At 41.7% G+C, this 67,521-nt stretch overlaps 2 protein-coding genes, 1 long non-coding RNA gene, 1 other non-coding gene and 1 pseudogene across 6 annotated transcripts; 1 reads left to right on the forward strand and 4 right to left on the reverse strand.

Moving 5' to 3' along the window:
* Positions 1-7,376: 7,376 nt before the first annotated feature.
* LOC103717677 (peroxidase 1-like) lies at positions 7,377-9,260 on the reverse strand. The gene is made up of 4 exons (XM_017845324.3): positions 8,916-9,260; positions 8,634-8,822; positions 8,384-8,549; positions 7,377-8,034 (listed from the first exon to the last, which is right to left on the reverse strand). The coding sequence occupies exons 1-4, from the start codon at positions 9,132-9,134 to the stop codon at positions 7,625-7,627; spliced, it is 984 nt and encodes a 327-aa protein (XP_017700813.1). The 5' UTR covers positions 9,135-9,260; the 3' UTR covers positions 7,377-7,624.
* Positions 9,261-16,595: 7,335 nt separating this feature from the next.
* LOC113463428 lies at positions 16,596-16,683 on the reverse strand. The gene has a single exon (XR_003387620.1). It is a non-coding gene; the product is annotated as a small nucleolar RNA snoR114 (small nucleolar RNA).
* A 9,483-nt stretch (positions 16,684-26,166) lies between these two features.
* Positions 26,167-28,569, forward strand: LOC120110577. 3 transcript variants are annotated; one of them, XR_005511700.1, is made up of 4 exons: positions 26,167-26,198; positions 26,357-26,384; positions 26,816-27,310; positions 27,917-28,569. It is a non-coding gene; the product is annotated as an uncharacterized LOC120110577 (long non-coding RNA). The 3 variants fall into 3 exon arrangements; XR_005511701.1 differs by having other exon boundaries at positions 26,167-26,192; XR_005511699.1 differs by lacking the exon at positions 26,167-26,198 and having other exon boundaries at positions 26,264-26,384.
* A 5,517-nt stretch (positions 28,570-34,086) lies between these two features.
* Positions 34,087-35,936, reverse strand: LOC103717697 (annotated as a pseudogene).
* A 25,146-nt stretch (positions 35,937-61,082) lies between these two features.
* Positions 61,083-62,868, reverse strand: LOC103715379 (peroxidase 1-like). The gene is made up of 4 exons (XM_017844766.3): positions 62,647-62,868; positions 62,372-62,560; positions 62,132-62,297; positions 61,083-61,584 (listed from the first exon to the last, which is right to left on the reverse strand). Exons 1-4 carry the CDS (start codon positions 62,866-62,868, stop codon positions 61,175-61,177), a joined length of 987 nt encoding a protein of 328 aa, XP_017700255.2. The 3' UTR covers positions 61,083-61,174.
* Positions 62,869-67,521: the final 4,653 nt, after the last annotated feature.

Here is a 67,521-nt window from a genome sequence, read left to right on the forward strand (position 1 = left end):
AGTTTGGTTTGTCATCAAGGAGTCCATCTTCTCATTCATAGCCCTCTGCCAAGCTGTGGTACTATCAACTTGAAAAACCTCTTCAAAACACTCTGGTTCACCATTGTCAGTTAACAATAAATAATGTAGAGAAGGAGAATAATGACTAGGAGCTTTAACAGTTCTAGTAGACCTCCTAACATCAATAGGGGTTTCTTGTTCTGTAGGTACTACTCTATTATCTTGATTTTTCTTTACACATTTTTCAGAGATCTCCTCAAGCTCTACATAATCCTTTCTATCCTGCTGATCAGTCTTTATACATCACATTTTCATTAAATATGACATCTTTGCTTCTAATGACTTTCCTATTCTCTTCATCCCAGAAGCGATATCCAAAGTTATTCTGTCCATATCCAATGAAAATACATTTCCTAGACTTTGCATCCAATTTGTTTCTACTTGTAGAATCCTCATAAACATAAAAAATGAGCCAAAAGTTCTTAAGTGTGATAAATTTACCTCCTTGTCAGTCCATGCTTCCTCTGGTAATCCTCCATCCAATGGAACTGAGGGTCCTCTGTTTATCAAATATGCAGCAGTGTTCACCGCATCGGCCCAAAACTATTTAGGCAGCCCAGCTTGCAGTCTCATGCTTCTGGCACGCTCCATGATAGTGCTGTTCATGTGCTCAGCTACACCATTTTGTTGTGGTGTTCATGGAACTGTCTTCTCTTGCCTGATTCCATTAATAGCGCAGTACTCCTCAAACTATTTGCTACAATACTCTCCTCCATTGTCCGACCTTAAGCACTTCAGCTTCAGACATGTTTAATTCTCAACAAGAGCTCTCCACTTTTTGAAGACATCAAATACATCATATTTATTTTTTAGGAAATAAACCCACAGTTTTCTTGTAGCATCATCTATGAAAGTGACAAAATATGAAGAACCACCAAATGAGCATGCCTGGGTTGGTGCAAAGACATTAGTATGGACCAACTCAAACTTCTGTGACTGTCGAGGTCATCTCTGTTTCAAGAAGCTTACTTTCTTCTGCTTTCCAAAGATGCAATCTTCACAAAACTCTAGATCCACTGATTTGAGCCCTGAGAGCTTTTCTTTGGAATGCTTGATCTTCATTCCCTTCTCGCTCATATGTCCAAGTCTACAATATCATAATGTTGAATCTGTGCTAAACTCTGCAACTGAGATGGAACTCACAGTGCCCTCTATCACATAGAGCGTGCCCTCTTTCTTACCACGAGCAACCACCATAGATTTTTTAATGATCTTCCAAGAGTCACTAACAAATGAAGTAGCATAGCCTGCACTAGCAAGCTATCCAATAGATATAAGATTTCTTCTAAGACTGGGCACATGTCTTACATCTGTCAGCTTCAAGACTGAACTGTTCACCATATTTATCTGCACATCTCCATTGCCAATGATGTTACAAGGCTCTCCATCTCCAAGGTAGACATGTCCAAAATCTCCTCGGGCATAATGTGTAAGGATGTCCTCCTGTGCAGTAGCATGAAAAGAGGCGCTAGAATCTATAACCCTACACATCCAAAGATAAAAGTAAAGTATCAGTATTAGAAATTTCAGCAACATTTGCTGAAAAGCTAGTCTCCTGTGTAGTGCTTTCTGTCTGATTCTTGTAGGCCTTGCAGAAACGCCTAATATGCCCCTTCTTGCCACAGTGCCAGCAACCATCTCCTTTGTCTTTGGTAAACCTTGATTTGCTTCTTCTTGACTTCGATCTACTATGATTCTTTGACTTATACTGTGACTGACCTCTACCCTCTACATGTAGAGCTGTCCCTGATTTTTCGCCGGACGCTTTCCTTCTCATCTCTTCACTGAGTAGAACACCAACAACGTCATCATACTTCATATTAGATGATCCAAAGGAGTTGCTTAAGGCCATGACCAGCCCGTTCCAGCTTTCTGGCAGGGAGGACAAGATCAACAGAGCTCGAATCTCGTCGTCGAAGTTGATGCTGACCGAGTTCAACTGACTGGTGATTGTATTGAACTCATTCAGATGTTCAGCAACACTCCCATTTTCAGCCATCTTCATATTGAACAGCTTCTTCATCAAAAACACCTTGTTTGATGGCGATGGCTTCTCGTACATCCTTGCCAATGTGCTCATGAGATCCGATGTGGTCTTCTCATTTGATATGTTGAATACAACAGATGCCGCTAGGGAGAGGCGAATCGTCTCGAGGGCCTTAGGGCCTTCCGATCTAGGATCTCCCTCTTTTCGTCAATCATATCTATCGGCTTTTTAGTTTTTCCTCCAAGCGGAAGATAAAGATCCTTCTAATAAAAGTAGTCTTCAATCTGCATCTTCCACAGCCCGAAGTTCATCCCGCTGGACTTCTCTATTCTAAGCTTCCCATCTTCCATTGCTCCTACTTGAATCACAAACAATGCTGTTCTAAAGAAAAGAACAGGGCTTTCCCAAGGAAAAGAGCAAGGCTTTTCCACGAATATAGCTCTGATACCAGTTGTTAGGAGATGGAATAGTATGAAGAATAGAGCTGGAGGAATAAAATAGCAAGCAAAACACAAGAATACACCAAATTTTTAACGTGGTTCACCCCAAGTTTGGGCTTCGTCCAAGAAGATCCTGCTGATGATTTTCTATTCGTTGAGAAGAGTACAAAACAGAGGAAAAAAAGAACCAGGAAAGAAACAACTTACTTCCCAAAGAAGACAACCTAAGAACTCACGTTCTTAATCTCTTCTTTTCCCTCTACAGTGCACTCACAAACCCCACAAATCAGGAAGAAGGAACTCCCATTTGCTCACCGCACAAAAGAGGAGGAAGCCCACGTCATTGTTCCCATCACCTATTCTGAAACAGGTTGTGCCTCTATTCTGTTGCAGAACCCACACACATCGCCATCCCCACGTAACTTCATCGCATTTTGTTAAGAAGGTAAGGTCTTCTACCATGATTTCAATGGCATGGTGACACGTGGCATGAAAGATTAGTAGGATAGAGTTGGATACGGCTCCACTGCTTAACAAAATATATATATATATATCCATTACAAGGATAAGCTGTCTTCTTTTTTTTTTTTGAAAAAATATATTTGCCAACAATTGTTCTTTCGGCACCTTGGCTGCCTCCATAGGAGAGATCAGGCGTAGGGCTGCTAACGAGCCGAGCCGAGCCCGAGCCGACGCAGGCTCGCTCGGCTCGTTTCATAAAATTCCGGGCTCGGGCTCAGGCTCGGGCTCGGTACCGAGCCCTGTATTGAGCTCAGGCTCGCTTGGCACAACCCGGCTCAGGCTCAGGCTCACTTGGCAAATCCGGCACGGGCTCGGGCTTGTAAAGCTCTTTTGCCCGAGCCCGTGCCCTTCCCATCCCCATCGTTCGTCGGAGGAGAGAAGAACGAAGGAAAGAAAGAAACAAAAGAAGAAGAAGAGAAGAAAGAAGGGGGTAGCCACAGGCACCACCGGCATGGGCGTCGGCCGCAGGCATGGCCGCGGGCTCGGCCGCAAGGGAGGGAGTACGGCGTCGTCATCGTCGTTGTCATCGATGGCGGAGAAGAGAGAGCCGGAGAGGAGAAGGGAGAGCTGGGATCGGGTGTATGTCGTCGTCATCGGGGGTGGAGAAGGAAGAGGAGGAGGCGGCGGAGCTTCTCGGAGAGCTGAGATCGGGTGTACGGCATTGTCATCGTCATCGTCTTCGTCGTCGTAGCCGTCGTCGGAGGGGTGGGGGGCATCGGCTTCAGGCTTGGGGGCGAGCCGGTGAGGAGAACGTAGAAGAAACCGAGAAGAAAGGAGGGGTTGGGAAGCAGGGAAGGTTCTGGAGAAACCAAAAGAAAGGAGAAGAAATTAAGAAAAGAAAAATGGGTTAACGGGTTGGGTTCGGGTTAACGGATTGAGTCCGAACCCGAACCAATCCAAGTCGATTTAAAGAAATTAAACGGATTTGGGTTAGCTCGGGTTAGGTCTGATCTAAATCCAACTGGGTTCAATCAGATTGGGATTTAAATTGATTAAGCCAAATAAAATTTAATTGGGTTGAGTTCAAGTTTAATTGGGACCCAATTAAATTGTTAATTGGACTAAGCCCTCATTTGGGCTCGTGAGCTGCTCGAGCCCGAGCCGAGCTCAAATTCAAACTTAAATTTAAACGGGCCTCATTTTGGGCTTAGGCGTTCAATTTGGACGTTGGCAAATAACTACCATACTGGCTATTATAAAACTTTTTAAAGGAAAAAACAAACTCCTTTTATTTTAGCACAGTGGTTACGTGTCTTTGAAGGCTAGTAGTAGGTAGTAGGTAGTAGGTAGACAAGGAAAGGTCAAAGAATTAAAGTATAGCTGCTCTCATGTAAGTGTTCCCGTCTTTCAGATTTCTTACAACTCTCTGCTCTCATGCAAGTGTTAACGTCTTCAGAATTCTTACAAACTCTCCTTATCTTCTGATGCAGTATCTTTGGTATGTTAACAAACCCCGGAAGTTGGCTGCTTCAGTGCTGATGACTGCATGCTTTTATACCAACTTCAAATAATGCAAGGGAGCCCAGCCATTTCAGGCCCATCAGCTTGTGCACAACCCTTTATAAGGTGGTGGCAAGGATAATGGTGGGCAGGATGAAGCATCTGCTGCCAGGCTTCATTTGCCAGGAGCAAGGTGCTTTTGTGGGGGGTAGGAATATCTCTGATAACGTCATGTTGGCCCAAGAAATGATGTGGGATCTTCGACGAGCCTCTAAGCGACGAAGCATGATGGCTGTCAAGCTAGACATGGAACGGACTTAAGACAGAATTCGGTGGAGTTTCTTGCGACGCGCTTTGGAGTGCTTCGGTTTTCATGAGACCTGGATTGAGTGGGTGTTGGGGTGCGTCCGGGGGTCGAGATTCTCCATCTTGATCAACGGCACGCCCTCCCCCTTCTTTAGGTCTACTATGGGGCTTAGACAGGGATGTCCTTTATCCCCATATTTGTTCATCATCTGTTCAGATGTCCTGTCTCGGGCTCTGCGGGGTGTTTGTGCTAACCGAGAGCTGGAGGCGTTTGTTCCCGCCCTAGGGTCTCGGTCTATATCGCATCTACTATTCGCAGACGATTGTCTACTCCTGGCCAGGGCGCAGGTAGAGGATGCACAAGTACTCAGGAGAGTATTAGCGGAGTACTGTGCAATGTCGGGTCAGAAGGTAAACCTTCAGAAGTCAACAATTTCCTTCAGCCCTAGCACTGAGCATAGGGTCAGACAGGAGATTCGGGGGTTACTTGGGATGCCAGATCAGGACGGGACCTGGAGTTATCTAGGAGTACCCATCACAGGTCGGAGGTTACGGGTGGCGGAGTGTTCTGGTCTGGTACAGAGGATTCAGAGCAGAATGGAGGGTTGGAGGGCATCTTCACTCTCCATGATGGGTAGATTGATGCTGATTAGGTCAGTGCTAGCTTCCACGCCGGTCCACTTCATGGCCAACACAGTGGTTCCGAAAACAGTGCTAATGAGGATTGAGCGGCTACTTCGGAGCTTCCTGTGGGGGTCGTATGGAGGGGGTCACGGGATGCATCTAGTGGCATGGGAGAGTGTCTGCCTACCAGTGAGTGAGGGTGGCCTCGGAGTTTTGTCTTTTGTGAAGCAACGTGAGGCGCTGATTGCCCGACATGCAGCTCGATTCACGCTGGAGCCACAGAGTTTCTGGAGTCAGACCATGGCTACCAGATATGGCCGTACTGGCACTGCAGAGGCGATTCGCAGTGGGCGTCGCTGTTCATTCATGTGGCGAGAGATCGCTAGATATCTTCCCACGGTCGAGGAGAATACTAGATGGTTGATAGGCGATGGGCAGAGTATTGATGTGGTTGGTGACCCATGGGTGGGTGCCCTACCATTGAGACTCTGGCCGACTATGGTTGACATTGAGGCAGTGGAGGGACTGCGGGCTGTGACCTCCTTGTCCCGGGCAGGGCTGCCTGGGATGAGGTTAGGTTGGGTCACATGTTTGGGGCACACTTGGCTGAGAGGGTTCGGTCCCTTCCGATCCCGGGGTATGTGGGTCCGGATACCCGGGTGTGGAGCACGTCGTGCAGGACCGGAGTGAGGGTGGGGGACCTCTCCCGTGTGCTCTGGCCAGAGCATGGGCCAGGACCGGAGTGTGCCTGGGTCTGGCGCCTAGGCCTCCATCCGAGGGTCGCACTGTTCTTATGGAAAGTTGCCTGGGTTCGGCTTCCGACAAGAGCAGTATTGAGCGAACGGGGCTTGAGGATGCCCCCAGAGTGCGAGGCATGTGGAGCTGATGAGTCGGTAGACCATGTACTGTTTCAGTGCACATGGGCGAGGGCGGCGTGGTGTGCGGCGGGGCTGCCATGGGAGGGTTGGACCCGTGGGGACCAGTTCTTACGAACTATCCGCTGATGGTCGGGTAACACATTGACACGCCAAGAGGCGGTTAGAGCGACCTGCACAGCATACCAGATATGGCTGGCTAGGAATGCTCGAACCTTTGGTGAGCAGAGCAAGTCGCCAAGGCTCGTGGCGGAGAGCGCCCGAGCGCAGACGGCAGAGATTAGTCGTGCTTCCTCCTTAGATGGACTTTTGATAGCTCGGGATATCTGGGGTTCTCCTTCTGCCTCGGCAGCTTCTCACACGGTGTTTTTCACCTGGGAGCCCCCATCCCCAAGCTTCCTCAAAGTCAATTTTGATGGGTCCGTGCTGGATGGTGGCACGATAGGTGGAGCGGGTTTTGTTATTTCGGGACCCGACCTCCTGGGTAGTGGCGGCGGGAGGCTGTCAGGTATTTGACTGCACGATTCCTGGAGCGGAGCTGAGAGCTACCTGGGCGGGTCTTCGACACGCTCAGCATGTGCTCTAAGCTAGATCAGTCATCTTGGAGGGTGACTCGGCTACGGTCATTAGTTGGATCCAGGGGGGTCTGAGAGCCGGTGCTGCCGACCATCCCTTGATCCGCGATATCTGGTTGATGATGAGGGACGGAGGGGTGGTCCAGGCGAAGCATGTGTTTAGAGAAGCCAACGGGGTTGCAGATTGGGTGGCCACGTATGTGGCTAATCATGCCGGTAGTACCTTATGGGCTGGGGACGGGGAGCTGCCTCGGGAGCTCCGGGATGCTTTGTTTTCCGATTTTATTGGGTGTATCCGTGCACGTGTTGTATAGATCACCCAGTTTAGCAACAAAAAATAAAAAAAAAAAAGCAATGCAAAGAAAATATTAAAGTGGTTTCTTTCTTTCTTTTCTCCATATGATGGAGCTGTTAGGACTCTCCGTTAGAACAAAGTAGATCGATGGCAACTTGAGAGTCAGAACTTGGAAGGCGGCTGGAGATTTTTGATTAAAGACCATCCTTTGGTTGCAGCAATTACAATACAATCCAGTAATGGGAAAAGGCAAGATAAATTAGTGCAAATCTTAATAATATAGAATTATGCATGCAAAGCAACTACACTACGTTCCATTACTGCTCAAGTAAATGGATACACATGCCGTGGGAACAAAGTGTCACACAGAGCAGAGAATCAGAGAAACTCTGCCTTATTGCCACCAATTCCTTTCAACAACCTAACGAACCAAGAATTCGTAACCTTATTAAAAATAGACTTCACGGCAAAAGTTTCTGACATCTTCTATCACACCTGGTCTAGTTAACAAAAGCACATTTCTTCCTTATCTCACCTTTGCCGTGCGTGAGGACTTCGATCCTTCCCATTTTAACCATGGACTCCGCAAAGTCTTTGAAGAACTCCTCTGGCCACGCCATGGCCTGGCGCTCGACGTATGCTTTAGTCTCAGGGTCATGAAGGAGTTGATCATCAGATGTGAAGAGCCCTCTCCCTCTGGACACACCTTTGTAGTAGGCCAAGTCAAAGTTTCTGGAGCTCCCAGGATCCATTTCCACCCGGGTCGTGTTGTCATTGGGCTTACATTCGCACATCAACTGGGGTACGTAGGTCGGATCCAACGCCGGGTCCAAGCCGAAGCCACGTCCGGTGAAGTTGTAGAGGCGCTCCGTGAAGGATGAACAAAGTGACTGCCCTATGGTATGCGCACCTGAATGCAATGAAGAAACCAAAAGTTGGCTTGGCTATCAACCAGTGTAGACGCCTGAGTTTTCCATGATCTCTGAACTTTATCAAATGCAAAATTTATAATCTAAGACTAGTATATGTAAGGTTAAGGCCTTAAGGGTCGGTAATACAAGAGACTTGGGTTTGATTGCACCCTCGCTCCAGTGTTTGTCTGTGTTTTCATCCATTCTAGTTCTTTGAAAAGAAAAAGAGTCGCATAAAAGGTTTAGTTTAGATCAGCAGGTTGGATTTTTTTTTTTTTTTTTTTGAGAAATTGTGTATGAATAATTAGTTATAATCAACTTGAGATGCAGCTCCACGGTCAATTTTACCTGTTAGAACTGCAAGGTCCTTGGCAGTTAAACCTTTTTGGATAAAGATGTTTTTCAGAACAGTGATGTTTGAGGTCGGTGGTTGCAGGTTTGCTTGGGTATCTGAGGCTTCTGATCTGCTTCCATCCCTTCGGCCAGTCTCTATTGCATAGTATGGTCCATAGGTCTGGAAAAGAAGAAGATCACTGAGAGTCGAACGAGTGTCTTAGATACAGTTAAACTATTCTTGTCATAAGAACATAACTCTTACCAATTTCACCGAATCCCGAGCAATCATAGCCAAGATGTCTGCACAGGAGACGATTCCGGGGCAAGCCATCTCCAATTTAGCCTTAATATCATCGATCGCATCGAAACCTCGAAGGCTTTGATTTGGAGGTGCATCTTTCTCAGCAGGGTTGTTATTTGTAGAATTCAGTAGAAGGGAGGCATCACATCCCTTCATAGAGAAGAAATGTTGTGAGAACAGATTTATCCAAAATCCGTGGATCATAAAACAACGTGCATGTCGTATGAGATTTAAGTTACTTACATTGACGAAACAATCATGGTATTGCATCCGTAGGAACGGTCCGGTAAGGAATGGAGCATTTGCTATGATCTTAGTCATTTCTTGGAAAACTATAAATTCTGCATGGGGGCATGAGTTTTTATAGAACCCATACTCCAATTGTGCTTCTGTTGAGCCTATGAGAAGGAGTGCGAGGGCCAAAGGAACCATGGTTCCAAAGAGAGCTCTGTAAGACACCATTTTTGCAGACCAAGCTATGGAAGAATCCCCTGCGGCTGAATGAAACTGGACACGGTATCAATTTATAGTCGATCAGTGGCGAGCATTGGACCTCCCTAGATGGCTGCTATGGAAATGGTGAAATCTCCTTCAAAAACTAATTAAGTGGTATCAGGATTTTATAAGCAAGTGGGGATGAGCTGGAAATGGCATGTGTTTAGGCAGAAGGGTCGACCAGGCAATGTTGCGAATATTTGACATGGCATGTGTTTAGGCAGAAGGGTTGACCAGGCAATGTTTGCAAGTATTTGACATGGCATGTGTTTAGGCAGAAGGATTGACCAGGCAATGATGTAGAAGGAGCAGCTAATCCAAGTATTAATCTATATGTGGTGATTGAATTTGTGAGAGGAGTCTGACTTTGTATAAGATCCAACAACTGCAAGTCCAGCTGTGGAGGAAAGATGCCGAATTATTGTTAATGTAAACAAATGGTCTTCAAAGTATCTTAATATTCACCCAACTGCTGATGCTAATGCCAATAATAAGAAATTACTATCTCTCCTATTTATTTTGTGGAGGTTGGTAAGAGAAAATAATCCTAACATGTGCTTGAAGAAAGCGCGTCCTATCAACTCTACAGCCCAAACTATTCTGCAGTGAGATGAAGACTCCTTCCTACATCTGTGTTCTTCTAGTGGAAGTCATTTTGACAGGTGCGCATTTACTTGACCTTTCAAGTCCCTCAAGGCAAGTTCTTGAAGGATTAGTTCTACAATGATCTTCTGACGGGGGACGAAAGAAGGATTCAGCGCAGTGGTTGTTTCGAGATCTGTGTAGGCGGATGAATGAGGAAGATTGGAATTCTTTGAGATCTATGCGAGGTACGATCCAACGGTTGACTTTGCGAAAGAAGATCAATTTTTATTTCTTGTGAAGGTTACAATCCAAACCTATGATCTTCCAGCATTATGAAGTCATCACCTTTTCCATTTCTCCATGCCACTACCTTATAAAGGGTTGATCCTTTTTTTTCTTTTCTTTTCTTTTTTAAGGAAAGATTAGGCACAAAAGCCTAATCAGAACATGAAACAAAGACTTGTAAAGAGTTAGTTCTCAAAAAGCACGTTAATCAAGAAGAATGAGATAGTTGCAGTCATAAATCCACAAACTCGTGTCTTCAATTATTTTTTTGTAAAGATTGGGATTAGTCCTTTTCTAATCCCCATCTAGATCCTTACGTCGTCTCTCAATATCTATGGGTTTGGTTAGCGTCATATCGCCGACAAAGAAATCCAATATATGTACATAATTATTATTTAATAAAACAAAGGGCAGCACAACCTCCCATTCAATCAAAAAGATAAAAAAAACATATTGGCATTTTATTTTTATTTGGAAGGTTCCCTAGAAGTTGAACGTTTGTTAACTAAGACCGCTAGAAATTTCTTGGGGCCTTCTAGGTTCTAAAAAATATGACTAGTTAAACATAAGAGGTTTGTGATGGAGACCATCTACCAGTATCAAGCTAAATGTCAAGTTCCAAAAGAGATTTTTTTTTCTTTTTTTGAAGTGACAACGAAAGAGCGTTGCTTTTGATAGTGAGTTGTAGGTGGTATGTCTCTATAATTCACTATTCTCTTTTTTTAGGAAATAAGGAGGAAGCAAGCCACTTCCCCAATTTATTAGATCCAAGAATGAATGTACATGAAAGAAAAGAAAGCTTTTAAGTTTTTCCTTTTTTGAGAGAGAGAAGAGAGAATAGGAGACTAACGAGCTTCAGCCATATTAGTCACCTGCAATTTTATTAAAGAGGAAGAAAAAGTTAATGTACATACAAGAAAGACTGCAGGCAAGAATTTACGTCTGAAACAATGCAGAAAGAAGATTCAAAAAGAGCCAACATAAGCCACTTCCCCCAATTTTATTAAAAGCTTCTAAGTTTTTAAGCTTTCCCACCAAGGAAAGAGTGATACAAGCAACTATTTACTTAGCAACCCGGTGTTTTTAGCATTTCATTGGAGTTAGAGTTAGATTTGTTCTTGTCAAAAGAGCTCCTGAATAAAAAATTGGTGCTTCGCCAGCAAGAAACTTTTTGGAGACAGAAATAGAGAGTACAGTAGATTTTGGAGGATGACCGGAATACCAAGTTTTTTCATTAGTCGACGATCATCTGGAGGCAGCGGAACAGGATCAGAGCTATCAGAGGGACTAATGATCAGATGTTGGAGAACTCTGATACGATTAGGGCAGTACTGGAGCAGTTCTTCAGGGCTAGGTGGACTGAACAGATGGAATGTGGAAGCCAGCCTGATTTACCGATGCCTTCGGTTGTGGTGTTTGAGGAGGACAATGCAGCATTGACCAGTCCTGTATCGGAGAGAAAGATCCAGGAGGCAGTGTGGTCCCTTAAGGAGGACAAGGCAGCAGGGCCAGATGGTTTTCCACCGATTTTCTTCAGGAGGTTTTGGAGGCTTATTGGACAGGATGTGATAGAGGCTATTTAGTAGTTTTTTAGCTCAGGAGTGATGTCGGCAGATTGGAAGAGAACCTTTATCACCCTGGTCCCAAAATGGCAGGACGCTACAGAGCTGGGCCATTTTCATCCGATTAGTCTGTGTACTATATTATACAAGGCTACGACAAAGATACTGGTAGTTAGATTGAGAGACATCCTTTCGAAGCTTATTAGTCCTAAGTAGGGAGCATTTGTGGATGGACGGAGTATTTCTGATAATGTTCTGATTGCTCAGGAATTCATGTTTGATCTCAATAGGGCCCCGATTAGGAGGAGTATGATGGGATAAAGCTTGATATAGAGAGAGCCTATGACAAGATGTGTTGGAACTTCGTACAGCAGGCGCTGGAGGACTTTGGATTCCATGAGACTTGGATCAGATGGGCGTTGGGGTGTGTTAGGGCACCATCGATCCTTCACCATCCTAATGAACGGTACGCCCTCGCATTTCTTTAAGTCCTCTGGCGGGCTTCATCAGGGATGTCCCCTATCTCCATTGCTTTTATTATATATGCAGATGCTATGTCCAGAGCACTTTGGCGTGCAGTCGACTCCCAGGGGTTGGAGGTCTACAAGCTAGTGCAAGAGTCCACCCCGATTTTCCACTTATTCTTTGCGGACGACTGCTTGTTGTTGGCTCGAGCTACGAGGTGGGCTGCTCGGACCATCAGGGGTATCCTTAGGGACTACTATGAGGCTTTTGGGCAATGGGTCTACAAGCTAGTGCAAGAGTCCACCCGATTTTCCACTTATTCTTTGCAGACGACTGCTTGTTGTTGGCTCGAGCTACGAGGCGGGCTGCTCGGACCATCAGGGGTATCCTTAGGGCTACTATGAGGCTTCTGGGCAATGGGTCAATCTGGCCAAGTCAGCTGTTTGCTTCAGTCCGAAGACCAAGCCATGAGTGAAGACAACCATAATGGAGATTCTGGGTGTAGGTGAGCAGGAGGGTGTATTGAGATACTTAGGGGTCCCGATCTTGGGACCGCCTCTGGAGTAGAGATTGCTTCTCTCTTGAGCTCAGTATCAGGCACAGACTAGAGGGTAGGCAGATGCACTCACTTTTCATGATGGGCAAGGTCACCTTGGTGCGATCGGTTCTGACCTCAGTCTCGATCTACTTGATGACCAACTTTATACTCCCAGTGACGCACTTGAGAACCCTTGAGCAGATCTTCAGAAACTTCATTTGGAAGAGGCATGATGGCAGAGGAGGTATTCATCTGATAGCTTGGGAGGTACCATGCCAGCCGACCAGAACTGGTGGACTGGGGGTGCCATCGTTAGTAGCCATGCGGGAGGACTTGCTGTGAGACTGGCAGCCCGATTTTTGTTGGAGCCTGAGGGTTTATGGTCCTCATTGATGAGGGCCAAGTATGGGGCCAATCCGGTGGCGGTGAGCATCCAGACGCGACACCACTGCTCACCTATTTGGAGGGAGATTTGTGCCAGAGCACCGTGGGTGGTCCGGTGATTAGATGGGCCCTTGGCGATGGACGGTCTGTTGATGTACTAGAGGATAGCTGGGTGATGGAGATGCCTATTAGTCGATTGCCGATTATGGTGGACACAGCTAGGTTGGCTGGATAGAGGGTCAGTGACCTACTTGTTCCTGAGGGGGGTAGTTGGAGTGAGGGACTGATATGGGAGTTCTTTGGGGAGCACTTAGTGATAAGAGCACAAAAGTGCAATCGTCATACCATCTTAATTAGTATTATAGCTAATCATTAATAATAAAATTAACTAATTAACGTTGTATTTTGTTTTAGTGCAAGTAATCCAAGAAACCAATTAACATTGGGTTTGAGCCCAATGCCCGGCAGCCCGAGCTCAAGTCAAGCCGTCCGTAAGGAGTTTTTCCAACACAACAGATCCCTTCATCCAGTCTTAGCCCAACTGTGATTCCAGCCCATTCCAAGCTTCACACGATGAAGCCATCAACGTCCGCGTCAGTCCCAGGCACCCGTTCGAACGCAGCCCAGCTTCTCCAAGTGATCCCGCGGCCAGCGTTGCAACCTCCCATCCGCATCAGCGATCCGGCGTCCCCCTCTCCCGGATTCGAGATCCCCGCGACCCAATCCCAGCTGTGCGCCCATTCCGTGATCCCGTGCGAAGAACAGGGGAGAAGAAAGGATCCCGCTCCCGGAGAAGAAAGGATCCGCGTTGCCCAAATTTTCTTCCATTTCAGCGCGTCTCCACCGCATAGCATCCACCGCATCCCCAGCTCCTTCCAATCCGGTGATCTCCTTCCTTACGCGATCAAAATCCCAGCTCCTCCAAGAGATCCCAGGCGCCCATAAAGCCGTGATCGGCTTTTCCGGCTTCAGCCCTTCCTCCGCATCGGAATCCCAGCCGTGATCCACTCCTTCCACGATCCGAATCCCAGCTCATCCCGCCTCTGCACCCATGGATCCACGGCATCCCGTAATCCACATGCTCCCAGCGCCCGGATCTCGTCCGTGATCGACTCCTCCCCGCGTCCTCACCGTGCCAGGCCGTCCGCATCCTCCGCGTCCTCACCGCGTCTGCCATCTTCCTTCCCCATTTGAGCATTCCAGCCATGGCATCACTTCCAAATCCGCCACGCCATCAACACGAACGCATGCCAGCAACGCCCATCAGCAGAATCCCAGCGTCCGCCCTCTCCTTACTCCCACGGATCACGCCATCAACGCGTCCAGCCCCTTCTTCGTGATCCCAGTAGCGCCCGAAGAAGGAACTCCGCGCCTCCCTTTCGCATCAGGCGTCCGTCCGCGGCTATAAGAGGAGAAGGAGGAAGAGGAAGGGGGTGTGCTCGGTTGGGGATCGGTTCCAAAGAACAGAGGAGTGGAAGGTGGTCGGCTGGTTTTTGGGTTCCAAAGAACAGAGGAGGGAGGAGAAGACGAGTGGGTCAAAGAGGAGAATTGTTCATGCTCTGTTTTCAAACAGAGCACATTATTTTGTTTTGTTTATTTTTTTTTTATTTTTCTTCTTTTTCTTTTTCTTTTTATGTTTAGTTTTATTTTAATTAAGAGCAATGTTTTTGTTTAGTTTGAATTTTAATCAAGAGCAATGTGTTATTTTTAGTTTGAATTTTAATCAAGAGTGATGTGTTATTTTTAGTTTGAATTTTAATCGAGAGCAATATGTTTTAAGTTTTAAGAGTGTTATTTTGGTGAAGAGTTTTACTTTTAAAATTTTATTTATGATGCTGCAATTTAAATTTCTTTTATGCAATATATTAAATCTTCTTTTATGCAATTTATATTCTAGGCTTTTGATCTTCTAGCACTGTTCTTCATCCATTTTAATTTATGCCAAAGCTCTTCTTTGATTAGATAAATATATAAATGCTCTTTGAATCTAAGTACATATCTTCTAGTTAATTTCAATTAAAAATAATTCTCCGATAGACTAGAGAATCTATCAACATCCCCGACATCATGTTTTTCTTTTGTTATTCGAAAATCGATTTCAAATCCGAGTGAACGTTGTTGTTATTTTTAAGCAACTCCAATCGCCTCCCTGTGGATCGACCTCTTACGACCACTATTCTTCGAGTAGAACATGTAAGAGTAAAATTAAATTAAACTTTGTTTGTCGGTTCTAACAACGATCTGTTTAGCATATTTTTAGTTAGACAGGAAAGGATGAACACTTAGCAGAGTGGATCTTGGCCCTTTCTATTCCAGCCTGGAGGGAGCCTAATAGATTAGTATGGATGACGATGGGGCGATCCAGGGTGCGTGCCAGGGACCTCCATGCGCTGTTCAGTGGGGAGGCAGCTCGGTAGATCGAAGGAGGTTAGATATGGAGGATGCAGATCCATTCGCGAGTGGCTCTTTCTAAATAGAAGGTAGCATGGAGCTGCCTACCGACCAGAAGGATGTTAGCGGGACGAGGAGTTCGAGTTACCCCGCATTGTGAGACCTGCCCGAATATTTAGGAGACCATCACCCATGTCATCCTTAGATGCCCTAGGGCTGTACGAATTTGGGAGGGGTCTTCTATGCCTTTCCCATAGGCACAGGAGTCAGTAGAGGATCTGTTACATTACTTGAGAGAGTCCATAAGTAGACCGGATACAGTCGAGGAGGAAATCAGAAGGGCGTACCTAGTTTACCACATACAGTTAGATAGAAATGCCCGCCTCTTCGAAGGCAAGGTGTCGGATCCGAGGACAGTGGTCGACAGGGCTTTTCGTCATTCGGCAAAGATCACCACAGCTGCTGCATTGAGTTCCTTTGGGATGGCCAGGGACATTTAGAACACCCATTCCGTTATTATAGCATCCAGATTTGCCCCATTTTCTTGGGTGACCCCACTCCTTGGTCATCTCAAAGTGAACTTCGATGGCAGCGTATCGGCAGATGGAGCATATGGAGGAGTGAGTTTTGTGATTAGAGACCATTGTGGCACACTGGTTGTAGCGGGTGGTTGGCGTACTCTTGGTTCAACTGTCATTGTGATAGAGCTCCAGGCAGCATGGGATGGCATCTCTTATATGAGGCGGGTGCTTGGCGCAGATAAGTTACACCTCGAGGGGGACTAATCGATAGTGATCGATTGGATATGGAGAGTGGATCGATATGGAGATGACCCCCCATTGATGCATGAGACTTGCAGATTGGTCAGATAGATGGTATCATTTTAGGCAGTGCATGTGTATTGGGAGGCAAACAGAGTAGCAGACTGCGTTACCTCCTACGTTGCTCGGCACTCTGGAGAGTTTATCTGGACTTGTGCCATTGAGCTTTTTTCTTCATTGTATCATTTTATTTTCTTTGACTTAGCAGGCTGTACCCATGTAGGAGCTATATGAAATGCCCTTTTTTACCAAAAAAATAAAAAATAAAAAATTGGCCATGTTATTTGTCATTAAGACCGCATCTAATTAACATGGAAACAATTCTTAAAGTTGTCCTAAAAAAATTGTGGCTTTCCTTGTTGAGACCAAAGAACCATTCTATGGTCATTATCTGAAAGAGCTCAGGAACGCCGGTACCGTCAGATAATAATCTGACAGTCGTGATGTGCCCTGCATCACAAGATGCGTTATTGTCCTCATCGCTCATTAATACCACCATTATTTTTCAGGGGTTGAGAGATTTTTTTTTAGGGGAAGCTCAAACTCTCGACCTCAGGATTACTCAGAGCGGTATGAGAACTATGCACTAGCCAGGTGCGCCACAACCATGTGTTGTTAAAAATAATCTAGCCTTTCAACTAATAAGATGAATCAAGCTACAATCTAATACTGTTAACTCAAAAAGCATTAGGAAAAATATCAATAATGTATATCAGGCTTACCATCTCCTCACACGTGTGACCTGGATCACATATGTGAAGGGACCACAATGATTGGAACCAATCAAGTTAAACAAATACATGGAAGATATCTCCAGCAAATCTAATCTTCGGACACCATGCTAAGTAACCAATTAATACATAATGGGCTTAACAAATGCGATAGTTATATGATGCAAATATTCACAATATTTTGTTGATACTGCGGTGTGGGATCTAATTTGTTCAACCATCCTAGAACTTCCTTTGTTGATGCAACGATACTTGATAAAATTGCCAAGTCCTTTGCACTTAGACCTTTGGCAGCAAAGGATGCTTCCAGCTGAGTGATCTCTGCATAAGGAGATGGTAAATTAGCCAAAGCCTCAGAGGCCATTGACACAATCCCATCCCGCCTCCCTGTGGAGACCTCCCAAATGTAGTTGCCCCCCGTCCGAGCCCCTTTCTCGACTGAACCGGCGGCCTGAACCAGAGCAAACTATTTTCGTTAATATAACTAGCCCTAGGTCATGGAAACAAGTAATTTGAGAACAAAAGAACAGCTTCAGATATGTACCGAGGAGACAGCATCCCTAGCTGCGAGAGCTACAATATCAGCACATGAGACAACCCCTGGACATGCTTTCTCTAATGCTTCCTTTGCTGCATCAATGACATAAAATTCATGAGGCTTTGGTTCAACAATGCATTCTTCTATGCCGAATTAGGCCTTGTTTGGGGGAGCTGTTGGCAGTAGAGCTGTTGGAAGTAGAGCTGTTATAAAAAACTGTTTGTTGTTTGGTAACTATATTTTTAAAGTGCTGTGGCACTTTAACATATGTTTGGTAAATAAATTGAAAAAGTACTTTTATATGACAAAATTACCATAAAGGACATTGCATAGTATTATACAATAGAGCATAATAAAATATAACATATATTAATACATAATATACGATATAGTATAACATTACTGTAATATAAAATATTATTATTATAATATCGTAATATGACATTGCATAGCATAGCATAATGGTAATAATTATTAGAGTAAATTAATTTTCTATAATATAACATAATATTAAATTATTTAACATAACATATTAATGTATTATGATATAATGTAATATATATTATATTTATAGTATAATACAATAATAAAGGTATAAAATATTATAATTATTAGTATTAATTAATTTCTCATAATATAACATAATATTAAATTATTTAAAATAACATATTAATGTATTATGATATAAGGTAATATAATATAATATGCATAGTATAATACAATAATAAAGATATAAAATAATATATTATTAGTATAAATTAATTTCTCATAATATAACATAATATTAAATTATTTAACATTACATATTAATGTATTACGATATAATGTAATATATATTATATTTATAGTATAATACAATAATAAAGGTATAAAATATTATAATTATAAGTATTAATTAATTTCCTATAATATAACATAATATTAAATTATTTAAAATAACATATTAATGTATTATGATATAATGTAATATAATATAATATGTATAGTATACTAAAATAATAAAGGTATAAAATAATATAATTATTATTATAAATTAATTTCTCATAATATAATATAATATTAAATTATTTAACATAACATATTAATGTATTATGATATAATGTAATATAATAATATATTTATAGTATAATACAACTATAAATGACCATTTATCTGTTTAATAGATCATCTCTTTACTTAACTATTTGCAATGGCGACAAATTCACTGTACCTATCAATATGATAAGGATCAGATTATTTGCCACTCACTCATTTTTTTTATTTATACATTCATTCGTATATATATTTATTTATGCATTTATTTATTTATTTATTATTTTATTCATTGAAATGTATTTATTTGTTATCTTATTTATTTAGTCATTCATTCATTCATTTATATAAATATTTATTTATTTATTTATTTATTTATTTATTTTTTATTTTATTTTATTTTATATTATTTTATTTTATTTTATTTCTTTTTTTCTTCTCTTCTTCTTCTCCTTCCTTCCTCTCCCCTCTTCTCCGTTCTTCTCCTCCCGTGCGGCCGGCAGCGCCGGAACGGGGCCAGGCAGCGGCGGCCACGGGAGGGGGCCGGGTCGTGGCCGGCGGCGCCTGCGACAGTCTCGGCGGCCGCGGCTGCCCCCTGGGAAGGGTTCTCCTCCCGCGTGGCCGACGGCACCGGAGGGGGTGCGGCACTACGACGGTGGGGGAGAGGGAGGGGGTACGGCACTGTGGCGGCGGGGGAGAAGGAGGGGGTGCGGCGGCGAGGGAGAGGGAGACACTGCAGCGGCAAGTGGGTTGGAAGAGGAACAGGCAGTGAGATGAGGTTTTGGGGAGGATTTTTTTTTAAAATGGAAATATTTTGGTCAAAATAGAGCTTCCCGACAAAGCTCAAAATAACATTTTCGGAAAGTTCCAAAATAGAGCTTCTGCCAAAAAACTATTTTCAGTTTTCCGAAAAAGCTGAAACAGCTTTTCAAAAATTTTGTCAAACACCATTTTTTATCTAAAAGTAATTTTGGAGGACTAGAAAGTATTTTTTGACCCTCCAAAAGCTCCCAAACAATGCCTTAGTCTTAGTGGAGTTCAGTAGTACCGAGCCATCGCAGCCTTGTGGCAAATAAAAATGCTTGCAAATATTATCTCCTATAGGCCAGTGCAAACGTTTAGTCAAGAACGAAAGCATAGTAATGTTTGAGAAACGAATGAAAGCATATATATTAAAATCTCATTACCCTAACAAAGCAATCATGGAAATGTTGCCTTAATAGTGGGCCGGAGACTGTTGGGTCCTGAGAAAAGTAGCTGGCCACGGTCTTACGAACTATAGCCTCAGCACCTGGGCATGAGTTTTTGTGGAAACCAACCTTCAAGGCTTGGGCATTGGCTGAGTCAAGGAGGAAGAGCACAAGGGCTAACCGGAACAAAAACCTTAAGAAAAGCCTCATGGCCATCTTTCACAGTGGTGGCAAAAGCTTTTAGAACACTGGAATGTATGCTGTGGCTTGAAGCCAGCGAACCACCTATTTATAAGTCTCGGCAGGCTCGTGGTCTTCTTTTTATTTGTTTAGTGCACAATTTTTCATGCGGATTGCTATGAACTAGAAATCTATATGACACATCACTGGTCAAGGGTTTCCAGCAATTAGGGCCCACCTAAACGAATGAAGTACATGAGAGGGTGGGGCTGTGGGTCAAAAAGCCCTTGTGGTGGTGCATTATGTTATGACAAGGCGCGTGGCTGCCACACGAACTGGTTTTGACTGTGGGCGATGCGTGTGGTTGGCGGCGCGAATGGCCGATTTTATGATGGCCAGAAGATCGGGTGGCGTCCCCCCTCACCTCTTTTTAATATTAGTTTAGTGTTTTAGCGCGTGGCGAGCACGTGGATTGGGACTTTTGCATGACATGGCGTGCGATGACCGTGGTCTGCATCATGTTGGTCTGAACGTTTTCATCGAAGTGGACTTCAAGTTCAAAGAAAAGAGAATAAGCCAATTTTTCCAGCTCCCTCCAAAGTGCCTGGATGAGCTGTACTCCTAAAATGTCCGTCCATTATATTAAAGAAAAGGTGAGGGACCGTCGAATGATTTAGAAAGTTAAAGCAACAATAATATTATAATCTATCTGTTGGCGAGCTTGATGGATTTAATCACAAAAAATTAATTTGTTAGATTAATTATCTGCTTCGAGCTTGTCAAATATACCATAATGTGATCTATATTTTTTTTGTCACTTAATATCTATTTTGCTATTTCTATGAAATTTTCATAACTCGACTAAAAATTTCCTAAGATTTATAAATTGGAACGTTCATTTAAGCATAGTCCCATCTGACCTAATTCGGCTCTTCTTCTTTCTACAGGCCAAAAGGTAGGATCTAGATTGCATTTAGAGAGGTGGTTATGAAATGCAAGCTAGATGGGCCAACAGGCTCGGTTCCTAGAAGATTTACAGAAATATCTAAGCAAACCCGCAAAAAATTTCAGTAAATAGACTCTAATCTTAGCTTCAGACTTGTTATATAGTTTTTTTATTTTTTAATAATAACTTAGCTGCTAAGTAGACTGCTGATGGTATATTGAGTAGGGTTGCATATGGAACGTGCATTTCTAGTCCCGACATAGCCTGGTTTTTGTCCGGATTCCATTCAAACTTAGAACTTTGGTAGCAGGCTTTGTAGATTAATCCTGAGGTCTGGTTCAAAGACAGTCTGATATGGAGCTGCATAGGACGATGGGTAACACTTTTACAATTGGCTGTCAAACGTGTCAAACAAGCAAGCTGACATCTTTATACGCTTTGCACAAATCTAGATCCAACTTAACGTACTAGGAAATTGTTTTAACTAGGTTAAGTTAACCATTCTAATTTCAAAATTTGATCAAGAAAATAGATCGAGTTAAATTGGTCCATATCTAAACCTTACTCTGCATTTTCAAACTTGAGCCAAGGTCGTCTTTAGAGTTACCATAAATTTCAAGGTAAAGAATCTCTGGATATCAATAAACATTTGTTAGTTTTTATTAAATTTTTATATGCATACCAAAATAATAATCTGCATTATTAGAAGGGGCCATTCCTCACCCTCAATCTATCCAACCCATCCTACTAGGCAAGGCTAAGGCAGCCAAATTCCGAGCTGATGAGATCCAGGGGGAGCTGTAGGCAGCCAGACAGTAAGTTGTCGAGGCTGAAGAGAGAACTTTCAGAGTAGTGGAAGGGTAACCCTAATAAGTCCTCAATAGAAGTGTGTTTTGAGTGTGATTTGGGAGTGGGGGGACAAATCTTGGAGTGTAATTTATTAGCAACCCTAACAAGGGCCACGAAAAGCTCATTGGATCAATTTTCCTGGCTTTTATGCCCCATAGAACTGTCCACTTGGGCACAAAAATCGGCAATGGCCTAAGACTAGGGTGCAAATGGGTTGGGTTGAACTGGATCATGAGTGACTCCAACTCAATCTGGTTTCTTATTCGGATCCTAATTTTGGATCCAGATTGAATACAATAGAAGATCGGGTTAGGTCGGTTCGGGTCCACAACTATAATTTTTGGCCCAACGAGTAATTCAGGTTGCAAATTCAGATCCAGTTTGGGTCTGAGTTGGATCTGGTTCGGGTCCAGATCTTGGCAAAAATTTCATATTATATATAACAATAACAACTATTATTGTAACGATAACAAATATTATTCCAAATCAAAGAATAGCACTTTTATTGTACCCACCCTCCGTAAACTGTGGGGACAGGCCAATATGTGAGGTTTCATCATAGCGAATATATGAATGATGGTAAGGAATGCTTTGTGTTGCTTGCTAAATAATGATTACCCTAGTGCTCAAGTTTATGTTCAAACACAGTCAAAGAACTGGGAAAATATTACCCAACAGCTTGTTAGCCCTTCTCGCTTGCAATGTAAGTGGTTTTCCTGTCCCCTTGGTGTCTTGAAACTAAATTTTGATGGAGCCGTAAGAGGTTTGACAGCAGCAGCAAGATTTATTCTATGAGATCATACAAGCTAGCTAATGTGGGTGGCTGGATGGCCCCTCCCTCAATATTTTGTTCCGTATGCAGAGTTACTGGGATTGTGACGAGGTTTTAAATGTCCTATAATGAAGTTCTAGGCTTCGCAAATTTGGGTCGAGGGGGATTCAATGGCTATTATCTCTATGTTTAATGAACCGAACTATATACATGGTGCTTGGCTTCTCCTCGGGTGCAGGATATTTTATGTTGGACGTACTCTTGTTTTGCAATTCAAGCCTCTCACATCTCTAGGATAGGGAATCAAGCGGCGTATTGGGCTGCCACATATGCCTTAAAAGCTGGTTTACAGAGACCTTTAATATCTGATGTTTTTGTTGATGTTTGGTAATGCTATGAATGTTACTGTTTTTCTGTTATGTTCAGGTGTTTAGTCATCAGCAGCTCTATTAACTATTTTTATAATAATGCATTCCTTTCTGTTTCTATAAATAATTTTATGCATTCGGGTCAGGTCGGGGTGGGTTGTAGGATTAAAAATCTAAAATTATCTAAATTTTAAATGAGTCGGGTCGGGTCTGAATTTAATAAACCCAGATCCGACTCGAAAATAAAATGTGTCCAATTTTAGAACCCGACCCGGCCCCGTGGGTTCTCCAAAATTGATCGGGTCGGGTCACAGGTCAACCCCGATTCATTTGCAGCCTTACCCAAGGTATGTAGCGACGTATTTCAGGCTTTTTGGCTGGATCCAACTAAACTAGTTCAAGCCGAAGGGAGTAAAACTCTACTAAATTTAACTTAAAGAAACAGATCAGATGCCCCTAGATTGAGGTTAAATGAAATAAAAAAGTAGGGCCAGGGTAACGTCAAAGATTTGTTCATCGTATCTAGTTAGACCTCACAAATAATCTGTCATGATTGAGTTAGCTAGGGGTGTTCGCCTGCACCACAAAGCTATCATGCAAACAACTCTGTCTTCCGTCTGAAAAACCAGATGTTCATTTAATGTGTTGATTAACTGATCCATATGAAAACTAGGGCCTAATGTTTCATTTTGAGTCGTAAAAGAATAAGAGCATGCGTACAAAAATTTTCAAGGTGACCTTTCTAGGCCAAACATCGAATGTGTTAATCCATGTTGCTAACATTGATAAATTTTGTTATTGTGCTCTAATTTTGCTCACGCACCAACTCTGAAATTATGTTAATAAAATTTAGGTCAATCATTTGTTATCTGTCTTGTGGCCAATGCTTTTGTTCAGCATCTTGTTTACTTGTTCTTCATTATAAAATGAAAATTTGTACAACTTTTTAAAGTAGTTTTTGTTAAGAAATTTAAAGTAACTCATATATTTACAAGTTTTTGTGAAATTTTTGTAGCTAGGATGAGAGGAAACTTGGCAGAAAGTGGGGAAGGATTATCATACAAGAAAGAGTTGTCGTTTGATATATATATCCATTAGAAGGATAAGCTGTCTTTTTGTTTTTTTGAAAAAATATATTTGCCAACAACTGTTCTTTCGGCACCTTGGCTGTCTCCGTAGGAGAGATCTGGCGTTCAATTTGGACGTTGGCAAATAACTACCATACTGGCTATTATAAAACTTTTAAAGGTAAAAAAAAAACTCCTTTTATTTTAGCACAGTGGTTACGTGTCTTTGAAGGCTAGTGGTAGGTAGACAAGGAAAGGTCATAGAATTGAGGGGTAATTAATCACCGGTACATTTATTGACCAGTCTCTAACATTTAATCCTTGTTGACTGGTTGTTTAACAATTAGTCCAGTCATATTTCAATACTTTATTATGAGACGAGAACGCCCCCAAGGATATTTTAATTCTTATTGCTTTATCTCCCATCCCACCGGAGAAGAGAAAGAAAAAAGGAGGTCGAGCCCGCCACGGCCGATGCCGGCCATAGCCCGACCCTCCCGAGCCTCCTACCGCGGCCGCGCCGCCGGAAACACCCCCATCCCAGCCCCCTCCTGCAGCCGCGCCGCCGAGAATGCCCCCGCCCCCGCCCCACGGTGGGGAGGCACCGAAGAAGAGGAAGAAGGGCGGTCGTGGCGTCCTGCGGCCGTCGCTGGCCACGACCCGCCCTCCTCCCGCGTCCGCCGCGGCCCGGCCCCTTATCGGTGCCGACGGCCTCGCAGGAGGAGAAGAATTCTCCTCCATCTTGGGGTCAGCCGCCGCCTCCGGCGGTGGCAGTGGAGCTTGAGTGAGGGAGCGGAGGTGGAGGGGTGCGCGGAAGCCAGCGTCTATAGCGGGCGGGGAGCCGCTGCTTGGGAGCGAGAGGGAGATCGACAGAGACGACGATGGCGGGGATAGCGCGGGCGAGGCAGAAGTAGAATTGGTGGTACATGAACCAGGAGAAGTGGGAGATGCAGAAGCCTCCGCCTTGGAATTGGAGGAGTATGGGCTGCTTTCCTCCACCCGTCGCCACCGTGCTCTGGTGGCAGCTCGGGGAGGTAGAGGCGGAGGGAGGGGTCGCTAGGGAGGTCGAGGAGGGTGATGCCATCATGGGGGTGTCATGGGAGGGGACGGGTTCCATGAGGAAAAAAAGAAAAGAAAAAAAGGAGAAGAAAAGGAAAAAAAGAAGAGAAAAAAAAGAAAAAGGAAAAAAAACACTACCAAAAAAACAAGCGTATAGTGACGGAAAACTAGTGACGGCCCGTTATCAGTCACTATTTGTGACGGATTAGTGACAGACAGAAATTTTGGTCACCGTGGTGTGAACTTAGTGACAGATTAGTGACAGACCGGTCACAAAATACACGGATAGCGTGGGCGCTAAAACTTAGTGACCACCATAGTGACGGGATATCTGTCACAAAACTGGTAACCGAAATTGCAACGAGACAGTGACAAATTCAGCCGTCACAAAAAATTGTAACCTAAATGTTTATAAATTTTTAAAAGATTATTTTGGCAGTAACGGATTATTGACAGAAATTTCAGTCACCAAATTTTATTTGTAATTCCAAAAATATAAAAATATTATTTTTGAGTAATTATAATAAAAAAAAGTAAAAAGAGGGAAACCTAAAATGAAACTAAGTGTCACCCCCCCGCCCAAATCACCCTCCCCTGCCCAAATAACCCTCCTCTCCCCCCTCCCTAAACCCTAAACCCTGTAGTCGGCCCCCCACCCCCATCCCTAACCGCTGCGGCCCGCCGCCCCCCCCCCCGGCGATCCCTAACCCCTCCTCCTCCCTAACCCAAATCCAACAAACCCCTAACCGGAAGACCGTCCACGCGCCGCTCTACCTTCCGACCTTCTCTCTCTCTCACTGGGAGCCATGGCGACATTCTCATGGGCGTCCTTCCGGTTCCGCACCGGCTAATGAAACTCCTTTATAAGAGCCCGGAGATTAAGGTTGTGGCGATGGATTGGATTCTGAGGCACCATGGTGTTGGGCTTGGATCGATTCTATTGCTTCTCTTCTCTAAATGCTCTTCGCGGGTTAGTTTTTTCGAAGCTTTCTATCTATATATCTTCTATCGAAATTCATTCAAGAAACTTCAATTTTCAGATAGAAGGAAACGATTAGCAAAAAGAGTTGATCTTGTTCTGAAAATATTGTTATATTTTTTATAACATAAATAAATGTCCTTTTAATATTTTGCATTATTCTCTTATCGACTTTGATTGCTGGCTATCATCAGAAAAAAAGAAAAAAAATATTGATTAATGATTGCTGGCTCTACCAGTTGCTTGCGCTGTCTGGATTTTGCTATAGCAGTTCTCATTTGATGTAATTGTAATATTTTGTGCCATTTTAATATCTAGATTCCCTTTCTACTTAAAATCTCTTTGATATTTTGATGTAATATTTTGTGCCAGTTCTTATTCTGTTCATTCTTTTGATACTATACGTGAAATTTGGCGATTGCCTTCTTTTGTGGCACGCTGGTCCAGAATCAATAGCTCACCAAATTTGTTAAAGGTATGAGATGGTCTGTTATGGCATAAATAATAAAATAGTAAACTAGACTAGAATTTTCCATGTTCTTCTTGAAGTTCTTTTTTTCCTGGTACTGATGTTCTTCTAGGAGTTTGATGAGAATTTCTTTCACAACCTCTTTTTACATTGTGGAGGCATATATGATTTTGGTTATTTTGGACAGAGATTCTGTTTCTGCATATGTAGGCTGTGTTAAGATGATCTTTCTCATCAAGTTTCTTTAGATGAATTGGTCCTTTTTGTTTTCTTTCATTTGCCGTTTAATTGAGTGAATTTCTGCGCTTCTCTACCTGTGGTACTACTCTATGATTGTTTATTATTTGAGTCTGCATGAATATAACTTTTGGAATTCTAGCTCCATGTATTGACCTTCATGTTGTTATGATTGACTGATTTCCATCTAATGCATACAGGAACAGCTGGAGATTTAATGTAGTTTCTTCTCCAAGAACTGGTGCAAATAATGTTGGCTCTAAATATCAGGATTACTTGAAATTATTTGAGGTTCCTTTCACTCTGGAGGGTTATAGTCGTTTTTTTTGTGGTTTCTAGTTTGAACATCAAGATTATGGGGGCCATCTGTTGTGTGGCTGCTCCAAGGAAGAAACCTTTGTTTTCTTGTTACAAGATGAGCGGCAGTCATTCTGCTTATAAGAATGCTGGATGCTCCTCTAGATGGAGCTTTCTACGTGGCAACCGAACTCATACAATGGATGTTTTCGACAACCATTCTGAGTTTTCTCATCACAACAGTGGGAATATTGACTCAGAATTTAAGCATCGCATAGAAACAGATCATGAAGGTCTTCTAGCTGGGAAGACACCGGTAGCAGCTTCTCAGGCACTCAGACAACTGAAGTCTTCTGATTAATTGAGCATTGGTTGTAGCTCCAAAGTGGCTGCTGAAGGTAAAATATTTGGATTGTGTTCTATATTTAGGGAAAACATTCTTGTGCTGAGAAGCTTTTATCTATAGAATTTTCTAATAGTTACATAATGTTTTACAATATGAAGAAATGCTGTTATATATAAAATTTTTACTCCAATTTAACAAAATAACAGAGCGGCCCTTACCTTTAACTCATGAAAGAATTTACAAATCAGTAAATTCTAGAACTTAGAAGTGATTTTCACTGACGCAAGCTGTGGCATATAGTATGGATTTCTTCTAATCCATACAGCTCATGTCTAGAAAGAGACTGCACGAGTTCCACTTATAAATGTCAAATTATTTCCAGTCAGTTGTTCAGGCTCGTCAAACTATGACATGATCCTCTTTATATTGGTAAATACTATCATAATCTATCGTACCTAGGAAATTTTGAAGAGCATAGCTGGATAACTAATCATGTTTTAATACTCTTCTTAACTTGTTTCTGTAGAATAATAAAGTTTCTGCTGCAATTTTAGTGGATAAATGTTTCATGTTAATGCAATCAATGCTGCATAGAGGGTATAATTTTTCATGCATTCTTTGCATAATTCCTCATCTAATATTCTTATTCTTGTAACAGATGGATCCATCAGAAGAAATTTACCCTTCAATGTGAGCTGGAATAAAATGGAGACATTTATTAGATATTCCTATTCATTCTTTGCTGTTAATTTTCATGATTGATGCTCAATTAAGTTTGCTTTGATTTTAACATTGCATTCTTTTAACCTAGCATAGGAAAGAGACTCCAGTAGATCACAAGTAATTGCACCATGTATTGAGCCATCAATTTCTCCATCTACATCGGCTTCTAAAGCAGGCCCATCATCTTTGAAGACAAGCCCAAACATCAAGTATGATATCAAGACTACTCTCAGATAACAGAGTTCCACCTGTCAAATCTTTAAATGAGGACAGCTCTCTTGAAGGAAGGCAGTCTTTTGTTCTTCCGGGCACTGACTTAATCCAATGATGGGATCCCAGATTCCCAGGTTGGGTCTTTTGATGTTTGGCCTTCAGTTGATATCTCTGAATTGATGTCCTCTTCCCAAGGAGAGACATGGTCATTTGGAAGCGGACACTCAAGTTACTGCACCAACAAAACTTGCAAATTCAAGCACTCAGCTTTCATCAACTTTCCTTTATTCTGATTCACAAATGTGCAGAGTATGCTCAAAGGTATTGAATGATAGATTCTTTGTGGAGTAGCCAGAAACTAGTTCTGAACAAAGAGATATCTGTAGTGGCTATTCTGGTCTGGTGGGCATGTCTTCCATGCAAACTGTTTGGAAATTATGACGCATGCGACTGAAGTTTGAACCCATCTTGGTCCAGTCTGCATGAATGGTGAGAAATTTGTATTGAAACTAGTGGAGAGAACTAATTGAAGGTAAGAAGCAGGATCTCGAGGAGCCAAGTTTGCCTAGTATTGATCGTTGATTGTGATTCTAGTTCTGCTGATTATGCCTTCATTATGATTGCTTTTGTCTTAGATGATAGTCTTTGTGATTCTAGGAGAAAATGAATCTCTGTTGATCTCTATGAATACACTTTTGGATTTTTGATTTTGAATGGATTTAGAACATGTACCTGAATGCCTATTTCTTGAAATGACATGTTTAAATGACTTTTGCATAACTTTGAATGCCTTTGCTATAATGCATATTATTATTATATATTATTATGAAGCCAATCAATGTACCAGAATAGTACCAAGGTTTTTGGGATTGTAATCAGTGACCCAAATCTGGTTACTGAATTGTTTATCAAGTATTGTTGACGACACCAGAAACTTAGTGACAAGATTTTGGTTACTAAAAAATTGATTTTGCTCAGTGAGTTGACAAAATTGGTGACGGTAACCTTGTCACTAGGTCAGTGACGGGATTAATGACAAATTTAGTAACAAAAGTTGTGACCATGTTTGTGACGACTAAATTTGTCACTGAAGGTTGTGACAAATCAGTGACCAAATTTGTGACCGAATTCTGTGACAAAATTAGTGACCAAGTTACCTCGTCACTACCTTAGTGACTGGTTAGTGACGGAAAATACATAATTTTTTAAATTTTTAATGGTTTGGATTTGTAACGGCTTAGTGACGGCGGTTCTGTTACGGAGTTTAGTGACGGGAATCGCCGCCGTCACTAAAAATTTAGTGACGCGTGTTTTTGTAATCAATTCAGTGACGGGAGCTTCGGTCACAAATTCCGTATTAGTAACCGGAAACACGATATAGTGACGGGATTGCCCGTCACTATACGCGTGTTTTCTCGTAGTGAAAGAAAAAGGAAAAAGAGAAGAGAAGGAAAGAAAAAGAAGAAAAAAAAAGAAAGACAAAGGAAAGAAAAAGGAAGAAAAGGAAAGAAAAGGAAAAAAAAAGAAAGAAAAAGAAAAAAGAAAAGAAAAAAAGGAGAAGAAAAGGAATAAAAAGAAGAGAAAGAAAGAAAAGAAGATAAAGAGAAAAGAAAAAAGAAAAGAAAAAAAAAGAAAAAGGAAAATAATGAGTGAGTGGCAGTTAGGTTAGTAAGCTTGGTACACAGGTAATTAGTATGGTACACATTTAAGTAAGCTTGGTACATAATTAATCAATGTTTTAATACTTAATCTAGTCAGGCACAGTTTTTTGTTCTGTGCACGACAGTTTACCATTCCCTGCACATAGATATAGTTTCTGTGCACACAGTTAAGTTAAGCTATTCTGATTTTGGGTGGAATGTTTTGAATCAGTTACAATGGCATGGTAGATATTTATTATAGGTTGTTCTTGTGAGCCAAGACTTATCCTAGCATGGCGCATAGTCGATTAAGCTTGAAACACACTTAATTAACCAATGCATACACTTAATTAACATCGAAACACAGTTTTCTGTTCTGTGCACACAGTTTATCGTTTCTTGCACATAGGTATGGTTTCTCTGCATACAGTTAAGTTAAGCAATCTAATTTTTGTAAAATGTTTCGAATCATTATAATGACGTCGTAGACACTTAACATAGGTTGTTCTTGTGAGCCAAGTCTTACCTTAGCATAGCGCATAGTCGATTAAACTTGAAACACACTTAATTACGATGGCACATACTTAATTAACCCTGAAATACAGTTTTCTGTTCTGTACATACAGTCTACTATTTCCTGCACATAGGTATCGTTTCTTTCCTTCTCTTCGGTTTTCTTTTTTTTTATTCTTTTTATTTTCTTTTCTTCCTTTTTTTCTTGATATTGATAGATACAGTGGAAGAAAAGACCAAAAAAAAAGAAGAAAAAGAAAAAAAAGAAAAGAAAAAAAAGAGAAAAAGGAAAGAAAAGAAGAGAAGGAAAGAAAAGAAGAAAAAAAAAGAAGAAAAATGAAAGAAAAAGAAAGAAAAGGAAAGAAAAAGAAGAGAAGGAAAGAAAAAAAAGAAAAGAAAAAAAAGAAGAAAAAGGAAAAAAAGAAGACAATTAAGTATTCCCTGTACACAATTCAGGCTTTCCTGGCACCACAGACTTAATTCGTGCCAGAGACTACTTCACTGCGAACAGATAGCACTTAACTGTGTGCATTCCACACTGTTAAGGGTATTCTCTGTACACAATTAAATCTTCTCCTGCACACCAGTTAAATGTTCTCGTGGCATCACCACAGTTAAGTGTAATGCAGAGAAGACTAAATTGTGGTACAAGAATATTTAACTGTGGTGCATACATACAGTTAGGGTGTTCTCTAATCACCAATTAAATCTTTTCTACCCATATTTAAACTCTCTCTTCTGAATACACGTCAAATGTTCTCTGTATCCCACAATTAAGTTGTAGTGCAGAGACAAGACTTAATTATATATAGCAAAATATCTAACTTAACCTGCCACTCACAACCAGTTAGGTATTTTCCGTATACCACAATTAAATCTTTTTTGCACATACTTAAATTTTCTCTGCCTCTTCAAACGGTTAAAGTAATTCTATCATATCAACTACATTATTCAAGTTTAAATTAATATTCCTCTGGTACATAATTAAGTCTTTCTCTCGCAACGACACACTTAAATCTTCGTATGCCATACAGCCTTAACTGTTCTCAATGATAATCACATAGGCTTAAGTATTCGTTTTCTTGCCTTTTTCTTCTTTTTTTTTCCCTTTTCTTCTATTTTCTTTCCTTCTCTTCTTTTTCTTTCTTTTTCTTTTTCTTTCCTTTTTTCTTCTTTTTTTTTCTTTTTTTCCTTTTCTTCTTTTTTTTCCTTTTTTTCTTTTTCTTTCCTTCTCTTCTTTTTTTTTTCTTTTTCTTTTTCTTTTTCTTTCCTTCTCTGCACACAGTTAAGTATTCTCTGCATCACACAATTAAGTATTGTGCAGAGAAGATTAATTTATACTACAGAGAATACTTAACTGAGTGCTCATACAATTAAGGTTGCTGTACACAATTAAATATTCTGGGCTACACACACTTAAATGCTTCTTTTTTTCTCTTTTCTACTTATTTTTTTTTTATTTTTTTATTTTTTTTATTTTTTTTATTTTCTCCTCTTGTGATGCCGGTGGCGCACACATAAGTGAGCCAATGCCATGGGGACAGCGGGAGGGGGGCCCGGCCGCGCCACTTATTTATTTATTTATTATTTTATTGCAATATATTATATTTATTATTTATTTATTCGTTCATTCACATATATTGTATTTATTTATTTATGAATTTATATTATTTATTTATTTATTTTCTTTTCTTTCTTTTTTTATTTTTTTATTTCTTCTTTTTCTTTCCTTTTCTTTTTTCCTTTCTTTTTTTTATTCTTTCTTCTATATTCTCCTCCCGTGAGCCTGGTGGCGCTAGAAGGGGCCAGGGCCATGGCGGCCGCGGGAGGGGGTCCAGCCGCGGTAGCTTTATTTATTATAATTATTTTATTTTATTAAATATATTATTTATTTATTTATTCGTTCATTCATATATATATATTGATGCATTTATTTATTTATTTTTCTTTTCTTTCTTTTTTCTTTTCTTTTTTTTCTTCTTTCTTTTTTCCTTTCTTTTCTTCTTTTTCTTTCATTTTCTTCTTTTTTTCTTTTTCTTTTTTTTTCTTCGCTTTTCCCTTCTTCTTTCTTCTTTCTTTTCCTCCCGCGAGCCAGCGGCGTCGGAAGGGGTCGGGCCGCGCGGCCGCAGGAGGGGGCCGGCGAGAGGGGCCGGGGAGGGGGCTGGGCCGCCAGCCGGTGGAAGCGCGGCTGCGCCAGCGGAAATACTCTCCTCCCGCTGAGGTCGGCGGGCTCCGAAAGGGGCCGGGCCATGGCGGAACGGGAGGAGGGCGGGCTGCGCCGACGACTGCCGCAGGAGGGGCTCGTGAGGTGGGCAGGGCGGGGCAATCCTGGTGGGCGGCTGCGGGGAGGCGTCGGAGGGGGCAGGGCCGCGGAGGGGGGCTCGTGAGTGGGCAGGGCGGGGCAATCCTGGTGGGGCGGCTGCGGAGAGGGTCCGGAGGGGGCAGGGCCGCGGGGAGGAGGGCTCGAGAGGGGCGGGCCGCGGGAGGGGCTCGGGAGGAGGCGAGCCGGGGCTGGCGGCGGCCGCAAGAGGGAGCTCGGGCGGGGGCGGCCATGTCAGCGGCGGAGCCTTTTTCTTCTTCTCCTTCTGGGAATGGGAGATAAGGAGGGTAGGGGCATTTTCAGCCTTTAAAAAAATAAAATGGGCTCAAGGATTGGGAATTAAAACTTGTAAAGATATTGGATAGAAGATTTTAAGACTGGTCAACCGGGAACTTTTTGTTATAGCACGTCCTTGGAGGTGGGGAATTAATTACCCCTAGAATTAAAGTATAGGCTGCTCTCATGTAAGTGTTCCTGTCTTTCAGAAAGTCTTACAACTCTCTGCTCTCATGCAAGTGTTCACGTCTTCAAATTCTGACAACTCTCCTTATCTTCTTTTCTTTTTTTTTTTTTTTTTGCTTAAACTCTCCTTATCTTCGGATGCAGTATCTTTTTTTTTTCTTTTTTTTGTGAAAATGATAATTCATATAGCTCTAGATTGAGTACAACCAGCCAAATCCAAAGAAAGAATAGAGTACAAAAAGGTGGGAATGTCAGCTACAAATGTCCAAAGAAACTCCCCAGAGTGCCGGACGACGTAGGAGGTGACCCAATCAACTGCTCTGTAGCCTCCCGTACACATGTGCTGCCTGAAAATCATCCATCTCCTGAACATATCTCCGAGTCTCTAGGATGAGCGGGTGACCGTCACCGTACCTATCCGCACCCCAGATCCAGTCAATCACCGCAGAAGAGTCCCCCTCGAGATGCACCCCGCACGGCACCGAGGACCCTCCTTACGTAGGATAAGCCCTCTCAAGTAGCCCGCCAGCTCTGCCTCAAACAACGGTGACCCCTGGCATGCGACGGCCCCCAATGGCTATCAACCTGCCCAGAGAGTCTGTGATCATAAAACCCACACCTCCAGAACCACCGGTCCATTGATCTGCCCAGGGAGTCCCGATGCAGTATCTTTGGTATGTTAAACAAACCCCAGAAGTTGGCTGCTTCAGTGCTGACGACTGCATGCTTTTATTACCAACTTCAAATAATACAATGCAAAGAAAATATTAAAGGTGGTTTCTTTCTTTCTTTTCTCCATATGTTGGAGCCGTTAGGACTCTCCGTTAGAACAAAGTAGATGGATGGCAACTTGAGAGTCAGAACTTGGAAGGCGGCCGGAGATTTTTTGATTAAAAGACTATCCTTTGGGTTGCAGCAATTATAATACAATCCAGTAATGGGAAAAGGCGAGATAAATTAGTGTAAAATCTTAATAATATAGAATTATGCATGCAAAGCAACTTCACTACATTCCATTACTGCTCAAGTAAATGGATACACATACAGTGGGAACAAACTGTCACACAGAGCAGAGAATCAGAGAACTCTGCCTTATTGCCACCAATTCCTTTCAACAACCTAACGATCCAAGAATTCGTAACCTTATTAAAAATAGACTTCACGGCAAAAGTTTCTGACATCTTCTATCACACCTGGTCTAGTTAACAAAAGCACATTTCTTCCTTATCTCACCTTTGCCGTGCGTGAGGACTTCGATCCTTCCCATTTTAACCATGGACTCCGCAAAGTCTTTGAAGAACTCCTCTGGCCACGCCATGGCCTGGCGCTCGACGTATGCTTTAGTCTCAGGATCATGAAGGAGTTGATCATCAGATGTGAAGAGCCCTCTCCCTCTGGACACACCTTTGTAGTAGGCCAAGTCAAAGTTTCTGGAGCTCCCAGGATCCATTTCCACCCGGGTCGTGTTTCATTGGGCTTACATTCGCACATCAACTGGGGTACGTAGGTCGGATCCAACGGCCGGGTCCAAGCCGAAGCCACGTCCGGTGAAGTTGTAGAGGCGCTCCGTGAAGGATGAACAAAGTGACAGCCCAATGGTATGCGCACCTGAATGCAATGAAGAAACCAAAAGTTGGCTTGGCTATCAACCAGTGTAGGACGCCTGAGTTTTCCATGATCTCTGAACTTTATCAAATGCAAAATTTATAATCTAAGACTAGTATATGTAAGGTTAAGGCCTTAAGGGTCGGTAATACAAGAGACTTGGGTTTGATTGCACCCTCGCTCCAGTGTTTGTCTGTGTTTTCATCCATTCTAGTTCTTTGAAAAGAAAAAGAGTCGCATAAAAGGTTTTAGTTTAGATCAGCAGGTTGGATTTTTTTTTTTTTTTTTTTTTTGAGAAATTGTGTATGAATAATTAGTTATAATCAACTTGAGATGCAGCTCCACGGTCAATTTTACCTGTTAGAACTGCAAGGTCCTTGGCAGTTAAACCTTTTTGGATAAAGATGTTTTTCAGAACAGTGATGTTTGAGGTCGGTGGTTGCAGGTTTGCTTGGGTATCTGAGGCTTCTGATCTGCGTCCATCCCTTCGGCCAGTCTCTATTGCATAGTATGGTCCATAGGTCTGGAAAAGAAGAAGATCACTGAGAGTCGAACGAGTGTCTTAGATACAGTTAAAACTATTCTTGTCATAAGAACATAACTCTTACCAATTTCACCGAATCCCGAGCAATCATAGCCAAGATGTCTGCACAGGAGACGATTCCGGGACAAGCCATCTCCAATTTAGCCTTAATATCATCGATCGCATCGAAACCTCGAAGGCTTTGATTTGGAGGTGCATCTTTCTCAGCAGGGTTGTTATTTGTAGAATTCAGTAGAAGGGAGGCATCACATCCCTTCATAGAGAAGAAATGTTGTGAGAACAGATTTATCCAAAATTCGTGGATCATAAAACACCGTGCATGTCGTATGAGATTTAAGTTACTTACATTGACGAAACAATCATGGTATTGCATCCGTAGGAACGGTCCGGTAAGGAATGGAGCATTTGCTATGATCTTAGTCATTTCTTGGAAAACTATAAATTCTGCATGGGGGCATGAGTTTTTATAGAACCCATACTCCAATTGTGCTTCTGTTGAGCCTATGAGAACGAGTGCGAGGGCCAAAGGAACCAAGGTTCCAAAGAGAGCTCTGTAAGACACCATTTTTGCAGACCAAGCTATGGAAGAATCCCCTGCGGCTGAATGAAACTGGACACGGTATCAATTTATAGTCGATCAGTGGCGAGGCATTGGATCTCCTTCAAAAACTAATTAAGTGGTATCAGGATTTTATAAGCAAGTGGGGATGAGCTGGAAATGGCGTGTGTTTAGGCAGAAGGGTTGACCAGGCAATGTTGCAAGTATTTGACATGGCATGTGTTCAGGCAGAAGGATTGACCAGGCAATGATATGGAAGGAGCAGCTCATCCAAGTATTGATCTATATGTGATTATTGAATTTGTGAGAAGAGTGACTTTATTTAAGATCAACAACTGCAAGTCCAGCTGTGGAGGAAAGATGCAGAATTATTGTTAATGTAAACAAATGGTCTTCAAAGTATCTTAATATTCACCCAACGGCCGATGCTAATACCAATAATAAGAAATTACTATCTCTCCTATTTATTTTGTGGAGGTTGGTAACAGAAAATAATCCTAACATGTGCTTGAAGAAGCGTCCTATCAACTCTACATCCCAAACTATTCTGTAGTGAGATGAAGACTCCTTCCTACATCTGTGTTCTTGTAGTGGAAGTCATTTTGACAAGTTCGCATTTACTTGACCATTCAAGTCCCTCAAGGCAAGTTCTTGAAGGATGAGTTCTACAATGATCTTCTGTGCAAGCCGATGGTAATTTTGAGATCCGTGCAAGCAGATGAATAAGAGAGTTCGGAGTTTTTTGAGATCCATGCAAGGTACGATCCAACGATCGACCTTCTAAATTCACAAACTCGTGTCTTCAGTTATTTTTTGTAAGAGTTGTAGGTTAGTCCTTTTCTAATCCTCATAATTTAGATCCTTACATATCGCCGATATCTATGGGTTCAGTCAGCATCATACCGCCGATGAAAGCAATCCAATATGTACATAATTATTATTTAATTAAACAAAAGGCAGCACAACCTCCCATTCAATCAAAAAAAAAAAAAGTATTGGCATTTTATTTTTATTTAGAAGGTTCCTAGAAGTTGAACGTTGTTAACTAAGACCGCTAGAAATTTCTTGTGGCCGTCTAGGTTCTAGAAAATATGACAGGTTAAACATAAGAGGTTTGTGATGCAGACCATCTACCAGTATGATGCCAAAAGTCAACTTACGAAAGAGATTATTATTTTTTCTTTTTTTAAAGTGACAACGACAGAGCGTAGCTTTAGATAGTGAGTTGTAGGTGGTGTGTCTCTATAATTGACTGTTCTCTTTTTAGGGAAATAAGGAGGAAGTAAGCCACTTCCCCAGTTTATTAGATCTGATCGAGAACGAATGTATATGAAAGAAAAGAAAGCTTTTAAGTTTTTTTCTTTTTTTTGAGAGAGAATAGGAGACTAATGAGCTCGAGCCACATTAGTCACCTGCAATTTTATTAAAGGGGAAGAAAAAGTTAATGTACACACAAGAAAGACTGCAGGCAAGAATTTACGTCTGAAACACTGCAGAAAGAAGATTTAAAAAGAGCCAACGTAAGCCACTTCCCACAATTTTATTAAAAGCTTCTAAGTTTTTAAGCTTCCCCACCAAGGAAAGAGTGATACAAGCAACTATTTACTCAGCAGCCCCGTGTTTCTAGCTTTTCATTGTAGTTAGAGTTAGATTTGTTCTCATCAATATGTCTTAGGGCCAATATTATGATCAGATTTAGTCCATGCTTTTTTTTTTAAAAAAAGAAAGCAATTCTGATATATTTTTGTTGTTAAATATGATGATTACATAATTCGTCAACGACATCATCATGCATTTCTAATTCATCAACATCAGCCGTTGAGCACTCAAATGTCAATTCATGTTAGTTCACTTTTTTTATACAACTGTCGTACTATGTTTATCTGTTTCTTTTTTTTATTTATTGATGCAATAAGTCTCATTCTCAACCACTACAGTTACAAGCTCATTAATTTAGAGCTAGCATTTTATTAGTAAGCCGACCAATTCACAGACATAATTTACAAAGATAACATTGTTTATCTTAACCAGCCCATTAGACAGCCACAAGAAACATAAAGACAAGAAACACAAAACCTGTGGTCAAATCCGCTCTCTCTTCAGAGTCATCAGATAAAACAATATATCGATTGTGCTTCAAGATGCCAGCAGGAAGAATTTCGGAGTATGTTAGCTTGTATTCAGCCAATAATTTGGTGAAAATGGAGGAAATGAGAAACTTCCCCCTATCATTATTAAGAAAGAGCATAAGTTACAATGGGGTTACGAGAGAGACGAAATACAGAAGAGGTAAAGGGAGTAATGAGGAGAGAGAAGAGAGGATGGCCTTGTCTTGTAACTGAGGAGGAGCACAGATGCCTTCATTCCGAGAAAGGCCTTACACATCACGGACCAAGGAGAGTATTTCTTTTTTTATGAAGATTTTGGAAATTCTTCCTTGCCAAACATGCCATATGCAGAATTGATCCCGGAAAGGGCCGGGTTCAAGTTGTACCTTTCGTACGAATGGATGATTCATCTTCTTTTGTGTCATCAACCATTTTGGATCACGCAATGGCCGTTTTGAATTCATGCAAGCTGATAAAAGAAAGATATTGGAGTTTTTTGAGATTCGCATAATATGCTATCCAATAGTTAATATTATGAAAGAAGGTCGATTATTCTTTCACGCGAAAGATACAACCCAAACACCTTATTTGGATCTTCCTACGCCGCCTTGTAGACCAAAAGGGATGGAGATTAAGAGGCAAATCCTGAGATTTAGTTGTGCAGAAGTAGAGGACCAGACTGCCCTAATGAAGTAACACACCACATAAAGGGCAGCTTTGAATGATATTGCAACCTTTTTTTAGCAAGCATTTCAGCAGTATGAAATATCTTTACCTTCTTGGATGCATAAGTTTTTCAAATGATTTTGTAGAATGGGCAGCGCAAGCCTCCATTGTAGATGAATAAAAGGCAAGCAAGTCCATGAGATAATCAAATTGGGAGGCTTCCCATAATTTTGGTGCTACAGGAATTATTTATTTGGATATTTGGCCCTAGCTGCCTTTATCTTGCTTTGTTCCATGCATGGTCTTCACAGCCCCATGTTCTTGATAGCATTATAAATTTGAAAAAAAAAAATCCTTTTTTGTGCACACGAAGAATTTCTTGGGCCCATTAAAGCTGGCTTAGCAACTTGAAATTCAACTACCTTATGGATTGCATTAATTTGTGTGATTTAAACCAATCTTCTCATTTCATGTGGCATGAGAACTTTTGGTTAACCATTTTAAGAACTTCCACCTGCTGAATACGCCGTCTCAAGCAGAAATTTTGAAGTACTTCAATGTATTTGAGAGAAAATATGAAACTAGTTCAAGTTGATCCAGAGTAAGGCTAATTTGAAATTTTGCATCATTTTCGATGATAATGCCAAATTTCGAAAAGAATGATGAGCCCCAGACCCCCAATCAAACCAGCCTGGCCCAACTCTGGCTTGGGTTTGAGTTAATTGAAATTCATAGAAGGCAGGCCTCATGAGCCACTCCCTTTTACAGAATGTCACGCCCCGAGCCCGGAGCACGGCAGACGCCGCACGCCCACACGGCGGGCCGCACAGGCATGCAAGGCTTCGAAACATGTCGGAGCAAATACGGATGTTCAAAACTTATTTAAGGGTTAATCAGAGATGCTTAAAATTGATATAAATAATTAAAGTTATTCAAAAGCAGTCTTACAAAATTCCAACATAACATTTGCTAACATAATTCAAATGTCCAAACTAATCTAACTAAAATGCCAGTGACCGAAGAAATCATCAGAAAATCTAACCCACTCTCCAATCCTATGCGATTAAGCCTCTGGATCTGAAAAATAGAGAAAATAAAATAATGAGCTACACTAGCCCAGTAAGCAACAAAATACTCCAAAATAGGATCAGAGCATATCAGATCAAAATACAGAATAATGTCTGGAATAAATCATAAATAACATCGTTTTACTGTTTTCAAAACTTATTATTATTTTTCCGAAAACTCTGATATCAGAATCTCAACATAATAGACTACGGCCACGTAACCTAGTGGCATGGGTTGCACAAAGTGCCAGAAATCACTATTGTTAGTCACCGGTGGCAACGATGTCCAGAAACCACTATTCTAATCACCGGTGGCACGGTGTCGAAACCGGTTCCTCACAAATTACAAGTCGACAGGTCCAACTTATAATCTCCATTGGCGGGGCCAGAACAGAATAGAACAGGTCATAGCCATGCTGAGAATGCATATATACAAAAATAGATTTCATAAATTATCCAGTCATATTTTACGGGATTTCAGAGCATACAACATAATTTTCAAATAAAATTTAACATGCCTGACCCTTTTTACTGAATACAAAACATATGTCAAAATTTAATCAATTTATCAAATAATTTGGGAATCACACTTGAAGTATTAAGTTACTTACATCTTCTCACTTAATTCCTACTTCAGGTAGGCGAATCAGGTTCACCTGTTAACATTTAATTAATTTCTTTGTAAATTTCAGAGCGAAGCAAAATCCAAAAATAATTCTACTGGACTCGGCCCAACAAGGCCCCCAAGGTTGGCCTCTAATTGGTTTATTTATATAATAAAAATTCATTTTAGGGGCCAATACCTAATTATAAAGTACTATTTCGTAATTGTTGCCCAGAGATGGTCACCCAAGAGGGGGGTGAATTGGGTGTTTTAAAACTTTTTGTCCAATTAAAAATAAAACACACAAATGTATGAGCTAAGGTAAAAATAGAGGTATGAAAACAGACAATCGCAAACACAAGGTTTTATAGTGGTTCGGAGCTTCCACTGCTCCTACATCCACTCCCCAAAGCACCTTTGGGAATTTCCACTATAACCAAGATTACAGTCCGGTAGTTTTGCGAGTGCACTACCCAACTCGTTGTTTTACACCGGGCTAACAACGAACCCTACAACCCCCAATTTCACCTAGGCTTGGGACGCCTTTCCCTTGTTCCAAGTCCCTTGACTGGAACAAGCACAATAACCAAAGGTTTTACAAAAGATTTGAAAGCTCTAAATAAGCAAATAAAACAGTGAGAAATAACAAAACCCGGAAGAACCCTTTTAGCCGTTGGAAGCGTGGGAAATGGTGGTTCTTCCGATGTGGATCGCGTTGTCTTGAATGTGAGCTTTGAATGCCGATCGGGAGAGAGTAGTTGAGCTCGAAATCAGTTGGGAAGCTTGAAAGCACTTGATTTCTTCACTTGAATGCACTAACTCCCTTGAACCTCTTTCTCTTACTTCTCTCTTGAATGATCTTGTGTTGGGTTGGTGAGAAGTTGTTGGAAGGCACTTAAGAGCTCCCTTTTATAGCCCAAAAAGCAAATATAGCCGTTAGACACAAAAAAAGAAGCGTTTGAAATTCAAACAAACCTGCAAAAAGGTGTCAGTCGCGTCCCAGGCGCTCCGGAGACGTCTCCGCTTCAACGCGAGACGTCTCGGCTGTAAGATTTTTCTTTTGACGTTGTTTGGGGTCGACTTGGCGCTTTACGGGGACGACTCTGATGATGAACCGTTTGAATGCTTGTTTTTCTGTTTTTCTGAGAGGGTCGCCTCGCCACTTTACGGGGACGTCTCGGGATGTTTGCACTTTTTGCATGGGGACGACTCCGCTGTTTTATCTTCGAAAAACAAGTCCTCTGGAATTCTCTGAGAGAGTCGACTCCGCTTTTTCAGGGGACGTCTCTGCTGCCTTATCATCGAAAAAGACATCCTCTGGAATACCCTGAGAGAGTCGACTCCGCTACCTCGGGGACGACTCCAGAAGTCTGCTTTTTACTCGCGGGGACGACTCCGCGTCCTGTGGAGACGACTCGCGCGCATCCATTGAAATCGGCCTTTCTGCCGCCTCTGAGAGAGTCGACTCCGACCCTACGAGACGCCTCGCCAGGTGCCGGGGACGTCTCCTGACGTGCCAGTTCTTCCTGTTTGTGCCAGAGACGTCTCTGAGACAACCCGGAGACGTCTCGGCTGTCCCTGATCTATTTTCTTCAACTAAAAAATTCTTCAATAAATTCTTAAAAATTATGGAAACTTGCCTAGACATTTCTTAACAATATTATTAATTAATCACCTAAAATTCTCAAATAAATTGTTAAGATAAATGGAATTATACTCTAGTGTTTTGTATTTATCAAAATCCATTAGGGGGTCAACAATCTCCCCCTTTTTGATGATGACAAAACACTGTGTATATGCAAAATTCGAAATTTAAACATATACACAGTATTTGATCAAATGTACAAGTATAATGTTTTGATTTGAGCTAGATACAGTGTGCATAATTCAAAATAGTCAACTTTCAGTTCTATCCTTATGCATAAGATTGATCTTAATAGCTCTTAAGCAATTTTAGCATATCAACTGAATTTGAATCAAGTTAAAATTCAAATTAATGAAATATTGATGCTAAAGACAATTGAAGGCTAAGTTCTTTTTGACTCCCCCTTTCTTTTCCAGAAGGGCAATTATCTTAAAGCCAATATTCTTCAATTTTATCTTTTTCTAATTCAATTTTTTAAGTATGAGTGTAAATTTTGCATTCCATATTTAGGTTCTACTCCATATACTCCATATATATATATCTACTCAATACACTCCATAAATTTTGCATTCCAATATATCCAATATCCATATTGGTTCTACTCCCCCTTTTTGTCATCAACAATGAAGGGGACAAATTATCCTTAGGTACTTAAAACTCAATTCCTAGTAGAATTCAGCATATTACCATGAACGACTCAAGGATATTCAAGTTATTTTTATTAAAGAATTCAGCATTCATTTCACTCCCCCTTTGTTTTGGAATTCATTTCAGACTCCTCTTTTTGTTTAAGATAGTTATCACAAGATGTGCTCCCCCTGTTTTATATGCATTGATAAATTGTGTCAAATTTGAACACTTAAGGTATGTTATGAGATTTTTATGGCACAACACAGAATCGCATACACAAAGTTTGATTCCACAGGATTTGAAACAAACACAAGATTTCAAAAGAAATTGTATGTCATTCATATGTCATTGCAATCATTTGAAGGCATTACAAGGTTAAAAAAAAGAGGAAATCATTACAAGTATTGATTCCTAATACAAAAGAAGTGTCAAAATGAGCCTAGGGTTTTACAAAAACCGATGAACTCTAGATGTCTACAAAATGTCCCTCATCGGCGACGTTGCTCATAAGCCCTAGCAGCTGCATCTATAAATGCATTAATTGAGTCCAGTAGAGTTTTGAACTGCTCTCCTTGAGATTGATGGAAGGCTGCCACTAGTGCTTCACATTCAATGCTTGCCCTTTCAATTCTTCCTCTAAGTTGGGCAACCACAGTGCCCACATTGCCTCCAGGGCTTGTCAATTCTTGAAGGCTTTTTGATATGCTCTTCAAGTCATCCTGTAGCTCAATTGATCTGAAGGATTGGGTGGCACTCACATGAACTAGTTCTGTCGCTGTAGCTTCTATCTGAGCTCTAATTTCCTTCAACTCTTGTAGAAGCCCTTCATGTGAGGTTCTGATGGGGGCCAACTCAGCAGAAATCATCGATCTCATCTCCTCCCTCATCTGCTGGCATATTACAGATGCTAAAGTGCGCATCTATTCTTCTGATAGGGAGAAGGGCCCACTGACTGGAGGAGGAGGAGGCACAGATGTGGAAGGTCCAGCTGAGCTGGAGGGTACATCAGGGAAGGCCATGTGGCTATGTGGAGGAGAGTGGTGGTCAGGCTCCTGATGTGGGATCTCGGGCTCTAAGGTTTGAGATTTTCTTTTTGTTACCTTGACCCAAGACCCATCTACTTTGTGAAACTCCATTCTACGCATTGTGCTTTCATTATAGTAGTCGGTGTTTCTCAAGGGTTTTGCAGGCTCATTTTCTGGAATTTGAACCTTGAAATGTTTGAATACTAGGGTAAAGATCATCCCATAGGGTATGCTAAACCTAGAATACCTATGACATATAGAAATGTAGTTCAGCATAAGTCTAGAGAGATTTAGGGAAATCCCTAGTAGGATGTGGTGCATGATGACTAAATCTCGCTCCGAAACAAAATCGAAGCGACCGGTTTTTGGAAACAAGACCCGGTTGGCAATACTCAAAAGTAGTCTCATCTCGGCATTTAGGTCTTGTGAGTTAACCACATCAAGAGGGCCGCAGTCCTCTCGTCCTAAAATTAGGTTTAGGGCTATTTTCCTTTGGGGATGTGAGGTCGGAGCCTCACCGTCTTTAGGAATTTGTAATACACTAGATAGGGTATCCTCATTGATCTCTATCAATGTCCCTCGGACATAGGCAGTGTACCCCGAGTCCCCTAAGGCCATATTACTAAACATCTCTCTAACTAGACCGGGGTAGGTTGATGTGTTGAGAGTACAAAGATATTCCCAACCTTGGGCACGGAGTCTCTCACCAATAGAGAACCCCTCACTCTCTAAAAAGTGGAAATCTATAAACCTACCCGTGGTTACTGTGCGATTCGCACAGAAAATGGTCGAGGTTGGCGGAGCAACCGGAGGAGACGGTGCGGAAGGTTCTTTCCTCCGTTCCTCGGCGTCGGTCGCTACCCTAGGACGCCTCCCACTTGTTCTCCTAGCTCTTTTGGGTGCCATGGATTAGAAACCCTAGGAAAATGGGGAGTTTTGGTTCGGTTTGAGGTGGAGAGAAAAATGGAGGCTAGGGTTTTGTATTTTGTTGGGGACGAAAGAGATAGCTCGGGTCGGCTCGAGCTGTTTCGACCTATTTTAAAAATCCTCGTTCGGTCCCCGAGACGTCTCCGCGACTAACGCGAGACGTCTCGCCGGGGGGACGTTTCTGCGATTTGCCAGAGACGTCTCCGGCACTGAAAAATTTCAGACTGAATTCTATCTTTTTCCAATTTATTTTATTTAACCACACTAATCAACATGATTTCTTTTGGTGAATATAGAGTGAGTTTGTTTGTGATCCTTCCCTTTAATAATATACCCTATAAAAGTTTGATAATAATTTTTTGAATTATTAATATTGAAATGAGGAATGTTTGACCAAATTTCGAATACCTATGAAATAGGCTCTGAAAATATCTCTATGAAGAGTCCAAGGGAGGGTAACCATCCTCCGGAAAGTCAAACAGTTCGTCATTTAACTTAGATAGATTCATGCTTTCACTTAATAGATACTAGGTTTGCTATTTGTGACTTTGAGGTGGATTATTAGTTTGAGTAGCAAAGCATTGCAATACAAGTTCAATTTATTTGCTAGGATCATACAAGCTCAAAGCATTCCTTAAATAGTTGAACCTATCTTTACAAAGGGGCTTTGTAAAGATATCGGCCAATTGATTTTCAGTACATACATACTCAATTATCACATCATTTTTCAACACATGATCCCTTATAAAGTGATGCCTAATCTCTATATATTTTGATTTTGAGTGTTGGACAGGATTTTTTGTTAAATTAATTGCACTTGTATTATCACATCTAATTGGTATATTGTCCATTTTGATACCGAAGTCTTCAAGTTGTTGCTTAATCCAAAGAACTTGGGCACAACAGCTTCCAGCTGCAATGTACTCAGCCTCAGCTGTGGATAAGGCAACTGAATTTTGTTTCTTGCTAAACCAAGAAACCAAATTAGCACCCAAGAATTGACATATGCCACTTGTGCTTTTTCTGTCGAGTTTGCACCCGGCAAAATCAGCATCGGAATAAGCAATTAAATTTATGTCAGATTGTTTAGAATACCATAAGCCTATATTAGATGTCCCTACTAGATATCTAAAATTCTTTTAACAGCTTGCAAGTGTGATTTCTTAGGACATGCTTGGTATCTAGCACACATACAAACACTGAATAATATGTCTGGTCTACTAGCAGTAAGGTAAAGTAAAGAGCCTATCATACCTCTGTACAATTTGCAGTCTATACTTTTACCTTTTTCATCTTTGTCAAGCTTGCAACTTGAGCCCATGGGTGTGCTGATTTCCTTTGCATCCTTCATCTTGAATTTTTCCAACATTTTCTTGATATATTTGGACTGACTGATGAAGATGCCTTCCTCTGATTGTTTTATTTGTAGCCCAAGAAAGAAGTTGAGCTCACCCATCATGCTCATTTCAAATTCTCCCTGCATAAGCTTGGCAAACTCTTGACAAAGACTATCATTAGTAGCACCAAAAATTATATCATCCACATAAATTTGTACAAGCAATAAGTCATTTCCTTTTCTTTTAATGAAGAGGGTTTTGTCTACATTTCATCTCTTAAATTTATTTTCAATTAGGAAATTACTTAATCTTTCATACCATGCCCTAGGGGCTTGCTTTAGTCCATACAATGCTTTATGTAATTTATAAACATAATCTGGATGTAAGTGGTTTTCAAAACCTGGAGGTTGTCCTACATAAACTTCCTCCATTATATAACCATTTAAAAAAGCACTTTTTACATCCATTTGATAGAGTTTAAAATCCATGAAGCAAGCATATGCCAAAAGTAGCCTAATAGCCTCTAACCTAGCGACAGGAGCAAAAGTTTCATCAAAATCTATTCCTTCCTCCTGATTATAGCCTTTGGCAACTAGTCTAGCTTTGTTTCTTATAACTATTCCATCTTCATCTAGTTTATTTCTATACACCCACTTGGTGCCTATGATTGAAACATTAGGGGGTCTTTTCATTAGAGTCCAAACTTGATTTCTTTCAAATTGATTTAATTCCTCTTGCATAGCATTTATCCAATTTTCATCCTTTTCAGCTTCCTCTAGTGACTTAGGCTCTATTTGTGAAACGAAAGCAAGATAATTACTAGTATTTCTTAGAGAGGATCTTGTCCTTACCCCTTGTGAGGGATCACCAAGGATTAAATCCCTTGGATGACCATGTGCATACCTCCATTCCCTCGGAAGATCTTGATTTCTTGCTTGAGGTTGATCTTCTTCATCTTGCTGAACTGTATCTTCCTTGACTTCATCTTCAAGTTGTTTGTCTTGTATGGAGAACTCCTTCATTCTGTCTTCAAGTATACCTGCATCACTATCTTCTTCTTTTCTAGAAGAATCTCCATTAGCTTCATCAAAAACAACATGAATGGATTCTTCAACAACGAGAGTTCTCTTGTTGAAGACCCTGTATGCTCTACTAGATGAGGAATAACCTAAGAAGATCCCCTCATCTGATTTAGCACTAAATTTACTTAGATTGTCCTTTCCATTGTTTAAAATAAAACACCGACAACCGAAAACATGAAAGTAACATATATTTGGCTTCTTATTATTCAGCAACTCATAAGGTGTTTTCTTTAAAATAGATCTGACTAATGCACGGTTTAAAATGTGACATGCAGTATTTATTGCTTCAGCCCAAAAATATTTTGGTAGATCCGATTCGCACAACATGGTACGAGCCATATCTGCTAGTGTGCGATTCTTCCTTTCTACCACCCCATTTTGTTGGGGTGTCCTAGGGGCCGAGAAATTGTGATTGATACCATTTTCGTCACAAAATTTTTCAAAGTGTTGATTTTCAAACTTGGTACCATGATCACTCCTAATTGCTTTTAGTTTGAGATTGAGTTCATTCGAAACTCTATTATGAAACTTGATAAAAGCGGAAAAGGACTCATCTTTATGTGCAAGAAATGAAACCCATGTAAAACGTGAAAAATCATCAACAATTATAAGACCAAATTTCTTACCCCCTAGACTAGCAGTTCTAGTGGGTCCAAACAAATCCATGTGAATTAGTTCTAAGGGTTTTGATGTTGAGACTATGTTCTTAGACTTGAAAGAACTTCTTGTTTGTTTCCCTAATTGACATGCAGCACAAATTTTATTCTTTTCAAAGTCTATTTTTGGTAGTCCTTTGACTAGATCTTTTGTAATTAATTTAGAGATTAAATCCATGCTAGCATGCCCTAACCTACGATGCCATAACCAACTAGTCTCATTGACTTTGGGATCCATGGCTACAAGACATTGGCCATCCTTCATGGTGAGATCATCAAGATCTACCATGTAAACATTTCCATGCCTATGTCCTGTGAGTATGATCTCATTGTCAATTGGACTACTAATTATGCATAGTGATGATTCAAATGACACTTTAAATCCCTTATCACAAAATTGACTTATACTTAATAAATTATGTTTTAGTCCATTAACTAACAATACATTGTCAATAAAAGAGGAGGGTGATATGGAGATTTTACCAACACCAACGATTTGACCTTTAGCATTATCTCCAAATGTGACTACTCCTCCTTCTTTTGATTTCAAGGTGACGAAGAGACTCTTGTCACCGGTCATATGCCTTGAGCAACCACTATCAAGATACCACATTTTCTTTCTATTTCCGGCTGCAAGGCATACCTGCAAAATAATCAAGTGATGCTCTTAGGTACCCAAGTCTTCTTGGGTCCTTCTTGGTTAGTATAGTTGGTTCCCTTAGGCACCCACACTTTAGTTATGTTTTTACCTCTTACAAATGTACTCTTGTTAGTTTGAATCTTTCTTTGAATGCAAGAGTAGGCTTTATGTCCACTTTTTCCACAATGAAAGCATGTAGGTTTTTCAGATTTGACATCTTTTGCTTTCACAAAGAAATTCTTTAGATACTTTTGTTGTTTGCTAGTTTTATATCCTAGACCGGCTTTATTAAAAACAGCTCTTTGATTGGATAGAATAAGATTTAACTTTTCAGAGCTATGTGTAAATTTTTCAACAGTTGGTTTGTACTTATGTACCTCATTCTTGAGATCCACTTTTTCTTTAACTAATTCTTCCTTATCCTTTTTAAAGAGTTCAACATTTTGCGCAAGTAAGGTATTACTATTGAGTAGGAATTTAACTTTTAGATTTAATTCCTTAATTTGTGTTTTTGCCATTTTATTTTCAATGCTAAGTTTTAAATTTTTATTTTCTAGGTCAATGGTATTAACATTTTTGAAGCTCTCCTTCTCAATCAATAGGTTTTCAATATCATCCTTTAGTTTTTGATTGGAGGCTTTTAATTCTTTATTCTTTGCTCCTAACATACTACAATCACTCATGAGTTCTTGAAAAGCTTCATATAATTCTTCTAAAGTAAAATTTGTAGTTGAGCTATGACTTACCTCATCGTCTTCGAATGCCATGAAGCACAAATTGGCGGTCTCTTCCTTCTCTTCCTCGGAAGATGATGTGTCACTATCATCCCATGTTGCTTTCAATGCCTTCTTCTTCTTCTTTCCAAAATGCTTCTTCTGTTGAGGGCATTCGGAACGGATGTGTCCCGGTCTCTTGCAATCATAACAAATGATTGGGTCTCTTTCCTTATCTTTTTCCTTTTTCCAATCATTTCTCCCTCCAAACTTCTTTCTTGGGAAGGGTTTCTTTCTTCTCATGAATTTCTTAAATTTCCTTACTATTAAACCCAAGTCCTCATCTTCGCTTTCTTCTTCACTCTCACTACTTTCTTCTTCACACACACTCGAAGTAAACTTGAGTGCGATTGTCTTCTTCTTTGGCAACTCTTCTTCATGTTGCTTCATTGTGAGCTCATGCGTCATCAATGAGCCCAATAGTTGTTCAAGTCCCAATGTGTTGAGGTCTTTAGCTTCCACGATCGCCGTGACCTTCGCTTTCCATGCTTTTGGCAAGGACCTGAGAATTTTACTTACAAGTTCTGGGTTAGTGTAGGATTTGCCCAAATTCTTTAGACCATTTATTATATCGGTGAAGCGTGTGAACATGCATGAGATGGTTTCGTTGGGTTCCATCTTAAATAACTCATACTTGTGAACTAGAATGTTCACTTTAGATTCTTTGACTTGATTTGTACCCTCGTGGGTAACTTCAAACCTATCCCATATTTCCTTAGCGGAACTACATGTGGAGACTCTATTAAATTCATTCACATCTAGAGCACAAAATAATGAGTTCATGGCTCTAGCATTGAGTTGAACCATCCTGTTATCATTCTCATCCCAATCCTCCTCAGGTTTGGGAATTCGAATGTCATTAACCATGTGAGATGGTTCGTGTGGTCCCTTGATTATGACCCTCCACAAGGCATAATCTTGTGCTTGAATAAAGATCTTCATTCTAGTCTTCCAATAGGTATAATTTGTCCTATTGAAGAGTGGAGGTCTATTGGTTGCCTGCCCCTCAGCAGGAACATTGTTGAAGGGTGTTGCCATCTAGATCTTTGGCCAAGACGGTTAGGTCTTCAAGAAATACACAGAGCACCTGCTCTGATACTACTTGTTGCCCAGAGATGGTCACCCAAGAGGGGGGTGAATTGGGTGTTTTAAAACTTTTTGTCCAATTAAAAATAAAACACACAAATGTATGAGCTAAGGTAAAAATAGAGGTATGAAAACAGACAATCGCAAATACAAGGTTTTATAGTGGTTCGGAGCTTCCACTGCTCCTACATCCACTCCCCAAAGCACCTTTGGGAATTTCCACTATAATCCAAGATTACAGTCCGGTAGTTTTGCGAGTGCACTACCCAACTCGTTGTTTTACACCGGGCTAACAACGAACCATACAACCCCCAATTTCACCTAGGCTTGGGACGCCTTTTCCTTGTTCCAAGTCCCTTGACTGGAACAAGCACAATAACCAAAGGTTTTACAAAAGATTTGAAAGCTCTAAATAAGCAGATAAAACAGTGAGAAATAACAAAACCCGGAAGAACCCTTTTAGCCGTTGGAAGCGTGGGAAATGGTGGTTCTTCCGATGTGGATCGCGTTGTCTTGAATGTGAGCTTTGAATGCCGATCGGGAGAGAGTAGTTGAGCTCGAAATCAGTTGGAAAGTTTGAAAGCACTTGATTTCTTCACTTGAATGCACTAACTCCCTTGAACCTCTTTCTCTTACTTCTCTCTTGAATGATCTTGTGTTGGGTTGGTGAGAAGTTGTTGGAAGGCACTTAAGAGCTCCCTTTTATAGCCCAAAAAGCAAATATAGCCGTTAGACACAAAAAAAGAAACGTTTGAAATTCAAACAAACCTGCAAAAAGGTGTCAGTTGCATCCCAGGCGCTCCGGAGACGTCTCCGCTTCAACGCGAGACGTCTCGGCTGTAAGATTTTTCTTTTGACGTTGTTTGGGGTCGACTCGGCGCTTTACGGGGACGACTCTGATGATGAACTGTTTGAATGCTTGTTTTTCTGTTTTTCTGAGAGGGTCGCCTCGCCACTTTACGGGGACGTCTCGGGATGTTTGCACTTTTTGCATGGGGACGACTCCGCTGCCTCGGGGACGACTCCGCTGTTTTATCTTCGAAAAACAAGTCCTCTGGAATTCTCTGAGAGAGTCGACTCCGCTTTTTCAGGGGACGTCTCCGCTACCTTATCATCGAAAAAGACATCCTCTGGAATACCCTGAGAGAGTCGACTCCGCTACCTCGGGGACGACTCCAGAAGTCTGCTTTTTACTCGCGGGGACGACTCCGCGTCCTGTGGAGACGACTCGCGCGCATCTCTTGAAATCGGCCTTTCTGCCGCCTCTGAGAGAGTCGACTCCGCCTCTGAGAGAGTCGACTCCGACCCTGCGAGACGCCTCGCCAGATGCCGGCGACGTCTCCTGACGTGCCAGTTCTTCCTGTTTGTGCCAGAGACGTCTCTGAGACAACCCGGAGACGTCTCAGCTGTCCCTGATCTATTTTCTTCAACTAAAAAATTCTTCAATAAATCCTTAAAAATTATGGGAACTTGCCTAGACATTTCTTAACAATATTATTAATTAATCACCTGAAATTCTCAAATAAATTGTTAAGATAAATGGAATTATACTCTAGTGTTTTGTATTTATCAAAATCCATTAGGGGGTCAACAGTAATAAAGCTTGAGTAAAGGGACCAAACAAATATAGTTGAGGGCCTTTATGTAATAAATCTTTCCTATAAGGATTAAATACAAATTACAGAATATCCTTTTGAAAAATAATATACTGCCAAAGGCTTAACTGCAAAATTCCATTTATTGACCAAATGGGTTCGGATTTTGAGTTCCAGGTTTCACGTTCGGGTTCGGGTTCTGGGTTCGGATCTGAACTGGGCCCAAGTTTGGCCTGCAATGGATAGGGCCCAATGGCCCATCAAACTGCCCACGACCCATAGTGGGCCTTCTTCCTCACCGAGCTCCCCATGGACAGGGGAGATGGAGACCGAAAGGAGGAAGAATGGGCCGGCTGGGGGGTCAGCCTAAGCGGCCGAGGGCTGTTGCCCGGTCGACGGCCGGCGAATGCAGTGGCGGCCGGCGGCTGCTGCGGCGACGGACGTCGAAGGAAAACCTAGTGATCTCGGTTTAGGGCCAAAGCAAAGAAAAGAAATCAAGCATGTTCCGGCTAGATCGAAGAGCAAAAAGGAAAGTGGGCTTACCGGCAGTCGACTGAGGTGGCAGATCTCGGCCAGGGGAGGCTTGATCCGACGGTCAAGCGGCGGCGGCTGCGTTCGAAACCGAGAGGAAGGAGATCTCGAAACAAGGGAGGCTCAGGTGGTGGTGGTGGTTGGCCGAGGCGGCTCACCGGCGACTTGGGAAGCGGGAGCAAAGGAAGGAGAGGGAGAGGAGAGGGAGGAGAGGAAGAGGAGGAGGCTTAGAGGGTAGGGAGGAGGGCTTGGAGGCGAGGGGGGGTTGTTATCACCCCTCTCATAATGGCTCTCCGCCGCGAAGATCGAGGCAGTCGAGCGAAATCCGCGACCGCGGATCGACTGCAGATTAGCTGGAGGGGGTGCCGCGGGATACCTTTGGTGCCCTCGCCCCGATCGTCCCCGAAAGAGCCGGAGAGGATCGCAAATTGCGATCCTCTGTTCCGCTCTTCCCAAAAGGGGAACGGGACTGAAGTCGACAGGTGCTACCGGCTTCAGCCCGTATCTCCCACAGAATGATGCCCCAGGAAATACCAGAATCTTGTGTTCTTTTTTTTTCTTTTTTTTTGATTTAATGTGTTAATCATACAATGTGTATATAAATACATCCAATAAAATCAGAAAATACAAACTCACGGAGTGCCTGACGCAACTCTTCCTCTCCTGAGGCAAATCTTGTGTTCTTTCCTTGTGAAATTTTATCTACTTACCAGGTCACTAGCAGGTTAACAATGAGTGATCATTGGACTAATAAAGTTATGTAAAGAGACCCTACAAAAATGTCGAAGGTCGTTCTATTCATACAAAACCATGGGCCAATGCCCCTAGCCCATATTGCTCAGCCCGAGCGCCAACTTAGCCAACCTGGCCTGGAATTAGAAGCGAGTACCAGCTATTATTTAGTAAAGATAAACGAGAATAGTCCAGATCTCATTGCAGCTAACGTTGAGGTCACTTCATTCCAAAATTGAAATATATTACAAAATGGCTGAGCGGTTTTTTCTTTTTTTTTCTCGTGATGATAAGGTAACCATCCATCCTTTATTAAATGCTAATGAAGAAAATGGTACAATAGAGGTAAAAACAAGTAAGTCCGCTGCTGCTCTCAAGCAGGAGAAAAAATTCTCTGCACCGGTGCATGCAACCAATCACAGCCAATCATTCCTATGAGCCCCAATCATCTTGCGCTTATTTCGGTGCTCCATTACAGAAATGAACGACTGCGATACATGTCGCGCACAACACATGCTGCATGCGGTGTAATGAATAATTTCTCCCGAAGCAGTGAAAGTTTTAGGTGAATCAAATTCACCGGTGAGCCAATGGATCGGTACAACTATGAACCAACACAGACAAACATGCCTATTTCTCTCTGGTTTCTTTTTTGTTCATTTTTGTGCATGTTGTTTCATGGGTGGCCCTGGTGGCGTTCCGCTGAATTCTTTCCAACCTCCTACGCTGTCCCACCACTTAGCTGCTTCTCCAACCAAGCCCCACGCCGGAAGAGAAGGGAGACGAGGCCAAGACTGACACCAGGCGGACTCCTTTCCTTATATGCATCCTGGTGGAGAGTGGAAGCCTCATACTAACCACTATGCTTAGAGATTTCCCGTGTCCAACGCCTTTGCCTTCGAGGTTTGTCTGCACTATTTTCTCTTGACCTTTGCATATCCAAGTAATGTCACACAATGTGAAGAGCAGCAAGATCCGTGTGTCCAACAGGTTTCTTAGGGGTTGCTTGGATCTGCGGTTATAGCTGCCAAAGTAAAGGTGACAAGGTAAAGTGGAAGTTGAGAATAATAATTAATAAAGGCTCATGAGGAGTGTTTGCATAGACTAATGGTCTAGAAACTTTATTAATTAAGCACCTCTATCTTATTTGCAGTAACAAACAAAATTATGCATGTGTGAAGGATGGGGGTTGTATCTTTTGCAAGAAATAATGATTCGCCTTCCTCCATATGAATCCACCATGGATCATGCTATAGTCGCTTCAAGACCTATATAGTTGGATAAATGGAGGAGCTCATATTGTTTTGAGAGCCGTGCAGAGGTCATCCAGTAGTCAACATTGTGAAAGAATATCAATCATCCTTTTGCTCAAAAATACAACCCAAACTTTTATATTTGCTCATAGGTGTTGAGAATCATTGTTTATCCTACTTATGTTAAGATTCTATATTTCTAGTTTTATTCTACTTAGTTATTCCTCCTAGAATAATTATCCTTATTCTTTTAATAGTTATCAAGTCTTATTTTTTAGCGGGTATTGATTTTTGAATTTGATTAGAAATCAAACATCCCACCCACATAATGTTGACATGTTTTCTTTAGTGTGGCGTGAAGAGAGAGAGAGAGAGAGAGTTGCCCTTCTTGATGAGGAGTGAAAGAGAACCCTTTTGTATGGCTTAATTTTTTAAATAAATATTGTTTCTTTCTCCTAATTAGTTTTCTTCCATCATCTCTTTTCTATTTTTTCTTTGGTATTTATTGTGGAGTGATTGATTAAAACCCTATTTGATTTTGATGAGCTCAAAGCATTTGAGTATATCTTTTGTTTACTAATGAATTCAATTGAGTGTTTCAGTGAAAATCTTGTCTAAGTGTCTCTAGATTTGGTTCAAGATAGTTTGGATAAGTTAAGAAGTCAATTTGAACCAAAGTTTGAGACTCGAGTCGACTCCAGAATATTACGAGTCGACTCCAAGCGTATCAGAATCACTGGCACGGGCTCGAGTCGACTCCGGATCATTACGAGTCGACTCCGACTGAGAACAGACAGACGAACAGAAAGCATCAACTCAAAACCTGTCAGCGAGTCGACTCCTGAAGTGCGCGAGTCGACTCCGATGCTTACCGAGTCGACTCCGGAGTAATATGAGTCGACTCCAAGGAGTTACAGACAGAAAAGTCAGAGAGCGATTTTCGACCCTGAGATTCGAGTCGACTCCTGTGGAACGCGAGTCGACTCCGATGGTTGGCAGGTCGACTCCAAAGAAAGCGAGAGTCGACTCTCAGTGGTTCACAAGGCAAAAGTCAGAGAGCAGTTTTCGGACGCTGAGATTCGAGTCGACTCCCGCAATGCGCGAGTCGACTCCGAGACAGCGCGATCCCAAAAAGACAGAAGACCAAATTATTGTCTCTAAGAGCCGAGTCGACTCCCAGACAGCTCGAGTCGACTCCAAGGCAGAAGGGTATGTTTCGGAAACTGAGAGCCGAGTCGACTCTGGAACAGTCCGAGTCGACTCCAAGACTGGACGAGGCGAATGACAGAAGATCGGGAGTTCGGGCTCTGAGCGCCGAGTCGACTCCCAGGACTGTCGAGTCGACTCGAGTGGGCCAAGTTGAAAATTAGCTCCATGGACTTCATGGGATGAGCCGACTCCGAGAATGCCAAGTCAGCTCCAGAAGTTGGCGAGTCGACTCCAGGTTAAGTCGAGTCGACTCCCAGTCGAGGAGTTCACTTTAATTCAAATCCGGAACAGTTGCCGAGCCGACTCCAGAAAAGCATGAGTCGACTCCCGCTACAGCCGAGTCGACTCCAGATCGCGCGAGTCGACTCCGACCCCCAACGGACATATTGTCAGGTTGTGCAGAGTGTGCAGAACGGGCAGAAAAAGGTGTCTAACGGCTAGTTTCCGTGGGGGATGGGTTAAATAGCCACAGAGGACTGTAGCAAGGCAGAGAACTACCATTCCATTCAAAAAGATCAAGCATTCATTCTCTGCAAGTGGTTTTTCAATGAAAAGAGGGAAGAGCGCCATTAACTCCTTCCAACCACATCTTCCCAACATTGAAAGAGATCTCCTCCTGCCTTCAAGTCGTCCAGAATTTCAAGAGGAGACCCGAAGTTCAAGAAGCCCTTTCTCTTCTCCAACTTAAACGCGTTTGAGGGCTCTTAACTTTGCTTTTATTAATATTGCTGTATATTTGCTTTTGAGAAGCTCTGTTTTTCTGTTTGTCCTCATTATTAGCATATTGTCTTAGCTTGGTTCAATCGGGGGATTGAATCAAGGGTGTAGAGGTTGGTTGGTGAGCCTAGGTTAAAACCAACGTGTAAGGGTTCGATTGTGATCCCGGAAAAACAATCGAGGTGGTTCTAGTCGGTGAGCCAGAGAAAACCGACCGAGTTCGTTGTGAGCTCGTAAAACAACAAGTTTGGTTGTGAGCTTGTAAAACAACCGACTGTAATCCAGGGGGTTATAGTGAATTCCCAAGTGAGACTTGGGGAGTGGACGTAGGAGCAAGGGTTAGCTCCGAACCACTATAAAAACCTTGTGTTTGTGATTGTTTGTTCCTTTCTCTTACTCTCATCTCACTCACAGCACATAGCAACTAACTAATCATCTTGCTAAAGTCTTAATTAGTCTTCCACAAATATTTTAGTTGCAAATTATTTTAAAAATCCAATTCACCCCCCCTCTTGGGTTGTCTATCTGGGCAACATTTGTTCTACATCTTGGGCTGGCACGGTTCATCTACTCCGCGTAACGTGCCGTTCTACAATAGGTATACCACCATTTTGGATTTCCATCCACAAACAATCTTGTCTTGCGGTCGACCCAATTCTCTTTCTTTCCCAGCCGGCCCTCTCTTTCATGCTTGTAAAGCAACCTACGGTGCAAACAACCTTCCACCCCATACTGATATAATATATATGTATGTATGTATGTATCATGGGTGACAATTTTTAGCAGAGCATGATCGGCTAGACTTGATATGCCATTCAACTGGATTGCCCTAGCTGAAGGAAAGATGATGCAGGCAAGATGGGTTTTTTTTCAGTACTACGGCGGCTTACACACACCGAGTGTGGATGCAGCCAATAAAATCAGAAAACAAAGAACTACATAAAGGTCCTGGCACAACCCCGCTATCCATCCATACAAAGCCTCCAGAGTGGTGAGCTGCAAAGGAAGCAACCTAGTCAGCAGCACCGTTGGCTTCCCTATAGATGTGCATGGCCAGGTGGGAGTCGCACTCCCCCAGTAGTCTATGAATCTCGTGGATCAGCGGCCAGTCCTCAGCTATGCGTCCTCGACCTCGAATCCACTCGATCATCGTGGCCGAATCTGTTGGAAACCTGCCCATGCCGCAGAAAATAAAAAAATTTCAGATGGCAGCGGAAGAGGCATGCGCGGGATCGACGTTCATCTCATGAACGTTGTTCAAAAACCGTTCGTAGATAGATTAGGATTAAAAACTTTTAAACCATTAGGAAGATTAGATCTTCATTTTGTGCGGGTAGATGATCACCGCAAACTGAAGTTCGTGGTTTTAGGATGAAGGTTCGCTTGAAGCCGCACACGCGTCCGGCCTCTACGAGTATCCACACGAAGTAGAGATCCGATCAAAGCTTCCTTGTCTCCCCGGGGTGCTAGCTCCCTTGCAGAGACAACTTTGGATGGCTGATTTTCTCCCTTTGAATCAACCCTTGATTGTGCTTGGGAGGAGGAAGAAGAAGGAGGGATCTGGATGAAGAACCAAAGGCTAGACCCAGCCTTTTCTTTTCCTTGCGTTGGAAGAAGGAAGGGAAGGGGAGGAGGCCGCCAAGGCCTTCTTCTTTTTCTTCCTTGCTTGCGGCTGAAGACCAAAGGGAGGAAGGCGGGCCACGGCTTGGAGAGGAAGAGGGCTTCAATGAATGCCCTAGGGTGCCGCCCACTTCTCCTTTTAAAGGCATGAATGAACCCTTGATCTTTTTCCAAGAGGGGCGTCAGCCCCTCTTGTGTTGCCGCACCAAGGAGGAAAAGGAGGAGGGGCGTACGCCCCTCCTTCTTGGTTAACCTAATCCTAAGGAGGATTAGGAAGGCCACTTATGGTTAGGTCCTAATCTAATTAGGCTTAGACCAAAGGTAAACCAATTTTGGATTTAATCAATGCTAATCCTAATCCAATTAGACCTTGAATGAACCATGACTTAATTGAACTCTTCAATCCTAACCCAATTAGGAGTCATCTTGATTCATTAGATTAATAATTAATTAGAAATTAAGAGATTCTAATCTAATTAGAATTTGTTCAATTTTAGTCCTAATCTAATCAGGACTCTAATTTGAATCCGAAGTCTTAATCTGATTAGGACTTCTAGAAATTCTACTCTAAGTAAGAATCCAAATTGAATTCAAAATCCTAATCTAATTAGGATTGTAGGAATCCTACTCTAAGTAGGACTCCCAGTCCTAGTCCAAGTAGGATTCCCAGTCCTAATCCAATTAGGATTCTAGAAATCCTACTCCAAGTAAGATTCCTGTTTTAAGTCCAATTAATCAATTCCCATTGTTCCTTCTTCAACTGATTATCAATCGAATTGATTACTCGTGATTCATAATCACTTTTCAACCATCGGATCGGTCAATATCTCTAGTGTGTGTGACCCCATAGGTTCTATTCTGACTGGTAGTGAGATATATTGCGATTTCTATCACAATATCATTGAAAACTCCTTTCATTGGGTTGGAACGATTCCAACTCAACTCATTAGGGTTTATCGATCATCGAGATATTTCCTGTGAGTCTCACCATCCACCAGTGACACCTAGCAGCATGTAGTAGCCACCCAACAGAATGGAATGATGAACCTCTAGGTGCAGTTATCGTATGATACAGTCCTATTATCGTGGATCCCTACAGGACGGAGGTCATGGACAACTCGTCAAACCCCATCGTCTGTCATATGTCAAGATTTATTCGACTTAAATTCGAGAGTGGAAAACTCTTTCTCCACTATTTTTACTGCCCCGGCCGAGGTCTTACGAACTCAGTCTTATAAATCACATAGGATCTCTCTTTATCTACCAAGGTCGATAGATTCCATATAGGTGCATACCCTACTCCTACAGTGAACCTATTGCAGCCAATCTACACTGCATGAATCCGTATGTCTAGAAATCATGTATACGTGCAGTCAAACTACAATAACCTCACTGTGAGTAGCCGAAGCACCGCAGGTCAAAGGACTAGTCACACTACTGCAACATCAAGCAAGTCACTGACGAGTGGATAGATATCCAAGTGACTTCTTGTCTTGGTCATGCTCAGTACCCTTATTCTTTAACAAGCACCTACACTACTACTTCAGTGTTCCAACATCGTGGACTCGAGTCTCGTCCATCCTCAAGGAAAGTAATGTGTGCACTATCGAATCGATCACCGTCCTCGTGATGATCCATCGATCAGGAGCATTTAGAAATCAATCACCAATGATACATGGCTCAAATTCTCAACTCTTGAGAATATGCATCATCATCTTATTAATTTTTTGGACAATTCATAGACACATAAACAATATGAATGAAAAAGATGCCTTTTATTTATTCAATAATAAATAGTCAAGTACAAAATTATGTCCTAGAATTAACAATGTGTCAGCCAGATTGGCTTTTAGGGCATATATCTAACAGAATCCTCCTCAAGAATAATGCGGTTCGTGCCCAGTGTCCGCCGCGCATAAGAGTCACCCTCCCATGCAGCTTGAACCCCGGCGCACACCACTGACGAGTCAAAGATCCGTCGGCCCCCTGCCACAACTAGTCTAGCATCATGGTCCCAAATTACGAATCTCATACCTCCGCTGCTCCCGTCTTCGGTCACACTGCCATCGAAGTTCACCTTAAGAAAACCAGAAGTTGGGGGCACTCAGGAAGCAAGCACCGTCCTGGATGCTGCAAGAGACAGGAGTGACAGTGATCTCCGCCGCGTGCAAGAGAGCTCTGGTCACCACCGCCCTCGAGTGAGGACTAACTCCCTCGAAGACTCGGACATTCATATCCGGCTAACAGTGGTAGGCCCAATAGGTAGCACGAGTCCCCCTCTCCTCTCTGGCAGATCCCCGTGTTGAGGCCTTCAAGAACCGCAAGAAATCCTCAGTGGACATCCACCTCTGCCACTGAACAGGATGGGTCGAGGCAGCACACTATATCTGACTAACCCGTGGACACTCAAAAAGGGCATGGTTGATGGACTCCTTCACACCTGGGCAAGACACGCAGGCTGTGGGGATCCTCACCCCCACCGCCCCAGCACAACTCTGGTAGGCAAGCATCCTCAGGCCACTTTCCAGATGAGCAGAGCGACACGAGGATAGATGCGCATCCTCTAGATCCATCTACCATCAATCTACCGAGTCATCAGAGCCCCCCGACCAACCTCGAAAGGTTTCGGGTGCTCACCACCGACCTTCAGGTCATGCTCCAAACCCTCCTATCTGCTGGTGCCTCCTCCGAAATCGGCACAGATAGAATCCGCTCAGCAAGTTGCTCCCCGAACATGTGCCTAACAAGCTCCTCGTCCCACTGCCGCTCCCCTCGAGCAAATGGCTCGCAAACTCTACGGCTCTCTAGCCACTCGTGGTCGATCATAGTAGGCCAGTCCTGCAGTGCAACCTCAGATAGCCATCTGTCCCCCAAGATACTGACCGTCCGGCCACCTCCTATCTCCTATCTGATCTCTAACAGCACTATCGGGGCACAAGCACAGATCTCACGCCATATGAAGGATGATCTTCGTCCAGTACGCATGGCAGGCTGGAGGATAGTGTCTCCATACTTTGCCCTCAGCAGAGTGCCCCAAAAACTCCTCAGCTCTAGGAAAAACCTGATTGCTTATTTGGTCATAAATATCTTTCTGCGCTCGATCAATGAGTGTACTCCCAACACACCTCGGCTGGTCGGCTAACAAATGGTTAGTTGCATTCCATGAAACAAGGAATTTTTACTTGTTGAAGCAAAGAAGTGGGAATCAAAATAAATAAAATGTCACTTATTCAATGCGTTTAATACACAAACGCTCAGATACGGAAATAGATCGCTAAAGGGGGCAGAGGACCAATAATCCCTCCCCCCCATTTTTTGGTACAAGACCAATAATCCCCTTGAATAACCTTGGAATCCATGGAGTGGATTAATTTCCAGTATTATTAAAACAAGTTCAGTTCCGTAAACCTGAAACATTTTGCAACCCAGGCGGCCTAATTAACGAAAGCACAGTTCTTCCTAATCACACCTTTCTGATGGGTGAGAACTCCAATTTTTCCCATGTTAATCATGGACACAGCGAAATCATGGAAGAACTCCTCTGCGGTCTTCGCTTTGGCCTGGCGTTCGACGTATGCTTTGGTCTCGCTGTCATGAAGGAGGGCCGCGTCGGACACGAAAAGCCCCTTCCTTTTGGAAACAAGCTTGTAGTAGCGCAAGTCGAATCTCCCAGAGCTCCCAGGATCCATATCCACAGCACTCATCAAGTCATGAGGCTTGCATAAGCTCTTCAACATGGTTGCGTACTTCTTGTCCAGCGTCGGGTCCATATCGCCCTTTCCCGTGAAGTTGTAGAGGCGGTCCGAGAAGGACAAGCAATGCGAAATCCCAATGGTGTGCGACCCTAAGTAGGAAAGAGCTTAAGCAAACTTTTGTTATCATAAAAATGATAAATATAGCTTTTTATCCATCCTTCTGCATGCATGCATCCAATAAATAAGTTGCCTTATTCTACAATTCAAAACTTCATCCCCCCAAAAAAAAAACTAGGAAGTATTATTTGGATTTTTTGACCTTGTATGAGCACCCAAGATCTATCCAGTACATAACTGATGTAGGGCTAAACGCATATCCATACGGTTCTCACATATTTTACTCGTTTAAGCTCTAGCATCCTCGTCGGGCTAAGGTCTAAATTCATTCAAATCTAATTATAAGCACCATAATCTACTAGTCTATGTAGGCCATGGATCGGATCTACTCTAATATCATTTGTAACAACTCAGAATCTTGCCTAAAAAGACTAGCCGAAAAGAGTTATCTCAATCCAATATGTATATTCAAGATCTACTAAGCACATAGTTGATGTGGGCATAAGCACATGCCTGAACAAATCCTCATATGTGACCTAAGCATAAATACATCGAAAAGCTTTCAAAGGCAGATGGTACCCGAAAGAACAACCATATCCTTGACGGTCATATTTCTTTTGGTGAAGAAAGCTTTCAAAAGAGTGATGTTTGAGTCTGGTGGCGGCAGGTTCCCCAAGGTGTCTGAGGCTAGAGATCTGTTTCCATCTCTCCGGCCCAACGGTATTTCATAGTATGGTCCTTGGCTCTGAAAGAGAAGATAACTTCTAATTAGACGAGTTCTTGGTCATGCTATTTTCCGGACAAGGTCACCTCACTTACCAAGAACACCGAGTCTCTGGCTACCATAGCAATGATGTCCGCGCAGGAGACGATACCCGGACAAGTTTTCTCCAGCTTAACCTTGATAGCATCAATGACATCAAAACCACGAAGGCCTATATTGAGGGGTGCATCCTTCTCGGCCACATATTTTTCAGTAGAATTCAGCAGAATAGAAGCTTCGCAACCCTTTGGTGCATGAAGAATGTCGTTAGACCATCTTTCGTGTGAATCAAGTGACAAATATTTAAGGTTGCATACCATATGAGACTTACCGCAACAAAACAGTCAACGAAGTGCATCCGTAACAAAGGGCCAGCGAGTCTTGGGGATTTTGCCATGACCTTCGCCATTTCCCGGATAACTATGGCTTCTGCATGGGGACATGTATCATTGTAGAACCCATATGTCACATGCGCTTCTGCCGAGCTAAACAGCAGCAGCAGCAGCACAAGGGCCAAAGGAAACAAGTTCTTAGAGAAATCTTGAGAAACCATCTTGCAGAGGAAAGATGGAAGAATGCCTTTTAATGAAGGGTAGCACCATGTTATATACTTGAGCTTTCACAGTAGAACTTGTCACGGGAACTCCATTATGTCATGAATGATATCTTTTTTAAATCCGAGTTTAGTGTTATAATGTTTTTATAAGCAAGTCACTGGAAGATAGGAATAGGATGTGTTGGACAGCAAGGGTTGACCTGCATTTGTTGGATGGATGAGCTTAGATTACGGTAAATTGGTCCATGTAATGATGCTCATTTTACAAAATAATTGAAATTTTCAAAAAAAAATGTTACGCTCGATATCTTATAAATGTTTTTAATATTTAGTTTTATTCTTGAGATCAATATGATTAAGCTCAGAATCTCTCCCCAGCATGAGGGCACCAACAGCCGAGACAACGCTAGTTCATCTTGACAAGTGCATGTACATACATACATATATTTAAAAATAGCAGGATCTAACTCAGAACCTGATCTCTTTATCATGAGAGGGTGCCAATCGTGGTTCGCACATGCACATACAAAGGAAAAACTAAAACTAAAAATTAAAAAATAAATAACTCATTTATAGCCATTCTAGTTTTAAGTGATGTCTCAATTTTAAATAATCTTGAGACATTTCTCAAGAATTATTTTGTTGAGTTAAATACCCATATTATGATCGCATTCTTAAAACTCGATGAGGAATTTGGGATGAGACATCACACTTGTTGCAAATGGAATGAGTATAGTTTACTCACGGATTGTGATGGATGACACAACCATATCCTGTAATGGAATATAGAAGGGCCAACTACTATTTTGGCTCTTCATTGCCTATAAGATTGCCAGAAGAAGACTCTTTGTAAGCATTATTCTATCACTGATTGACACACTCGTGCTCAGGAAAAAACTTTTTCGAAGAAAAATGATTAGATTACCTTACATATTTAAACCCAGAATGCAGCAACACGATTTCTTGGTTCTTTGAGTTCAGTATAACATGACAAGAAATTATAGGAAATGATTGTAACTATCTTCAGTATAAAATTGTGTAATGTGATGTTAATGTACAACTACCTCCAGGAGCATATGGCCATGGATATTCCTCTCTCTCTATCTCCCTCTCCGAGATGGATTTCATTTGTTTCCAGACCTAATTTAAGGGCTTAAGAGTTGTTTTATTTTAAAGAAATGTTGTTGCAATAGAGGTGGGATCTTCTAAGCAACAAGAATACGAATTTCTTGGAAAATGCCAGCACGACATTACTTAGAGGAAAAACAGGGACCTGTTCACTGAGAAGTTGGGAGATTTAGTTAAACAAATTTAAGCTAGGGGCTTTGCAAGTCCTAAAAATAAACTATGAGAAATCTTTGAATTTTCCCTGCACTGGTATTGAGAGGTGTAAATCAGCGAGTACTTTGTACTTGCTAGAATTTAAGGGTTCTTTAGGAGGAATTTAAAAGTGACATCAATATTTTTTTTATTAAGCAGGATACAAAGAAAGATAGATTATCTGGTCAAATAGGATAGACAAAACAGATAAACTTAAAACTGGACAAAAAAAAAAAGAAATCATGAAATGAGATCAGTGTTTTGTTATTGAATGCGACAGAACATATAAATAACATAACCTGCAGCGAGAAGTTGCTTAGCTTCATTCCCAATTGGAACTAATATAAGTTTGGAGTATAACAATATTGTGAATACTTGGCCTTGACACAATTACATTAAATTGTGGTATCATGTCAGCTTTGCTTCTCTGATCTCATTTTGATGGAGCTCTTGAAGTAGATGCAAATTTTCATGACTGCCTTCGATCATTGGATAGCCATGACAAACCTGGATATAAACCTTCAAGAAGCTTCTTGGGTAATTAAACTCAAGAAATTATTCTTCACAAAAGAAAAAAAAAAAAGAAAATAAATGCAGTTTATAAATTTGAATCTGTAACTATCGGAGCATGGGAAGGTTCTAATCTTGTAAAACAAATTAAACATCAGATATATTACCTGAGTTTTTTGCTTGTAAAAATGGTGTTTAAACATCAGATATAGTAACTTGCTTTATCATGACATACTTGATCCCAAATAACACCAATTATGAGCTCTAAGCAACTGACTTTGTGGATTAGAAGACTAGAAATTGATTAGTCTAGACCAACTAGAATTTGCAAAACTACATCATCCACCATATTCCATGAGCCCACCTCCATCATCCATATTGAATCGAAGAAACCCCAACATGTTAAGCTGTTCGGAAATTTCATTTCCAACTTCATTAGTTCCATATTCCTAGACAGGTTCTCAGAAAACCCACCCTTAATTGGATCAAGCTACCTGCATACTAGAGCCAATAAGTCCAATGTCTTCTTTCCATCTGACTTGCATATGTAACTACTGAATAAGATATTGTTCTAGTTAGAATGGGAGATATAGGTTGCACTACAGGGGGCATTTACACCATACGTCGTCTCCATATCAAAACCTAGTCCTTGTTATCTTCCCATATTATTAGCAAACAGTCTGCTTCATGACGGACGTAAAAGGTGCCCTCTCTTTTTATCTAACCAACAAAATTATTTCCCAAAGGAGATGCAATTCTAAGAAGAACAGGAACTGTACTTCGTACTTCGAGGCTTCTGTACTATGTACTATTGCAAGTCATGGTCGTTGCCATCTAGTATATTGTAAGCATGAAGTATTGAAGGTCAATGGTACTACAGCGTGCCCCGAACGGAGCATACTGGTCATATTTTGCTTCTAATCAGCTGAATTTTTATTAAAAAAATTAAAACCTACCTCACATTTTAATGACTCCTTTGATTCGTAAAAAAAATATATGTGTATGGTCAATTGAAAATCCATATATTGGTCTTTCAGTTTATTAAGAGTATAGTTAACCAAACAAACTAAAATCATTTTTTTTAGACATCATATTCCTAAAATTCAGCTTTCTAGAAAAAATATTTCGATAAAAAAAAATTTTCTCATGAACCAAACTAGTCCTAAAAGTTTAACCCGTAATCGAGCTAAAGCCCAGGCCCGAGGAAGACCTAGTCAAGATCAAATCCCTATCTCTTGTCTAAAGTGATGCGGCATGGTACAATTTAAATCAGTGTTGGGTGATAGCCCATAGAGATTATTCCGATTAATATCGATATTTTTTTAAAAAATTGATTTAGTATTTATACATATATAAATCGATCTGGTCCAACCTATATGTGCATGTGTATTTTATTTTTTTATTTTATATATATAAAATAAAATTTTAATATTTAGATTTAATCTAACTATTTAGCTCAACCTATTAGACATCAATCCGATAAAATGCGCCGAAATGAACTGAATTTCTCATATCGATTTGAAGCGATTTTTATAGATGGTCAAATTCGATTTTGATTTTGGTTTTAAAAATTCGATTTAAATCAATTTGGTTTTGGATTTATCACCAAACCAACCCGATCCCATATGCACCCCTACCCATAATGCATTCCATGTCATTCTCATGTTGATTGATGCTATATGTTAGACCTATTGGAAGGAGCGGAACTCCAGAATTTTTCTAAGTAAAATATCTTCAATTGCCTCAATTATTGCAGAAAGACTAATAATTTTCAATGACTGGTCAGGGCTATGCGATCCTATTACGCAGATGGAGCTAGAAAGAAGTTGGTCCAAAGTGAAGAATGTTGCCTCTAAACTTGTGGATGACTAATACAGTTGAACTATACCAATTTTTTTTTTGCTAGAAAATGCTCTTATTTCACATTGCTCGAGTAGAGGATCATGTTTTTCTTTTTCAGTATGGTTCTGCCATAGGTTGCATATGATGAAGTTTTCAACCAACTACATCTTCTCTGAGATATTCTCTTAAAAATCAAATATGAGTGAAGCATATTATGTCTTGCTTAGTGTTCAACTGTCATGAAGTCCTGAAAAGGAAAGATACTGCAGAATATAACCCCGCCTTCAACCTATGCCTCAGTTGCAATCAGCCTCTTTAATGACTGAAGGATTGCAACTGTCTCATTTTTTGCTAGAGCAGGCGCATCATACTACACGAGTACGAATACACCAAATAAAATCTGAAAACAAAATATCACGGAGAGCCCTACGCAGCTCCACCTCACGGGTCCAAAGACTGACATCCGAATGGCTAGCCACATAAGCGGCCGCCCAATCCATGGCCTCGTTGGCCTTCCTAAATACATGTCGAGCCTGGAAGGCCTCCCCATCCCTCTTCATTGCCTAGATATCTCGAGTCAGAGGGTGGTCCCCTCATCCCGCTCGGGCTCCCCTGAATCCAACCTATCACTATGGCCGAATCACCCTCCAAAATGATAGTGCTGGGACTCGTCGCGCATATCAAACACCCACCCATGCAGCTGCAACTTAGTACCAAGAACCGAGGTATCAGCTGTCTGACAACCACCAGCCGCCACCACCCTTGAACCCAGGTCCCTGATGACAAACCCCGTGCATTCTCGATGCCCTCCATCCACTACTGACCCATCAAAATTGACCTTGAGGAAGCTCGGAGGTGGAGGCTCCCAGGTGAAAAACATCGTACGAGGTGCTACCTGAGCTGAAAAGGAGCCTCAAATGTCCTGAACTGTCAAAAACCCACCTAAATAGGTACCATCACAAAACTCCGCTGCCTGCA

This window comes from Phoenix dactylifera, chromosome 4 (assembly GCF_009389715.1).
Source record: "Phoenix dactylifera cultivar Barhee BC4 chromosome 4, palm_55x_up_171113_PBpolish2nd_filt_p, whole genome shotgun sequence".
NCBI classification, from domain to species: Eukaryota; Viridiplantae; Streptophyta; class Magnoliopsida; order Arecales; family Arecaceae; genus Phoenix; species Phoenix dactylifera.

What these genes read in the sequence shown, in the direction of transcription:
- LOC103717677 (XM_017845324.3), bottom strand. Translation starts at nt 9,134, where the DNA reads ATGGTGTCTTACAGAGCTCTCTTTGGAACCATGGTTCCTTTGGCCCTC. An exon ending in ACCATGATTGTTTCGTCAAT is followed by an intron (nt 8,823 to 8,915) that starts GTAAGTAACTTA and finishes TTCTCTATGAAG; the next exon opens with GGATGTGATGCCTCCCTTCT. An exon ending in CTCGGGATTCGGTGAAATTG is followed by an intron (nt 8,550 to 8,633) that starts GTAAGAGTTATG and finishes CTTCTTTTCCAG; the next exon opens with ACCTATGGACCATACTATGC.
- LOC103715379 (XM_017844766.3), bottom strand. Translation starts at nt 62,868, where the DNA reads ATGGTTTCTCAAGATTTCTCTAAGAACTTGTTTCCTTTGGCCCTTGTG. An exon ending in TCGTTGACTGTTTTGTTGCG is followed by an intron (nt 62,561 to 62,646) that starts GTAAGTCTCATA and finishes CATGCACCAAAG; the next exon opens with GGTTGCGAAGCTTCTATTCT. An exon ending in CCAGAGACTCGGTGTTCTTG is followed by an intron (nt 62,298 to 62,371) that starts GTAAGTGAGGTG and finishes CTTCTCTTTCAG; the next exon opens with AGCCAAGGACCATACTATGA.